This window comes from Pagrus major, chromosome 12 (genome assembly GCF_040436345.1).
Source record: "Pagrus major chromosome 12, Pma_NU_1.0".
In the NCBI taxonomy this organism is placed as follows: Eukaryota; Metazoa; Chordata; class Actinopteri; order Spariformes; family Sparidae; genus Pagrus; species Pagrus major.
Window position 1 is genome coordinate 24,906,561 of NC_133226.1, and position 72,089 is coordinate 24,978,649.

Sequence of the window (72,089 nt, forward strand, 5' to 3'; positions counted from 1 at the left end):
TTCATAATAAATACTCATAGAAAATAGAAGAAGCTGTAAAAAGTAATAAACACAGGTGGATCTTATTTGTCCCATTTTAGGATGATGCAAATTATATTATTTGAATTTAAACTATACACTATACACTACACTGTGTATAGTACTTGCTCCAACACTGCATATTGATATCCTCGCTCTGCGACTTGTTATTTTAATTTGAGCAGCTGTGTCGCTTGGTGATGACGTAGGAGCCGACTCGCCGGGTGCAGCTCTCTCAATCTACACAACAACCAAACATAAGATTTACTCCATTAAACAAGCCGTCGGGCGGACACGGTGAAGCTGTCGGTAAGATTCAAACTATCACGTTGTCTGTTGTCGGAGGAGTTACCGAGGTTTTTATCTGCTCGTCTCATCACGTGTCGGAGCTTCAGTCTGTGTTTACATCCAGCGAAGCTCAGAGGCTAACAGCTAGCTAGCTAGCTAGCTAGCTAACACTGGGCTGCATCATTCATAACTCACAGTGAGGGATATTTTCCTTTTTCTGTTGTCATCCGAGGTTCAGTACGGAAAGAAAGTCACACCCAGCCCCATAATACTTCTAGACATTTAATGAAATGAGGGTTAGCTTTAGCTACAAGCTGACAGCAGTGGTGGAGGAAGCATTCAGGTCCTTTACATTAGTAAAACTACTTTAAACTAAAACTGTAAAGCACAGTGTAAAAAGTGTTAAGTAGAGCAGACAAATGTCCCCTGTGACTGTTATACTATCATACATGATAACATTAGATTATTCTGACTCATGCTTTAATGTAAAAACAGGATTTTACTGTTGCAGTTAGTTTAGGTGGAGCTCATTTGGACTATTTTGTACAGGACTGCAACTTATGATTATTTTCTCCATTAACTGATTGATTGTTTGGTTTGTAAAAAAAATCTGAAAATAGTGAGAAATACAAGCCTGTCACAATCACCCAGAGCCCAAGTGACACCTTCACCAAACCAATTATTACAAATACATTAAAATACTTAACACATTTAAAAGGAAAAGCAGCATATCCTCATATTTGCGTGAAAGAATGACTTCAATATTTATCAAAAATAGTTGCCAAATTAACGTTTTGCCAATTGAACGGACTAGAGACTAATTGTTTAATCAGTCCATCAAAAAATAATTCAATGTCTTTATTGTTCAGGTATATTCATTCATACATTTTGCTTATTAACAAAGAAGTTATTGAGATATTCCACTCTGAGCCACAAAGGTAAAAGTTAGAGGATCACTAAAGTGAGTCAGGCTCACTGTCTTGAGACCTTCATAATTTTCTTGCAGTTTATCGAAAACTTTTTGAGATATTTGTGTGGAGCAAAGTGGTGGACCAACTGACCAACAGGTCAACATTGTGGTTCATAGAGCCATGCTGCTATCGTGTTTAAAAATACTGGAATCAGTTGTTCAGATAATTACCATCTGTTGAGTTTAATAATAGCATATGAAGGTTGTATGAGTTAGTTTCCTGTCATTCCTGTCTTTAAATGCAAGAAATGACACTTTCCAGTATCTCCTTTCTCAAATGAGAAGTTCCTCGGACTTTGCATGTATTTAGTCCCGAAGCAGGTGTTAGAAGGATGTTGTTAAAGCTGAGGCTGCTGTTGTGCTCTGCTCAAACGTGTGTTAGGATGTTAGCATGCTGCTGTGGTTGGTCATTAGTATCCAGCTAACTGAGGTGTGAGTTTCTCTGCTTCACTCCGCTGAGCCTGTACTTACACCTAATGAGAGGTTGTGTATTAGTTCATTACAGTGCTTACAGAGCTGTGATGACATGGTTGGATGGAGCTGGACTAATCATTTTCACTTTGGTCATTACATGACCAAACGGCAGCAAGGAAAACTGCTGTTTAACAATTACATAACCCTCAGTCTGGCATTAGGTCTGTGCATATTTCAGTGAAGTGGACAGACAATGAAATGCTAATTAAAACAATCCAGTTCCAATATTATACTATAACAAAATAAGCATCAACTTGCTGATGAAGAACACGAGATGTGGTTGATGTTAGTGTTCAGACATTACAATGCTGTAGCAGTTATAAAAATAAGATAAAATACAGTAAATTAAAGTAAAAGTACAAACCAATATCAACTAGCTACACAGTGTTCAAATTAAAGCCATTCAAAGATAAGAGCTTTTCATTTTTAGCTGATGGTGGTCCATTTTTCCAAAAATGTTAGCTGGTGCTGATAAATTGTAATGGTGGCAAATGTTAGCCTCATTTCTGATCTGGTAAACTTTAATCGGTCGTTAATCATTCCAGTCCTGAATTAGGTTTTTTCTAACATCATCTGTTACCTTACAAATTAACGTAGTTAGCTAATTGTGCGCTAACTTAAGTAATGCTAGATTGCTCCTGTAGGTCCCTAGCTAGTTAGCGATGTCTTCTCCCGGTTAGTTAGTTAGCCAGACACGCTAACGTTAGTGCATATGTTAAAGCGGACAAATGCACTTTTGTTTCAGCTCCGTGAATACTGCTTCAACATGTGGACGGATACAAAACAGTCCTTCTTACAGTTGCAAAGCTATGGTTTGATCATTTCTGTTCAGAGGAGGTAAATTTCGTGATCAATTTCCAAAAAATCCATCTGCTCAATCAGATTTTTTAAAGGGGTTTATGAACATAGTGTATCCCCATGCCGCTCACCATGTGCCAGCCCTGTTAGCAGCTCTATAACAGACCGGCCTTGTGTGTTTTTCTCTTGTGGGGGCTTCTAGTTTTCTCCTGGCCAAGCCTTATGCGGTCTCTGATGGTTTACAGATCCATTTTCCCTTCGGAGCTTCAATATGTCTTTCATTCTCTTTATAAAACAATAGCTGGACCCCCTGCAGCTGCTGCTGCACAGATAAACTCACAGCATGTCAAAGTAGCTGCTGTAAAACCAGAACCATATTCACGAGGGTTTTTTTCCCTTCTGTTAGTGGCTGTTTTGCAAGAAAGTTGCAGCCACGGTGAGCGAAGGTGAAGTGCTGGCTGGCATGTGAACAACAGGCCGTGATACATGCCAGGAAAATGATGTAAGAGCAGCTGTGGGAGTCCTGACAGGTCTCCACCAGGTCTGACACACCTCCAGCAATCAGGACTGTTACCCTGTCAGTCAGAACAGCCTGTGTTTAAGTATTTTACTGCTTGGGTTAAATGTGAAGCAGTGCGCTCATTACAAATACTTTAAATAAGAAAAAAGAAGCTTTTTATTTTACAGAAAGTGACATAAACCTGCCTGATGAGACATTTAACTCTCACTTTCTTCATGCAAGGAAACGTCTGACCTGTTTCAAACCTGTTTTCACGGTTTATTAGAGGTCTCAGATGCTCTTTGGGTGATCAGCTCTGCCTTCCTGATGCAGGAGGCTTCTGCTACAGAAACTCTGGACTCTTATTATCTTGTTGTCCGATGTGATGCCATCTATATGTTGTAGACCAGCATTTAAAAGAATTCTCCCAGTTTTATAAATGTCCTGCAAGGTTCATTTTATTATATGAACTGACATGTTACACTCATGGTGACTGTTTCTGGTCTAACAATACATCTCTGGCCAGTTGTATTAAACTCACTTGAGATTAATGACTTGATGACAGTGGTTTACATACTTTTTCTGGTGTGTCCCACATTTATTTAATCAATCATTAACAATGAAAGAAGCAAATAATAAAAAAAGGATCCAAGTTTAATTTTAATTCAATCAGCAAACCCTTGTTTGTTTTATTTTCCCTACATAAATCTCACTCATTCAGCTTTGTTTCTGTCCTCTGGCTCTTTGCCTTGTCCACAGTGTGAGCCACTAACTTAATCTGTGTTTACACAGTACAATGCACAATGACAGAAATATACAGACACTAATTATTAAAACTGCAAGTACGCCTGATTCTGTTTCATAAATCTTCATTATGGTGGAACTGGAGTCATTTCTGCTCCCACGGTTGAACAGAAACGGAAGAAGAAATGCCTTTAATCATCAGTTTGCACATTGATAATTAGTTATTTTCTAGATAATATTCTGTGAAGTCCTTCCAACTTCCTCTGAGTCAAAAATAATCAATGAATCAATCGAGCAGTCCTCCAACTTTGTGTTGTTTTGTGTATCTGCAGGGATGCACATGTCAGTGCGTGAAGTCCACGTCCCATCAGAGCCCGACTCCTCCTACTTCCTGCGTGTGGACTGGAGTGGGCGGGGCTTAGGTTCAGGCTTCCAGTTGCTGCTGACTGATGGACAGGATGCTTGGAGAGGAGATGGTAAAAATGTCACCCGGCGTGACCTCTCGGCCTGTTGTGTCACATTTAACACGTCTGACCTGACAGATTTATGCTCACCTGATACTTCACCTAGACCTCACCTGTTTGACCACACACACACACACACCTTTCTCACTTCACCTGGGGACATTTTGGAGCGTGCCATCGTTGACCTTTTCGGCTGCTCGGACATTTACACTCAGAGGAAGATTTATTAGTTTCTCTCAGGTGTGGAAAACACAAGACTTTCCATCCATCTCTTATCCTCATCAGTAGGTATGGGAATTGTTAGGATCAGTACTGGAACTGCGCTAATGCTAAGTATTTATGCTACTATATATTTACTGCTGGATTAAAGGGTTTAACTCTGTATTAATCTTAATTGTTGTGTATTATTCTGACTTTGCAGTGAGCGAGGCAGCAGTGCGTGGTGAGGCAGAGGAGCTGGAGATGCAGACAGAGAAGTACATCCAGGACCTCCAGCAGGCGCTGACCGAGACGGAAAACTCCATCACTTACAGCTTCAGCCTGACGCCGTCTCCACCCGACCACAGCTCCACGGTCACACTGGCGTACGAGAAGGTTCAGAAGGACATCTCTGTGAGTGAAACCACCCTCGTTAGTCTTCACAGTATCTCAGTGTGATGAGCAGCTGATGTATGAGCTCACATGGAGGAGTGAGTGTGTTTATTTAAACGCTCCTCTCTCCCGGCAGACGAGTCAGAAGGTTAATTTCACAAAGTGGCCGTCTGTTTTGACTTCGCAACTTTTATCAGTGAGAATGTAAGTTGATTGTTGACATTAAAGCGCTCTTCAGAGCTGTTGATGGTTCACATGACGTCAGCCCTGTGTCGATAACGGTGTCACCTCTACTTAATTAATCTACGTCTGATGTTTAAAAGCTCCAGATAGAGAGCACCGAGCTCGTTCTGATCTCCTGACTGAACTGAGGAAGTGATGAATAGAGTGTGAAATGTTAATGTTATTTCAGACAATGAGTGGTCGCTTCACGTGATTCTTGCAGTGTTGCATCACCTGACCTGATACAATAACAACCAGAAATAATCACGTGAGGACGGACACGTTGTGTAATCTGCTTCAGATGAGTGGTTGGCCTTTAAGAGACTCACAGAACAGGCTGCTGTATTTATTCACGTGGTTCAAATCATCTGCACGTCACAAATCAATGTAACCTTTACAGCTAATCCTCGCAGCAAACTGTTCACAGATCAGCGGTTACATTTTTAATTGAGTTTTAGGGTTATAAATTTGCCTATTATAATGCATTATTGGCTCTACATGTTGTCTTTTCCCAGCTCCAGTTGTACTGTCATCTTAAAGTTTTCTGTAACTTCCAGGAGAGAGTCAGAGAGTGAGGAAAGAAGTCGGCAACCGAGACCAGACGTTGTGTGAATAAAACGTACCCATTACCTTGTGCTTGAGTCACGCTAGATAGATTTCCGTCCGCATGGAGGTTGTTTAATGGACACAGACACACACAACGAGGCTGTGTGTGTCCGTGTGTTTGAATTCGGATAAACCTGTCACTCAACTCAGCACTCACCGGAGTCTCTGGTTCTTTCTCTCCTTGTTCCCCTTTCCTCTCTGTAATGTTGCTCATGAAGTAAAGTACATTTCCCCTCCAGCTCCAGTCAGCAGTCAACATTACAGAACGTACACACCCAACAAGTGAAGTGACCTCTGCAGATCACTGCTGCAGTCAGGTTGATAAACAGGAGTGAAGATAAATCCACTTTTTAATCCCCCAAATTAACAGTAGTCTCTGAGCTCTCCTCCTGTTGGCAAATGGCTCCAGATCAGAGCAGAATCTGATGTGACTTCAGGTGTTTATTCCTGCAAAAGGTCTGACTCTGCACCTGACTCTCTCCTCATGAACGGACCAGTTCTGATCAGCTGAGCAGCGGCTTTGTACACTTTCCTGATTACACTTACATACTTCTCCGTAACATTTACAATGCAGTATTTTCGCAGTGTGGTATTAGAACTTTTATTTAAGTAAAGGCTCTGAGTACTTCCTCCTCAGCTGGTGAGAACACAGGATGGGAGGCAGATGAGCAGCGTGATCGGTTTAGCAATTGACTGAATAATCCCTGTTCAGGGGTCAGTTGTGTGAACACACTCATTCATGATGTAGACACAAAACCTTTGTTGCCATGGTAGTTATGAGAGAATGGAAAAAGTGTGCCCGTTGCAGCACAGAGGAAATGAATCGATGCTTCTCTTTTTAAAAAATGAGAGTTACAAGCAGACGATTTACAGAAGTGTGCTGGGATGCGTCATCGGAGGTGTCCGAGGGTTTCTCTTGCTCAACATAAAAATAAAAAACAGTAAGCCATCTGTCGTAAAGTTATGAGTCATAATGAAAGGCTTCAGTCTAATGCCTGGTCATTCCCCCTCTAATCGCCGGTCCTGTTCAACGCTACAAAACACCCTAAAGAGCCCAGAAGTGGGACGCTCACACACATGTACAGGTGTTACCTGCGGTGGTTAGCATACCAAACGTATGTGTGTGTTTTGTGCTCATGCACGTTGTCAGCTTGTTCGGCTGACTTTCAGCAGTGTTTCAGAGAGAAATGTGTGAGACTTGTCCTTCTGTGGTGACATTTGGTTTGTGTTTCACAGATGTTTTCTATTATTGACTTGAATAGATTTAAAGTCTTATTCCCACAGCCGATACTGTATTGTGTGGTATAATCATCATCAGATGGTCACAGTGACGCCATAAACGCATAATTGTGCATTTCTCAGCAAATCCTTTAATTTGAACAGAACAGAAAACATCTTTAGTGTGAGATCTTTAACTCATTGAGCATAAAAGAACAAGAACACACAAACTATAGGACAAATCAAGGTATAAACCACAGTATACTCTTAAACAATACTACAGGATCTTCAGCCATGCTAGCAGCTTTGTGAGGCTGTACTTAGGCACAGTGGTGCTTTGAGCTAAATGCTAACTTCTGTGTTAACATGCGCACAATGACAATGCTGACATGCTGATGTTTAGCAGGTACCCACAATTTCCTGGGGAGGTTATTTGGGAAATGATTATGGGTTAACTAGCGTATCTCGTAATAACTGATGTACCACTGATGTAAGTGATGTACCAGTGGCACTTTCAAGGCTTCAGAAGTGTTAGCTAAGTGGGCTAAGCAACAATAAAAGTGTTAGTAGGATTCACTTAAGAAAGACGCTAACCTAGATCTTCATGAATGAATGAATGAGACACTGTGCCAATCACTCTAAGAAAGAGGATAAGCGTCATTTTACCATGAAAAAATGCTGGTTCAAGTATCATGGGGGCTCGGACTAAGGTGGATAATGTTCACCATGAGTACATTTATTAATAAGCACTTTACTACATAAACAAACTAAAAGAGGAATGCAGCCAACTGCTGATTGGACGATTAACTTCTAGTTCTAGTCTGGCTATTAGTCTATGGGGCGTTTCAAAATTGGGAAAAATCGCAATTTAGATTGTGGATCTTGATTGCAGTTGATTAAATGGTGATATTAGTTTTTTGGCCAGATCTCCCATCCCTACAATCAAGTCCTAAAACATTTAGATATGAAATTGTATACAGTGGAGCAAGATTTTACAGGTCTTCTTTTTAAAGATGCTCGATGAAGTTGGTCCTCAGCGTCAAATATCTGCCCTCTCAAACTTGAGCCTGCAGTTCAGGTGACCCTGATATGTGAAACTTTTTTCAGCAAGTTGAACATGATGTACAACAGGCCCTGTTATGAAATCCTGCTTGGCACAAATAGTAAGTGAACATCAGATCAGCACCAGAGCAGCTTCCCCAAGAGATGATAAACAACATGAGTGTTTCTCCATGGAAAGTGGTTACTGGAGGAACAAATAGATTAACAAAAATGAAACTTTAACGACAATGTGAAATGAAACACTGAGCAAAACTAAATAAAACTAAAATAAAATTACTTTCATATTACTTGGAAAACAAACTTCTTTCAATTTCATATTTTAATGCCAGTGGACCCTAAGTTTCGATCTGTGTTGGTAAACGATGAATGAAGCTTGTACAGGAGCCATCAAGGAAGTGTGTTGCTGCTGCAGGTTGTCTGCTGTTGTGAAGGTTAACACATGTTTTAAATTTAAAAAAAAAAAGTTCTTTGACTTTTGCACATATTAACAGGAAACTGTGACTCAAACTGAAAATGAATCAAAACAAAACTCAAGTGCTCATTTTCAGAAAATGAAAACTAAAAGTGTATTTGTCTTTAATAAGTTGATAATGAATATACAGAGCAAATACAGCATATATAAAAACGATATCTATAATATGTGCTAATTGTTTGTGTAAACTAGAGGTATACAGGTATCCCAGCATGCATTTCCCTTCATATACAGCCTGTCTAAAAGTATTTATTTCCTGTTTCCTCTGGAGAGTTTTCTCTGTCCTGTCAAGTTTATAACCACTTTGCGCTGGGCATAAGATCGAGCCCATAGGTTTGTTTTGGAGACTCGATGTTGTATAACAGCGCTGCCTCTGTGGACGCTTGGCTTCTTATTAAACATACAGATCTAAACACAGTTTAATAAAAAATTATAGATCTTTACCTTCCATCTGAACGCCAGAGTCCAGCTGAACTGATGCCAGCAAGTCATTTTTCCGTCGTGAGTCCTCCTGTCTGGAGTTTTGGACTCCTGAGTTCAACTTAACAAGCTCAAAGGATGCAAGTTCAAACTCACTTTTCTGTATTGATAAATATGTATTCTCTAAACATACTGTTATATTAATGACTTTAACATTCACTAGCTCTGTGTCAACGCCAACATTTCTCCCACTCGGGCAGTAAATTTAGAATAGGTGGGGTCGCTCTCAGAGGTCTCTCCCCAAATGAAAGTGTCCCGCGGTTAATTAGTTTGAATCAGTGAGTCAGAAACAGCTTTTGAAACAGTAGCGTCTCTATGACGACATGAGGAACCTTTGCCCACATCAACAGTGTTTCAGCCAACACGGTCCAGCCAACTCACCGGTGTGTCTCAGACCCAGTCAACAACACCGAGCTCTGACCAGTAGCTTTATAACTCAGGTCCTTAATATGAGCAGCTGAAGTTCTTGTTTCTGCTTAACTTGTAGACATTGAGTGCTTAATACCGACTGAGTGTATACAATGAGGCAACAACTGGAAGTGTTTGCCAGAAGAGCTTAGAAGAGGTATTTCCACTGCGAGCAGTATTTTAGTCTGAGGTTATTTACTTAACTTTTTCTAAGAGGCGCTGAAGTAATAGCTGGCAAATATTAGACGCTTGTAATTTACCCGAAAGGAAACACAGAGGGTGGGAATACGTGAGAGCTGGAGGAAAGATGAGATGGAGAGACATAAACAGTTGGTTTCTATCACATTATGACGCGTCGTCACCTCAGCAGAGTACAATTATCGAATATCTCAGTCAGTGACGTGAAAAATGGGACCATCTGTCTGTTGCTCTGTTGTTTGATCCACTACTTGGGTCCAAACTGAAATATTCCAACATGCACTTGAGCGTTACCGACATTAGAAAAATAGAAATTCAGATAATATATGTAACAGAGGCAGGATATTTTACAGTAATGCAAATGACCTACAGTCTACACTTTGACCAGTTAAGTTTAAAAACTGCGGCTTACCTCTGTTAAGTTTTATCTCTTTTCTTATCCAGTCAGTACAGACACACACACACCTGCAGACACACAGCTGCGTCTCCCCCAGTAAAGGTCAGTTATTTAGGGAGCTGATGGTCCGAGAGGTCAGCAGTGATTGTCGCTGCTCGGGTCTCTTATCCGTGTGTAAACATGGCAGAGCCGTATTTGAGGGAAAACTTTGTTTCCCAGGTGACAGCTGAACTTATGTGACAGTGACCAGGCCAAAAAGAAAGATGTAACGCTTTGAGTCTATAACAATTGTATGGACTTAAAGCTGTGCTAATCAATATTTCTCATACACTTATATACAGATATAATGTGGTGAAAAGCTGTGGACATATGGCAGAAGACTGATGTTTCAGTGTTGTCTGATTTCTCTCTTCAGTTCCGGTTGGGTTCTGTTTTGCTGAAGGCCGTCCCTGAGCCGGCGGAGGCAGTGAGAGAGTTACTGATCCACAGTCTGCATAGGGGAAACACACTGGAGCACCACAACCAGAAACTAGAGGAGGAGAACCAAAGACTGAGACGAGAGCAGCAGCGCATCACTACAGAGTAAACATACACACAAAACACAGAACGACCAGAGTTTCCACTGCTCAGAACCAAAACCAAAACCAGGCAGGGAAGGGGAAGATTTCCACATCGGAAAAGTGAAGGTGTTTCATAATTTCTCAGTAAAAGTTGGGAAAATTTAACAATTTGGGTTTGTCAGTGGAAATTATCCTGGTTCTGATAACTTACTTTGCTGACTAAACCTTTATTCCAAGTGATGGGATGTAACTAATCGACTGAAGTACTCTGGGTACATCATTTTTTTTCTAACATGCTTTCCAGATGTGGATTTTTCTTACCAACCATATGATTGAAGAGGTGCAGAAGATCTTTTCACTAAGAGGCCACTCAATAAAATAGCTTACAGAACATGCAAACTTTGCCTGAATACAACAACAAAAAAAGATTAAAATCAGGAAATACACGATTTTACACTTGCAGTATTTTAAATGTTTTGATATTTGGTGCCTCGGACACAGTTTGGTTCGTGGTGAAACAGGTTACATGAAGACATTTTAACTTTGTGGGAACCCTGCAGGTTACACTACCACACATAAAGGTTAAAAGTTTCAGTTCCCCTTGAATCCATCACAGGGTTCCTACTGAGTTATTACCCAACTCATGTATCACTGTGTGGGGAGGGGCCGTCTGCCTGCAGCTGTACGTCACTTTGAGCCATGAACTGATGTCACAGCGGCGTCAATGTGAGTTCATCACACCCGTCAGAGTCAGAGGGGCCCCTGTGATTCACATGGCTCAACATATAGTTCACCTCAATCATAAATGTGAAGGATAAAGCAGACGTTGTTACATATACGTATGTGTTTCTGTCAAAAAATTCCATGAAAACGCCCAAAACCAACTTTTTAGTGCGTTTATTTCTGCCTTCCTGTCCATGGTTCTCTGCTCCAAGCTCGTTGGTTCGGATGTAAATCTTTAAAGGGACAGTTCACCCTCAAAATCAAACATATATGTTTTTCCTATGTCTTACCTGTAGTGCTATAATAATCCATCCAGATTGTTTCGGTGTGAGCTGCTGAGCTGTTTGGAGATATCAGCGCTTGATGAGTCAACAGCAATGTCTCATTCCAGAAATCATGACCCGGTTCCTTAAGATAATCCACAGACTTTGTGGTGAGCAGTTTCATGTCAGAGCAATTTTCTTTCTCTATCTCTGCGCAGAAGGAAGCGTGTATCTACTCATGGATGAGAGACTAGCCAGCTCGACTAACTAAGCTAGCTAATGTTACAGCTCAGCCGAGGAGGACTCCATTAATGTTTACATCCCACGCTGCTTCTTCCGCTTCTTGTCCATGAATAGATGCATGCTTCCTTCTGCACAGTGATACGATTGGTGGGTGTAGTTCGGTAAAAAAAAGAAAATAGTTCCTCCATGAAACTGCTCACAGCAAAGTCTGTGGATTATCTTGAGTAACCGGATCATGATTTGTGGAAAGAGACATTGCTGCTGAGTTTTTCAAATGTATTTTTTTGCCGCTTTATGCACATAGTGCCATGTGTTTCCATTATATTAGAGAGAAGGCAGACATCTCTATGGGTGATATCTCCAAAACTCACACCAGAACAAGCAGATATATCAGGCTGTCATACACACATTTGCTAGTAGATTCATTCGTCCATTTGTTGGTTTCAGTGTGTTCCTGGGATTTGTTGACTGACTGATACATTTAGAAATATCAGATTTACGCTTTAATCATCAGAATTAAACAACATAATCAACATAATATTTGAATCTTATTGTTGAAAGACAAGAACTGCTTTGAAGTTAATGCCCACGCCAATCACCTTGTATGATTCATGGCTCGTAATCACTCCCTCGACTGCGCCATCCATCACTGATCAGCAGTGGTGGTGTTGTGTTGCTAGAATGAAATATTTGTGTACTTTTCATGACATTGGATGAAAGCTAATATAGTGAAGAAGAAGAAGAAGATTTTAAGACTTGTGTGTTTCTCTGTGTGTTTCAGACTGAAGCGTTATGCTGGTGGTAAAGAAGACCTAGAGGCAGAGCTGTACTCTCGGTTTGTCCTGGTCCTGAATGAGAAGAAAGCAAAGATCCGCAGTCTACAGGAAACTGTCACAAACCTCCAGGAGACAAGGTACAGTACGGCATTTAGTGCTTCAGTTCTTTAACTAACCAAACTGTGAATCTCCTTTAAAAAAAAGAGAGAAATTCTCCAGATATTACACCCCTCCTGTAAATGATTAAATTCTGAATTTAGCAGCCATCGTAGGCGAGGGATAATTTGTTGGTTGCAGCCTTCAATCACACCACTAAATGCCAATTAATCCTACAAACTGGACCTTGAACTCATACTTTAACTTATAACTCATTACGTGCTTCAACTTCAACTAGATATTTTACAAAACATCTTACTAGTAAAAATAATGACAATTAAAACATCTAAACTTTTCTAGGTAGTCAATGAATTACTCAGTGTTGTTTTTGTTGCCGGTTTCCTTTATGTGCACTCTCTGGTCTCTGTTGTAGGAGTTCTAACGGACAGAAAAATGAAGATCCAGTAAAATCAGACCGAACAGCAGGTCAGGAGGAGGATGAATATGGAGGTAGTACCGACGAGGAGCCCGAGGAAGAGCAATCAGCCGCAGCCTCCACTTCATCAACCCGTGGTAAGATCTCTGTCAGCGAAGCCTCAATCCCCTTAACGTGCTCCTAATCAGCATCACCAGCGGCTCCACGTAGAAACTCTCCAGTCCTGTAACATTAGTTGTGGGCAAAAGTGTGTCTACGATGTCAAATTACTTTAAATTACAGTTATGACAGTTATGGAGTGAGTTCTCAGGCAGCAACTCTAATGGATCATCTACAGAAAGTACTTAATTCCCTCACTTGAACGGGTAGGTCAACATTACATCACAAGGCGGTAAATTGCAGTTGCAGGTGTTGGAAAACACCTGGCGAGGGCAAATGGTAGACATGCTTGAAACAGAGAGCAGAGCTGTAACTCTTTACTTCACAACATAAGTTCAGACACACGGTTACCAAAAAAACACAATATGTTGTTTCGTATTTTTGACATTTAGTATATATGATATTTTTGGGAGCTGTTGTCATGGGAGCTGAGTGTGTTTTTGCACCTTCGCTGAGACTTTTTGAGAAACTAACCATGACATCACTGAGGAGTTATGTAATGCAGAGTCGTGGGCCTCCGTGAACTGACATACCAAAACACCTTTAAATGCATACAGCCTCTAATGTTGACGTTACACTTCATCAGCCTCCAGACTCGTGTTCCCAGAAGGCCTGGATATGATTAATGTGCCACCAGCAGGAGATTGGATGTATGTCCTGTAGGTGTGTGTTACACTAAGATTGATTTGAGCAGAACATAAGTTACCTATCATGGAACTGTGAGGGGTTTTCTAGGGGAGTTTTCGTCCTCCTCTCAGCTGTTTACGCCCCAGATTTTTCCACTTTCTCACAAATCGTCAGAAGCCAGGTTGGGTTCGTCTGAGGTGTCCCCATTCCCTCCGTCTGATGAGGAAAAGCTTGCAGGATCTGTGTTGTTTCTGTTGCCACGACAGTGACTCAGACGGCAGCGTGTTGCCAGTCAGGACCAACAGATAGAACCAGGGAAGTTTCAGGAAATTAGTTTCGGGTTTTGTGTGGCTGCTGCTACTTGAATGGTCACAGTTTTGATCCACAGCACAAAACAATCTATTGTTGGTGTCAGTTTGTCCCTCAGCCCACGATGGTGAAGTAAGTGTATGTCTGTAAAGACCTTTTTAATCGTCCCACCTGGTAAAAAGTAATGGAAAATTAATTTCTTTGCCCTTTTTGTTCCTTTGTGCACTAACAGCATGAAATAATTGTTTTATTTTCTACTGACCAAACAGATTTTTAAAACAATTAAGATGTCACTTGTACACTGGGTTTGCAGCTGAAATAATACGGCTAAAATTGGCACACGCAGCATAAGAATACATCTAAGCAATACATTAATCTAATGGAGGACATGTTTGTGATTGGTCAGATGCTGCACACACCTCCCCTTTTGTGTGAACATGCTCATGGCTAGATGATGAAAACCTGGGTTGACTTACAGAGTTGATAACCACCTTCGTATGTCCACTTAGCGTTAATGTGATTCATTTCTTTTACTACTTGGAAGTAGCACAAACAATTTGTAAACACATAACAGGCATATTTTCGCCTTCTAAAACAGATAGATTTGTTTGTTGGACACCCAGCAGACTCAGAGCAACAAAAGCATTTTACCCAATGAATGAAATACTAAATATAATAATTGTTCTGGTCTCCACAAACTCTCGAAATAATAATAACATGGCTCGTTAGCTGCTAAATGCTCCACTGTGTTCAGCAGCTAGTATCTAACTCTGTCTTCTGTCAAATTTCTGAGATTGTTCTCTGCAGACAGCTGCCGACTGCTGGAAACGAGGTCAATGAAATCAAAACAGTAAAGCCGCTGACTGTAAAACCAAAAAAATTAGCTGAAAGACACTAACACCCTCTGTAGAGCTGCAGAGTTGGTGATATTTCTCTGCGAGTTTGTCACTGCAGCTGACATTTCACATTACACATTTAATCTATTGTAAATACAAAGTGCAAGACATATTTCAACAACATATTGCAAATTAATTAAATGTTTGACTAAACAGTAGAGAATACCATAAAAAGGGATCAAAGGGAAAAGAAACAGCTGACACCTGTCGACTTTGTTGTGCTTTTACTTGCTTCTGCTGCTTTGTGTTCGTTCGGGTCATTGAGTTTAACAATCAGCTTTTACAGACTTTTTTCGAGTCAGTATATTCATATAAAACGGGCAAGACGATGTGGAAACCATTCACCAAACTGAACAGAGAGAAATGTATCAGCAGCGATTAATGTAAGACATTAAGAACACGTAATTTCAAGGATGTTTCCATATTTTCCACCATCGTCTTCCTGCCTTCAGTCACCGTGTTCCTCTGCTCTTTGATCCCTGGAGAACGTGCTGATTTGCGGGTGGAGAGCCATCTGCCTCTGTTGTTCCACACACGTGTTCCCGGTATTCCTACATTTAAGGACAGAGGGAGAGAGGAGAGGTGATGACAGCAGAGTCAGACAGCAGAGCAGAGGAGTCACGAGCAGATGTTGGCGAGATGCCGGCTGCCATCTCTTAGACTCAGACAGTACAAAAAAAAAATCACATCTCGAATGTTGGAGAGGGAACTGGTTATCTGGTGTTGGTATGTCTTCAAATTCTTTCACTGCACACCTGGAAGTGCATAACCCCATTTCAACCACAGCGAATTCAGGTGGAGATCAGTTTATTTGTCATGAAACAGAGGGTGGTACTAGGCAGATAAAACAGCTGTATAATGTCTTCTTTGTGGCTCTGAAGATAGTGTTACTTTCTCAAACTTGAAACAGCTGATAATGTCATTAGCCATGTTTCCTTGACCATATTTTTATGCTCATGTTGAAGTATTGCATCAGAAAATGTTGGCAAATTTTGAGAAAACATTTTTTTAAAAGAATCTTTCCCCCTAATGGAAGCAGAGGAAGAGAAAAACTGCAAAAACACAGGATGCAGTAATAAAAGTTACTAATCAGTACTTTAAATTCCTTAAGTACATTTTGATACGAATACTTCAGTACTTTTACTTAAGAAACATTTGAATGAAGGACTTTTCTTTTTTCATCCTGAGCAGGAAACATGAAGGTTTCCTCTCCCCTCTGTCACCAGAGACAGACGGCAGTTTTGTGTCTTTTGCTGTGAGATCATGAACTTAATGAAGATTATACTGTAATTAAAAATTGTCTGTCTCGCTTTGAGGATAACATTTTACACAGAAACCTGACTGGCTCATGTTCCCCTCAGAGTCCTCTGCTGCGAGCCCATCGGACGACAGCCTGAAGGACATCACAGACGTGGCCCCCTGTCGCAAGCGGCGCTTTCGTCACCTCGGGGCCCCCGAACCTGCGGTTAAAAGACCGAGCCCACAGACTTCCCAGAGAAAGAGGTACATGACTGCCCTGTGTTACAGCCAAAACTTGTGTTATCATTTATGGCTGCCGCATTTAGAGTTTGTGTTGCCGTAGTTTGTTTTGCCGATGAGTGAAAAGTAGTTCCTCCTACATAATAGTCCCCTCCTTTGTGGTTTCAGTTAATGTCTCTCTGAGCCGTTTACTGGCTCTGTAGCTAGTAAATTTGTCATATTTGTTCATGTAACCAGGGTGTGACACCTCCAGCCAAAAATAAGACGCAAAAACACACATTTAATCTATTTAAATCTACTTTATTGTTACAAGTCGACGTTAAAATACACCTCCCTTCTTTACTGTGGAGTAAAAATACAGAAGACGTAAAGATGTTCATGTTTGTTATGACGTCTCTCTGTTGTCTCATCTCTCCTGTGCCTCCCCCTCCTCCCCCCTCTTCCCTCTCCTCTCGCCCCCTTGAATGGGAAAATCAAACATCATAAAAGTTCCCCGTCAGTGATCTGCTTTATGTTGGGTAATTACACCCCAATCTGCAGCGGCTCTCTTTGGGCCTGCACATTCAGATGTTTGGAGGTTGCCCCCCAGGTTGTACGAGAAGTATAAACAAAACTGAAGTGGCAGCAAAGCTTATCTCGTTCGAATGGCAGCGGTCGGTTGTAAACCGCTGATTGACCACAACACAGTCTGTAAATATCTGAAGGAATGTGAGGAGCGACGCGGACAGATACGAACACGCAAAGATCCACAGAGGACAACTTAGCGAGTGGATGTCTGGTGGTGGGCGCTGAAACACTTGGCCACATATATGACATGTGATGCTGCAGAGCTCACTGGAGAAGAAGAGGAGCAGCAGCAGCAGAGTGACCTTGTTCGAATGTCCGAGCTCTTGTAGCAGCAGTTTCCACTCCTGTCCCCCCTCTGTTACGTCCAGATAGAACGGCCAGCTGTACACCTTTAGGGCGTTATCACATTTACAACATTCCTCTGAGAGGGAATATCAAATTCAGCGCTCTCAGAGTTTATTGGTGATAAAAGAACAGCGCTGGCCTGCAGGTTTATGATTTGTGCTGCTGGTCCTTTCTATCTGTTTTTATCTCTTTAAGCACACAAACACATGCTGCCTCGGCTTTAGGCAGACCAGCTGGGGATGAGCAGACTCGAGGTAGCCTCGGGAGAAAAGACCTTTTCCACTGTGGCCTTTATGTGAACACACTGCTCCACTAATGAGTGTGTGGAAAACATCAGGAGGCAGCATCAGGTCAAATGTTTGGAATTGAACCAACGAAACTATTTAGGGTTATATCGGATCAGAGCCACCAAGTATTTGACAATCTGAGAATAAGCCTCAAAAATCAACTATCTCTTCAGACGGGCTACCTTCAATATCACAGTCAGTGGGTTAAAAAGGCGGATGTCGTATCAGAAAACATCTCTCTCTCACTTTGTTTCTCTTTAAAGCATTTGCGGTTGCCAGAAGATGAGAGGTGTAGACGGAACGGAGACTGTCCACTCATTAATCACTCGTGGATTGGCATCTTTCTCTCAAACGGCTTAAAAAACATAAAAGTAAAAACGAATTGTTTGTCAAAGTGCAGCAATAGCCGTCAATGAGAACAGCACCAGACTAGGGACGGGCATTTCAGGCAAAAATGGTATTCAATAGTCACTGAGAACTATTCGATGATTACCCTCAGGCACACACAGACAGAAAAAGGGAGAGAGGCAGAACAACTGTTTTTTTAGCTATCGTGGACCGTTGTTTGCTCTGCACATCAATCATCAAACTTATTTCTTCTGGTGACAAAGCTAGCCAATTGATTGTTGATCTGTGGACTTTCTGTGCTTTTCTGTGAAATGACTGTGCATAATTGTTGATTTTTGTTATGCTAGTTCACCTGGCAGAGTTTGCACAGAAAGTTTTTACTGAGGGGGCTCTGACTGATTTTAATGGTGTTTTTACTATGCCATTAATAACTCACAACTGTAGATGACAATAAAGTTGTGAAACATCTTCTGATTGGTGATCGGTATTGACAGATACTGCTTCCAGTGATCGGCGATTGGCCTCAAAAATCCTGATCGGAGCACCCTTAGTTTTTAAAGCTGCATGTTTCTGCTGTTTGTATGTACTGTCGCATGTAGTCGCACCTGGTGTTATTGCTTTATTACAGCCACAGGTAAAAAAAAATGTATATTATCCCACTCAAGACTTATTTGAATCACTGAATTATTTGGTTGTGTGTGTGGTGATTCAGGTCTTTGGATCCAGGCTGGAGAAATCTTGCGGATAGATATCTGAAAACCTCAATGCCACCAGGGTTAAACAGAGAAAATGAACCAGGCTTTTAATTTGTTGGATATTGGTGAATGCCATTATTCTCAGGTCTGAACACAGTGCAGCGGGGGGATTTCTAAGAGAGGTCCAGGACTTGAACTGAGGAGCCAAAGTCAGTGACTGGACAAAAAGAAACAATTATGCAACTTTCTTCTTTTTCTCTCCTTCTCTTCATCTCCTCACACTCCTCTGTGTTATGTGTCTCTGTGTCTATAGTCTCTGTATCTACACTCAAAGTCAGTCAGAGTCCACATCCAAAACCTCACAATACCAGCGCTCTTGTTCCCATATCGCTCATGTGCCAGTTTCTTTTTGGACGTGGCCATTTAGAAAATATTCCAAAGACATGTCTCAATCTGACGTTGTTTCTGTAGCCTTCCAACAGAGGGTGAATAAACTGAGTCCAAGCTCGTCTGACTGCCAGCCACTGTAAGCTGTGCCACATGCAGATGGCCGTAAGTGGTGCCATCCATCCCCAGCTGCTGTCAGTAGTCGGTAGTGATGCCCATTACCGAGGCTTATTACCAGCTCTGACTGCAGCAGTGAGCTGATGAGCAGCTGGAGCTGGCTCCATGTTTGATCGCTGCTCCCCCTCTGAGCTGGCAAACAGCGGCTGCAGAGGAGAGGCTTTTGTCTGAGAGGTGCCTGTTAATGTGGGGGGTTCAGGGCTGTTGGCAGTCCTACACCCAACTATTGTTTTTTCCATTTCCATCACTACTCAACCCATTCACCTTCCTCTGTTACCTCCATGTTTTTCTGCATGCAGGTCGTCCACAGAGAGGATAGAGATGAGGAGGAGGAGGAGGAGGAGCAGGAAATGAAGGGAGAGAAGAGAATTAAATGAAAGCCACATGAACAGAAGACGAGGATGACTAATTAAAGGAATTGCTCAACATTATAAGAAATGGGCTTATATTTGTTTGCTTGTTTTTTGAGAGTGAGATGAGAAGATTGTTTGGATAAAGTTATGAACCGGGCCGCTGGTTCTGGAAGCGTTTTAACTGTGTGTTACTGAACACAGAAATGCAGGACTGTCTTGGCTAAGTTAACTGTCATGTTGGGTTATATTCTGGCCACCAGTTATAATTTTTTCAATTTCATTTCTGAGAATTTGTGTTTGGTTCCTCACTGCTATACATCCGTAGTATCCCTGAGCCATAAATGCCATTTCTATGGAGAGGAAGTCAGTCAGAAGTGTGAACAAGGGTGTTACATTCAATCTGGACACAGCCTTGGAGGTGGAGCCCAGTTCTTTCCTATGAGAGCTGCTCAGTGACGCTTTGAAGCATAAAAAGATTGACTTCCCAGGTATGAAAATACCCTGATCTTCCATGTTGTGTGGCCAGTAGAGACTTCTGCTGATCGAGCTGGCGAACTTCCGGTTTCGTTCATTGCTCTTCTCCTCTCCAGTTGTGATAAAACTGATGCTGTAGCAGCTATGCTAACCTCTTGAGGAGCCGCCCTTGTTGTTGTTATACAAACAGTCGCTTCTCTCGCTGGTCGTCACATCTAAACAACGCCTGCAGCTGCCAGTACTCATAGATCTGTGATCGGATGTCCTGTTGCTGAAATGCAACTTCATTTCCCCTTAAGTTTTTTATGTCCTCAGGCTTCTTGTACCTTTTGACTTTTTATCAAAATAACCAGATATTTTCTGAAGCAGCTGTTAATTTTTTTGTACTGGACGATTCAACCAAGAGAGTTTCATTTCCCGCTAGTTGAAGGATCGCTCCAACTGTGAGTCACACAACGTTTCTACGGAAAAAATGAAGTGGACTTTCCGAACAAAAGTACCGAGCAGATGGATAAACAGTGTTATTCATCAAGAAATAGTTCCAGTAAAAACTGCTTTTTTACATTTCTGTTTGTTGACGGATTAAAGATGCATCCAACTGATTATTCCAGTCTTCATGCGAAGCCAAGCTAACCGTGTTCACACTCCATTTCCTACATGAGATCCATATCCATCTTCTCATCTCACTCTTAAAAGGAGAGGTGTTAAAACTGTTTCTTTAACAGAACAAGTCTCTTTAGGTTCCTCTAGGTTGAGCACTTCTGTAGAAAATTAAAAAAGCTTTGATTTCTATCAAACAGCTGGTTCTTTTGATCTTCGGAGTCTCATTTTTGACTCATTGTAGTTCCTGTTAACACGTCCGTGAGATGTAAGTGTTTGTGTACTCAGAGGACTGTTTTCCCATGAAAAGACACTTACAGTGAAACACACTTGCACACTCTCTTCCTCTTTCACATGCGGACTGGTTCTGTAAGCTATCAAACATTGCTCCTAGCCATCACAGATAATCACTACAAGACATGGGACTGGTACGGCCTTGTTGGGCATTATACTGAGATGTTTTATAGTTTGTTGTTTAAGCTGTGGCCCTCTGACATGATCCAAGTCAGCTGTAAAATCTATACTATTTGAATAAGATATAAATGGAGTTAATGAGTGTTTCTGCTTGTAGTCAGAGGAAAGAATCCATGATGAAACAGCTTTTCCCTGTGGACGGTCTTAAAAGGGTCACAAGATAAATCAGATGGGTTTGCTTTACAAATTGTTTACTTTATGATGTTTCTCTTTTAATATTGAGAAATACTGGAGGCCTTTAAAGACTATCCTCGTGAAATCTCAGTGGATCACCATGCACTAGTGAACAAGACCCAGAGATACTTAAACTCCTTCACTTGAGGCAGGATCTCACCCTCCAACCGGAGGTGGCAATCCAACGATTTCCGGCCTCAGACCCCGCTGATTGTGACAATCGGATTCATCAGTTGGTCCCTAACATATAGAAAATACATACATGTAAATATATGTAGCATTTACTTTAACTCAGACTTTTGATAGTTAAGTACATTTAATATCAGATACTTTTAAGACTTTTTACTCAAGTACTATTTGTACTGGTGACTTTCACTTGTACCAAAGTAATACTTTAATCTGATATCTTTACTTTTACTCAACTATAACTTTTCAGTACTTTGAACAACACTGCTTAAAGTCTCCTGAGGGATTGTTATTCGCAATTTTGGACTTTATAAATAAAAATTTACATGAATTGACTTGATGTAACAAATGCTGTATCTGGTCAGAGGTATTGCTGTTTAGTTTATTCCAAATCTGAAATTCAACTCTTGTACAGTGGTGAAGTAGATATCTCTGAGACAAATATTTACAAACCTGTGTAACACTATCTGCGTGGACATACCACAAGAATTAAGTAAAAACAGATTTTTTTTTGTTGTAATTTGGTGCACTGAACCTTTAAATGACACAACTTCAGCTTTAATTTCTCTCATTTAGACAAAACTAATCCTTTAGCCCAGCTCGCTCCAAACCGAACCTCTGTTTAGTTTCTCGAGCTACAAACGAGCACATAATTGGTGTGCATGCTGCAGCTCTGGTATGTCACCAGACCGGCTCTGTGTGGGGGCTCCTGTGCGCCCAGTGCCTGAGCTTAACCTCACCTCTAAGGGTTGAAACCGCTCTCGTCACGTCCCCCTCCGCCATGTGTTCGTGTCTCCGGTGGTCCTCCGTGGCAACGTGGAACAGCTCCCCCTCTCCAGTGAACACGTCTCTTGTTTCCTCTTAACTGGTTCCAGCAGCGCTGCAGTGTTTGTCATACAGTTGGTAATGATTTAAACAAGCTCAGGGCCTCCCCTCGCTTCTCCTTTCTCACACCGGTCTTTTCTTCTCGTTCCCATTTGGCTAATCGTCGTTACAGCGGGGCTGGATTGGAAGGAGAATCTTGTGTTCATGTTTTCTGAAGTTCTCGGGACTTAAATCTTGAGATGTTTCTCTGGATTGTTGGTGGTCCTCAGATCAACTTGGATTTAGATCCATCAGTCGAACACATGTGCAGTAAGGCCAGAGGTGAGGGGTCGACCATGTTGGATGGTTTACAGAAGGGGAAATTCAGTTACCTGCCTCCACTGAGGTTGTGTTTTATTGACCTGATACAATCTGCCCATTTTTTACTTCAATCAATATCCGCTTTTGTCTCCCATGGCTTTATGTTCAACTAAATTATCTATGACTTGTAGCGGTAGCTCAATGTTTCTATTGCACTAGTGGGCAGCAGAAATAAGCTGTGAACACAACATTGGCATGTCATCAGCGTATAAAGTTGATACGGTAAGTTATATAATCTAAAGGCCCATTTATGCTTCCTTTTCGTACGTAAATGGATGCGTCCATCTCAAACAATTAATTGTAACTGCCCGCATACTTCTATGCAGCAGTCAAGAGTTCTTGACAACAAACATGGAGACAGTAGAGGAGGTTGTGCATCCGAGTACAGACGAAAACCTCCGTCAGTATCAATATCTAATAGAGAATAATAAGACTAAACAGGTTCCCATTTATACATCCAACAGATACAGCGCAACAGGATCACTCATGTTTGGGTCCAAGTAATGAATCGTAATCCAGTATTCACCCTCTTTTATCTCCTAAATGCTCAACTATGTTCAACCATGGTGTCTGCAAGTCTTTAAAATGTCATCTGTCTTAATATGATTTTGTGAGGTCTTAATTGCCAAAATATTATATCTCACTTCATTTATCCATCTTAAAAACATAGTTTAATCAAAATTAGTCAAACTCTTCCGTGTGGAAGTCCACATTTCTGATGATCAAAATCTTTAAATCTACCACTGAATCAATACTTTCCTTTCCTTTGTACTTGTACTTAAGCATAGCCAAAATGTAGATAAACATAACTCACTTGAATAACTATATTCCTACATAAAAACCTTCCTCTGCACGAGAGCACTCATACACTACTGATCTTTATACTTACATGCAATGCTTGAATTAGAAAAAGATGTTTAGTCAAGAAATCAGTCTGAAATTAGGTGAAAAAGATTATCCTGAAAAGGTCTTAAAAAGCATTACATTTTCGCCAGCTAGTCTCTAATAAGCACATTTTCCCAGAATTATCCCTTTAAATCTGAAAATGTGAGTCATTTTAAAGCAGCAGCCCCTGAGGATAAACTACTGTTGACCAGTTGGCCTACATTTGTTTTCCCTCTCAGTTTCTCTCCCTTGATCCTCTCTTGTCCTCTTTTCTCTGCTACCCACTGTGCATCCCTGATCCTTCCTTCATCCTATTTATGTCTGAAATTGTGTTTCCTGACCCCCAAACATCACACGGTGTTGCAATCAAGTGAAGGCAGAATATATGAGCTTCTGGAGGAGAACACGAGCGTCGACGTGGTAAAACACGCAGGTAGTCGAGTCCAGCATTTGATGTAGACCACTTAAGGTGGGGGAGCTGCTGCAATTACACACACACACACACACAAACACACACACCTACATATCTACACGCAGGTATAAAAGCTGCCCATGTGTTTCTAGTCTTATGGGCCACATGATACACTTCCCGTCTCAACAGGAAAACTCTCCTGTAAACCAGCTTCATTAGCCCACTGACCTGTTCCCTCCCTCTCTCTCTTTCTTTCGTGTGTGTGTGGTGTGTGTGTGTGTGTGTGTGTCGTACAGGACCGACCCCCCTGCAGGATCCAGTAAGCAGCAGACTCCCCAGCGCGCCACAGATGCTGCAGCAGCAAGTTCAGCAGCCGAGGACCTGTTTGATGACTTCTGACCCTCCTCCTCCAGACGGGTTGAACTTTCCTCAACAGAGCGATAAAAAAAATATTACAACACTGATTTTAATGATAGAAATGTCATATTTTTATACTGAATTCACATTTTAAAGGTCATGGATTGCAATATATGTATTTATAAGGACTGTTCCTGTATCATATGGTAACGATAGGTGACAAATGAAGGGAAAAAACAACATACAGTGTCTCAGTGAGGTGTTGTTTTTGCAGGAGCCTCCAGAACATAGGTGTTCAACCATCTACAGAATCCCTAAAATCACAAGAAGGCCACCTAGATGTTCCTAAATGATCACTAGAACCATGGAAAGATCCTAAACAACTGCAAGAACTGCCTAAAGTAACCTCAGAAGCTCCAAAAGGGATGTTTTAAGGAAACAATAGCACATAGTGTGGGAATCGCACAAACTACCTAAAGATCCTAAAGGAACGTTAGGGCCACCTAAAGGAACCCTAGAACCGTCAGGGAATTGCTGCTGACACATAGAGATCCAAAATGATCACTAGACCCCCTTAAAGATCCCTAGAACATCCTAAATGGTCCTAAAACCATAAAATATTCCCAGAACTTCCTAAAAGAATGGTAGAACCAACTAAAGAAACCCTAGAACATTCTGAATGATTGCTGAAACTGCCTAGAGAACCCATATAACCCTGAAGAATCCTAGAACCTTGTAAAAGGGTCCCTAGAACACCTTAAATGTTTTTTAGGACCACCACACAGAACCCTAGATGACACTAGAGCCTCCTCAATGATTACCGCAACCACTGAAAGAGCCTAAAGGATCACGAGAACCAAGTAAAGGAACCACAGAACCTCCCAAAATTATATTTAGAACGAAAACACTTCCTAAATGATCCCTTGAACCAACTCGAAGAACACTAAAACATTCTAAATGATTGCCAAAACTGCATTAAAAACCCTAGAACCTCCTCGAGGATTGGTAGAACCAGCTAAAGGAACCCTAGAGATCTTTAAATGATTGCTAATTAGTGGCTCAAAAACCCTAGAACAACCTTGAAGATTGCTAGAACCAACTAAAGAAACCATAGAACAGTCTAAATGATTGTTAATTACTGCCTAATCACACCCTGGAATCTTCACAAGGTTTGTAAGAACCAACTAATGAAACCCCAGAACTTTCTGTGATCTGTTGGCTGTGAAGGCCACAGTGAGCTCTAATGTCATGTATGGAAGAACCTGCGCTCATTTCTCCACGTGTTCCTCTTAATTTGTCACCTGTCTGTACTACTGCATATTCACTGTATATTTTAAACACTGGGAAGAATTAATTAATGTGCTTCATGAACTGGTAATAATTGTGATTTTTACATGTTTTACAGAGTTGAAATTGTTATATTTTTACCAATAAAAAGTGAGACTGTGTTGTTGTTTTGTCTTGTAAATTATAAGACTGTGTTTTTTAATTATATTTAAAGGGGAGCGCCACCAATTTATCATGTCAAAATGTGTTACTAGACACAGAGGTCTACACTTCGCCTGTAAAAACCATTGTGTAATGTCTTCTGTAGCTCTTGAGGATCATTATCAAACAAAACCACTTGAATATTCTCATTTTATGTTTGGAGACTTAAACTTTGTAAAGTCTGCATCACCACAAATTAAGAACTTTAGCTTTATTCATGTGTGGCTGAGTGTTAACTGGTCTTGCATCACTCTCCCACTGGTCTTCTGTATTTGTTTAAGGCCTTGAAGGCAGGAGTGTACTTGTGCGAGGACATCCCGGGACAAAAGGTGTCGTGACGAGACGTGATAATTGTTTACATACGGCAATAATGGCGCACATTTTCAGACGGTCTCTCCTGCTTACTTTGACACCTCCACAGACAGGAACAATTAAAGCGTGAAGTGGGAGTGAATGTTGCTGTCAGAGAGTCAAATTAATTATGTCACTTCCTGAACACCAGCTTCCATAACATAACACATCCTCTGATGATTGGTGTGATATTTTCTGATGAAACTGAAGTTAACGACAGTGAAGCGAGAATGAATGCCAACACCCGCTAACGTTGGCAGCATTAGCACAAAAGATTAAGCTGAATAGATCATCCATCCCGCAAGTGGACTATTTTTATGAATGGGTGAAACCATTTTTTATTATAACGTTACTTGAATCGTGTAGCAAGAAAAAATACAGAACCACATGATAATACAGAAATATTTAGAAGTATAGACTGTTCATTTTTATTATTGTAGTCTTTAGGTCCGTGTATCAGTGGCTTATGTTTTCCTCGCAGTCTCACGCACTCGCAGACTTGATGTGATGACAGTGAACGCGTCACGGTATGTACGACTGTCCGGTCCAGGAGGTCTCAGTCCGCAAGTCCAGAGGGTGGAGATTTTGGATTCAGGCGTGAACAAGTGGTGCAAGGCGTGAAAAAGTTTGAGAAAACACTGGTCTGATGAAAAGATGCTGTTGAAGTGCATGATGGGAAATGTAGGCTGCAGTGTTTCTGTTTTCACATGCTAGGAAAGAGAAGTCAGGATATCTCGGCCTCTCCTGAACAGATTGCGATGATTCTTTTTTTAATCTCTCTCTTGCAAGCCGTCCAACTTTATGAAGGAGTGTTAATAAATCTCTGGAGCGCCCCTTTAATGTCTCTCTCTCTCCTCCTTTCCTTCAGTGTCTCTCTCCCATCCTCCTAACAATCTCTCTCTCTCCCACTCAGGGTTTCCCCATTCTCACTTCCTCCACCTCCAGCTCCCACTCATTCCTCTTTTTGTCACACCGCCCCTCTCTCCCTCTCTCCCTCTCTCTCTCCCCGCACTGGGCGGTGTATTATCCGGGGGGGTGTACAGACATGTGTGCCCCTCCTCTTCATAATGTCTGGATAATAGCGGGTGTAAAGTGGATTTGAACTTGCAGCCAGTGCTGAGAGGTGGAAGAGGTCCGAGCAGCAGCTGCACCGCTGGAAGGAGCGCCGTCAGACCTGCATGCGGAGGATTTCTGTTGGGGAAAAAGTTTGAAGTGATAAACTGACACAACTGGACTTTTTGGGACTTTTTTCTTTTTTTTAACGTTTTTACAAGGTAAGACAATTATTTTTAAACTAATTTCTTGCTGAGATTCCTGCACAGGACTCTTTTATTTCTGTGTATTGATGCTGTACTCTGCATGTTTCTCGTCCATTCTGCCCCTGGAGGATTTTTTTTTTTTTTTTTTTTTTTGGGGTGGTGGGCAGGAATGTTCCCACACTGATAACACTTCATGATAAGAGGCTCATTGATAAAAAAGTGACACTTGGGACTAATTCGGTCCATTTACATCCACTGACCTCCTGATCACTTGATAAGCTTTATCACCACAGCTGCTCAGAGCTCTGATCTGCTCCTGATACAGCTGTGACCACACATCTGTCCCCGAACCAGCTCAGACATTTGTCTTTAGCATCTTTAAAATAATTCAATTAACAGTGATTATTAAATTATTCTTAACTTAGAAGCCTTTTACTGTTTGAATATGACATATATGAATCAGAATAAACTTCCATGGGTCACATTTTAGGGGTGAACACAAAGAAATGTAGGTTTATTAATGCACAGCCACTTAAAGGGACGATGTAATATGTTAATTGGTAAAACATTTCTGGTTCCTGCTTTTTTAAATGTGAATATTTGTTCACTGTAAAACAAACTATTTTTGGTTTTAACTTAAGAAGAAGTAAGAAGGCTGCATATAAAATTTGAAGTTGGAACATTTTAAAGCCCTTCACTGTGGTGTTTGATCTGTGCAGTTTGTTTTCATTCATCTGCTGAAGGAGAAAAGTATGGAAGTCCAAATCTGCCAGTTAAAGATAACAATGAGATGAAAACGAAGCTTTATAAAATTAAAAAAAATATATTATTCCCATGGTGGGTCATAATTATGAAGTAAAAAGTCAGAACTATGAAATCAAAATTACAAGATAAAAAGAAACTCTTTAGGGAGATTAAAATGTCAAAATTATAAGGGAAAAGTCATAATTGTAAAAAAAAAAAAAAGAAAGTAAAGAGAGATACAAATCAAAAGATCAAAATTATGAGATAAAAGTCAATATTATAAAATAGAAAGCTAATTTTTTAGATAAAAGTCATAATTACAAGATAAAAAGTCAAAATTATGAAAAAGAAAGTCAATATTTTGAGATAAAAGTCATAATATTTATATATAAAGTCCAAATTCTGAGATAAAAAAGTGAAAATTATGAGATGTTTATCTTATAATTCAGACTTACCCTGGGGATATTTGGGATATTATATATTTAAATGGGCCTCCGTAGTTACTGAGTTGAAACAACTGGATTGATATGCAGGATTTATGACATCACAACTAGTTTAGAGCCAATCGGGCTCCGGTATGCAACATAGAGTCAAGTGTGATGTGGAAACTTGAAGCATGAACAACATTTACACGTTGATGTAATCAGGACGACGTGACACTTTAATATTTTCTTTAATGTTTTTCTCCAGATTGTGTTGAGATGATTCCACACATCCTCACACACCTGCTCTGCCTGGTGTGTGTGTGTTCTGCTCGTCCTCAGCCAGGTGAGTCGAGTCCAGCACGAGCCTGAAACAAACCGTCACCATCTCCTGTCCTCGTGATCTCTCTCTCTGACGTAGACGTTAGTACTCAAGAGTCGGACTCCAGGTCCAACTCTGACAAAGTGGAAAGTGACTTTTACTCCAACACATGACAACTCTGAACACATGCTTTCCAGTAAACCCTGGTTACACACACACACACGCACACACAAACACACACACAAATGTTCAACGTCCTGCATCTTTGCAGCAGGAATCAGTGTGTGGAAGCCAGAGTCTGATTGCTGCCAACCCTTCCTCCACGATCTGATTCTGAAAAATGAATCATCTTTTAAAATTAAAGCTGCTCAATGCACCAGTTTGTGGCAACTGCACATTTATTCCAGGTCGAAGAGACCGTGGATTGAAAAGTTTGGCCTGGCAACTTTCTCTAGAAGTTTCAAATGTGGCTCCTTCTTTGTTTTCAAGAAGACAGTCTAACTGAGCATGTGCACAGTGAGCGTAATCACTGTAGCTTGTTTCTGATTGGTGGGAATTCAAGGTGTTTCCACTGTACCTCCAACTATAATATAGTAAAGTATCTGCCTCAGCTCTTGAAGTTGCTGACACACACACTCATGCAGCTTCCTGTTTTCCAGCGTCACCGCCCTCGATGAAGACGGAGAAGAACTCTCCTGCGTCCGGCTCTCTGGCAGGCCGGGTGGTGCTGCCCTGCCACTTCTCCATAACGCCACTTTCTTCCTCACACACCACGCCAGCTCCTACACCTGCGCCGCTCCTCCCCGGTCACACCGCCCCGGGTCCCGATGATGATCTGAGGATCAAGTGGACCAAGCTGGAGGGAGATGGGGAGAAGGTGGTGCTGGTGGCCCAGGGAGGCGTGGTCAAGGTGGGGCAGGAGTACAAGAGCAGGGTGTCGGTGCCGAGCCACCCGGTGTCGGTCGGGGACGCCTCTCTGATCATAGTGCGGCTGAGGGCGAGCGACGCGGGGCTTTACCGCTGTGAGGTCATGCACGGGATGGAGGATTCCCAGGACACCGTCAGCCTCAACGTCACTGGTGAGTAAAACAAACACACTCACTGCCAATTCTTCACTTTTATAGGTCGATTTAACAGTTAATATCAAGAGTCTGCAGACGTTCAGTGACTGAATCCAGATGTGTGAAGTTGGCAGAGAAGGTCACTGCTGCTATCCTAAGAATTCACTTGTAAACTTGTTATTTCCTTTAAAGCTGCAGCAGCAATCAGTGTTATTATATGAACTATTTTAATTAACTGTATCCACTACAGCTCTACAGAAACTTTTAGTGTCTTTCAACTCATTGTTTTGATTTTTACTGCAACAACTTTCTATCTGTTCATAGAGTCGTTTTCAGAGTAAAAGCTGAAAAAAAGCCTCTGTACTCAACTCAACAGCCAACAGAACAGTTAGAGACTAGCTGGTGAACATAGCGGGACATTTAGCAGCTAACGAGCCAGATATTTCCCTCAGGAGTTGGTGGAGACCAAAAACAGAGCGCTGTATGTTGCTCTGTATCTGCCTTAACAACTTTATAAAGGTGATAAAATGTCAATGTTGTTTTTTCAGCTTGTCACGCTGCCCCCAAGTGGACCAAAAGATTAAAAAAAAATTGCAGGTTTAAAGTTTAAAATCTATGTATTTTTAAAAGTAAATGTAACTCAAACGTCCTGTAACAATCAATAAATTGAGGTGCCCTCGTAGCTCGCCTGGCAGAGCGTACTCCTCGTATATGTAGGCCGTAACCTCAGCAGTGAAGCGGGATTTTATTCCAACTCATGGTCCTTTTCTGCGTGTCACCTCCTCTCACGCCTGTCAGACTTTAAGCTGTTATATCCAAATAAAAGCTACAAGCCCCCCCAACAAAACCCTTTAAAACAAGAAAAGATGAATTCATCAGCAGTTAAACACACCCTTTCTCAGCTCAGTACACGCAGAGCATTTTGCTGCTGTAGTCTCATTTTGTCTCATTAAACTGCATTACAAAGATACCTAACAAGGCCGCCAACCTCTGACCTCTTGATCGACATCTCATATGACCAGTTTGGAGCTTATACGCCCGCCCTGTAGCCTACAACAGCCAACAAGTGATCGCGAAGAAAGGAGACCTATTCCTTGTTCCATCCCCTCTCTTCTGTGCCATTTACACACCATCCTTCGGATGATTAGCGTATCATGTAGAGAATGAGATTTCAAATCTAGGAACAAATACTTTTTATAGGTTTTCAAGGTGGAAGTTTATGTAGTTTTATGCATTTTGCAGTGTTTTTCCACCGAAGCCCTTGTTTTTTTGACTATTTTATATGCACAAAGTTAGTTTTAACAAGGAAATAAAGAACTATAATGAGTTTAATACTCCTATTACTAGGCCACAAAATGGAATTTTCTTTGCCAGGCGACTCCATTTTCAGTTATTGTCTTTAAATTGGACCCATTCTGCAGATATGGCACAACATAATCATTTATTTGGAGTGACGTTTGTGTCCACCTGTTGAATATAAATCCAGTATTCACGCTCTTTTAGCTCTGTTTTTGGTCTCCACCAACTCCTGAGGGAAATATCTGGCTTTCTAGCTGCTAACTGTTCTGCTACAGTACGTTCACCAGCTCTATCAGCTGTGCTGTGCTGCTGAAAAAGACGCTGATGAGACTGAACCAAAACAGAAAAGTTGTGGGCCATAACACCAAAACAAAGAGCTGAAAGATGCTAAAAACTTCATAGAGATGAGAGTAACTGTCGAGGTTAAAGATAGGTGTTCGTCTCTACGAGTGATGAGTGATCTAACTGAGCGATATACAGCTTGTACATAAAAGTCACAGTTACTTTATATTTTGGAGCGCAGCGAGTATCGGAGATTTCCGAGGCTCGGCCATCTGAGTTCATCCAGGGGAAACCCCAGAGAGACGTGAGGAAGAATATCCGACAACAGAGCCAACTCTCGCTCCCAGACATTTACACAGATTCCACATTAATACTGAACAGGACTCTTTGTCGAGCAGCTCCACACAAAGACGCTCCCTATGAGTGACACACAACTCTCCATTTAACAAGCCCGCTCATCTATTCACATCCTCCCGCGGCTCTGCCAGGGTTTCCCTCACAGACCAGAAATAATCCTCCCATCCAGCTCAAAATAAAGGACCTAATGACACAAGACAACAGCTACATATAGTCCGTGGATGACAGCTGAAAGAGCTGGCTGGCTTGTGTTTCTCTATACTGTCGCGTAATGATCAGGGTCCTCTATCGCTGGAGTCACTCAGTGAATCTTGAGCCTAATAACGCCGACAGAGGATCCAGGTACAACAGGTCTTCAGTATTTCTTCATCTCTCCCATGTTTCTTCTTCCATCGTGTCCAAAATCAAAATTGCCTCCAGTGATGTCACTCAGTTGCTAAGTTGAATTGTGGGTAATGCAGGTGCAAGGTTTGGAGGAGAAAAGGAAGAAGAAGGGTTTAGGGTTAGATTTTTGGGTGAACATACATAAACTGATGGATGAAACTACACTCTCAGACACAAAGTTTTGCTACATTATTCAGTGTAACAGTGAGAAAAACCTACTTAAAAATATAGATTAAGCAGAAACACTTCACAGCTCTATTTTTAACCTGCTGTCCTGATGGTTTCTGTTTTCTCTCTCCAGGTGTGGTATTCCACTACAGAGCGAACAGCAGCCGCTATACTCTGGACTTTCTTGGAGCTGTGGAGGCGTGTAGCTCTGCAGGCGCCGCCATCGCTACACCCGAACAACTCCTGGCTGCTTTTGAGGACGGCCTCAACCAGTGTGACGCCGGCTGGCTCGCCGACCAGTCGGTCAGGTGTGTGTGTGTTCAAAGAAAATACATCTTTAAGGGCTCAAATATTGACGGATATGAATGAGAGAGCTTTTATAGTTAATTTTTTTCTGCTACCTTTATTGTTTTGTTCAGGTATCCAATCACAGTGCCCCGTCTGGGCTGTACAGGTGATCTGATGAGCAGGCCGGGAGTGAGAACATACGGCATCCGCGACCCCACTGAGAAATATGACGTCTACTGCTACGTGGATAAACTAAACGGTAAACACACAAGTACAAGCCACTGTACACAGCTGGAGTCAGGAGGTGGTTAGCTTAGCTTAGCATAGAGAGTCTGGCTTATAATATAAAACACAATGAAGCTTGTTTGTTTAATCTGTACAGCAGTTTGTTGTTTTATGGGGAGTTACAGAATTTATTAGGAGCGTCAGTATAAGCTCATAGCTTTTGATGCAGCATCCCCACATGTTGCCCTTTAACAGAATATCTTTACTTTTACTCAAATATGACCTTACAACACTGCGAGGTACTAATCCTTGTATTTCCTCCATCTGAAGGCGAGGTCTTCTATCCGCCTTCTCTCAAGGATAAACTCACCTTCCAGCAGGCCAGAGAGGAGTGTGAGAAGCACGACACCGTGCTGGCGTCGCCCGGTCACCTGTACGCAGCCTGGAGGGCGGGGTTCGACCGCTGCGACTACAGCTGGCTGTCTGACGGCAGCGCCCGCTACCCCGTCACCGTCCCCAGGCCTCAGTGTGGAGGAGGCCTGCTGGGGGTCCGCACGCTCTACAAGTTTGAAAACCAGACCGGCTTCCCGGACCCCACTGAGAGATTCGGAGTCTTCTGCTTCAAAGGTGAGACTGAAACAGCACCTGGCTGAATCTCCTACAAATGCTCAAATCACTGACACGTTAGACTCTTGACACGTACAAGAAAACTGTAGTGAGCTACATAAACACCGAGGTGTGATGCAGCACAAACACACCCTAAACAAAGCAGCAGGAGCATATAGATGTGGCTACAGAGAGTGATGACAACGAGCAAACAGCATTCAAACCCAAACAAGAGAAGAATAAACTCCCACTGCCCTGTTTATGGTGAAGCACGTAGTTTTATGAGGGGAAAACCCAACTCATGCACTCTAACATAGATACAGCAGAAAGGGGACAGGTCCCTAATGCTTCACAGCTGGACCCTGCCCAAACACAGACTGACAGACAGACAGAGGGAGGAGAAGGTGGGAGTGTAGACTTGTCCTTCCATAAGTAACATCACCCTTAAACAAAACTTTAAATGAGAGCTTAGGTTAGTACGTGCAGTGTGAGGCAGGTACGCAGCACAGGAACCGATGACACACTTCAAGTATGACGCTTTACAGATGATATAATTGCATACAGTCACATGTTTGGCAGCGTGAAGGTACTTTCTGATCCCGGACGCTGTGTAATGTGTCCTGCCAAGCTTTAAGAGAGGTGGCAGAGCAGCAGGAGAGAAGTAATGTACAGTAAAAGTGACGGGACGAGGACGGACCCCAGCCCAAACCAGATGACGGCAGCTCGCCAAACACATGACATCATATCAGGGCGGGGCTGAACACGCAGCCAGGGTCTCCTTCACGGAGCGAAAGACCGGACCAGACCACGACTAATCCACAGAGACTGCAGGCAGTAAACACCTGTAGAATGTGATGTGGTGGAAGAAGTACTCGGATCATTTACAAGTAAAAGTACATAAGTATTTTTAAAAAAAATCACAAGTCTCCTGTGACTGATATATCAGGATACTGAGATTGTTAAATACTTGAGTAAAAGTAAAGATATTATGCTAAAATATTACTTTCCAAGTATCGAAAGTACATTACAAGTGAATGATACATATATTTTCACATGTATTTAGATACTGTATACTATGTGTCGACCAATTACCCACCAGGACGATTATCAAGTCGAATATTCAGCATTTTTCTGATAATTAATATGTTTACTTTTGTCTTATTGCCAATAAAATACATTAATTTATGTAATCTGAAAAGTAACTAGTAACTGAAATGATCAAATAAATGTAAGTGGAAATATATGAGGAAAGTACCTCAAAATAGTACTTAAGTACAGTACTTGAATAAATGTATTTAGTTACAATCCATCACTGAGTTTAAAGCAGCAGAAAATGGAAATACTCGAGTAAAGTACCTCAGATTTGTATGTAATACTTCAGTAAATGTACTTTCCAACACTGGGTACCTATGTGCATGAGGAAGAGGAGGGTATAGTCGGCAGAATGGAAAATTAAGAGGGAAAAAGGGAAAAAGGGGGAACCCCACCCTCCCTTCCCGTCCGTCCATACGTTGGCTTGACAGGCAGCAGGGTGGGATGGAGGGGAGTCCATTACGTACCGTTTATTAAAGCATTATGTCAGTGACGTTCAAAGCCCGCTGCTCACTCCCAGGACACTAACTATATGAACTCAGCACTTAGACCTACACAAAGGACAGCATTGTGTGTGTGTGTGTGTGTTTGGGAGTCCTATTTCCTGTCTTTGCTCATATGGTATGTATTCCATCATAATGAGATATAAATCTCTGCGAGCATCACAGGCCATTCTGAAGAGGTCTTTCGCAAACAAAAGCCTCATGGTCTGTTCAGAATTGTTAATATGTTTAGAGAGGGAAGAAGAAAAATGTGGGAGCCGTGAGAGCGACTCAAATAGAAACCTCAAGTGTGTTAGCTCGCTGGTAAACCTGTTCTCTCCCTTAAAAAACAAGGCTTTTCTTAGCACATTCAGCCCCTCATCGGTCACCGTTGTTATACTGACTCCACCGTACAGCACTCTGCAGGCCTGACCTGTTTTATTTTTAACAGGTGACTTCATGTTTCAAAAATTAAAGCTGCTACATTCCCTTTTATAGCCCGCCGCAAGCTAACAGTTGCACAACGGCTGCTTGATTGGCATTTCCCAGATAAAACAGTTTTGTTTTGTCAGTGAGTCACGACAATACTGATTCATTCTGTAAATATCTTTTCTTGGATAGAACGGACGTTAGCCTGACTTGACTGGACCCAGGCCCCAACTTTTGCATGTTTTAGCCTATTAATGACAAATTATGTAAACTTTACTGTGTCATTTTTCAAAGCATACCACAAGATTTGAGGCTGATTTTCTACTTTTTTTTTTAGTGTGGCATGGTTGGTGTTGTACCGACAACATCATACACGACATCACACCACTGGGACTGAGCAAAAACAGTATCCAGTGTGGAACATCAGGTTTTTAAAAAACCCTCTCCGCTTTTCTGTTTCCCTCTCCTACAGCTAAACTACCAGAGCCGACTACCACGAGTCCACCGACGACCCCAGCTGAGGTCAAACCTGACAGCCACACACCAACACCCGGTCCACTCTTAGACCACGAAAGAGCTGAAATTCAACCAAGAGCACCAGCTTCTGTAACGTATTCACAAACAGAGAGACCACACACAGCCTCACCAGACCAACATGGAGCCCCCCACACAGAGACAGACCACACCGCAGCCGCTGTGACCCCGACTCCCATGTTTGACTATGATGTTCGAGATTTTAATGACTCACACAAGGTAGAGTCGGTACCGGTTAGAGGAGACAGTCTGATCCCCATGCAGTTCCCTCCTTTACCCACCACCCGCTCACAGCCCGCACACCTTGACATCCCCCACGGGGGAGAGGAGGGAGACCAGGCGGGGTCAGGCCATGAGGGCAGCGGGGAGGGAGGCAGCAGCGATGACAGCTCTAGTGGGACTGAGGTGGGAGCAGTGGTGAGCTCAACACAGGTGTGGGTGGAAACCACACCGAGACCACCGCAGCTTCTGCAGGTCACTCCAGAGGTGGTCATTCAAGCACTTCCCACCCCAGAACCAGGTCTTCCATCTGGGACCGAAGAGGTGAGGCAACAACCCGCTGTTGTTTTTAAAGAGGATGTCACCCCTGGAACCGCAATGACGTTCAACCTCGACCAATTGCCGGCCGTTCCTGGAGACAGGGAGTCATCGGCCAAACCACCTTTCCACCTCATCCTCGTTAATTTGCACGAGCAAAATGACTCAGGTGAGATAAGGTGCTTTATATTCAGACACTGTGTCTTTAAACGAGCCGTCAGGACTTCTGTAAGGTTGTGATGTCACAACTATACAGTAAGAGAATCATGACTAATCACATTACATTAGTATTTTTGATTATTGTGATATCATTCAAATGCTTCATATCCCTGAAATCTGTACAATCTAAGCTAAAAGGTTATTTAAGTCAATAAACATTAATACATTATTTAAGTATTGAAATAATGTCAGAAATTTAAAAAAATATATTTAAAAAATGACATTTTTTCATCAGATTTGACTAAATGAAAACACAAAGCTTCAAGGTTCATGAAATTAAGACTAAGCTCCCTGTTGCAAAAAGAAAGAGTTGCTCTACTTCTGGTTTTTAATTTAAATCAGCTTGACAAAGGTCATATAAACAACATTTCCAGGGGCCATTTTGGGGCAATCCTCTGGTGCCACTGCCTGACGTGATGATGTCATCACAGGCATACAACATGATAAAGCAGGGGAAAAGTCTAAGCTTCCTGCAGCACAAAGAATGAATCCTCTAGCTCGTACAATATTTTTTCAAATCCTTATGATATTTGCGGCTGACATCTGTGACAGATGAAGCCGAGAGAGACGTAAATAAACAGTTTTACCTGAAGGTAAAGTAAAAGACCAGTGTTAGAAACCATCCTTCTGTTTGACATCTTTGACCTCGACTGAACGGCAACTCATATTCTCACTTATGTTTGCTGTAATGTATTTCCCTCTGCACCTTTCACAAGCCTTTCAGGCTTCGGGACCCGACAGTCTCACGTTTCACACGAAATCGTTCGCTCTTTCAGCGATGACATTTATCTTTCAGAGTGACCTCATGTTTGTTACGTTGTGCCGTCAGAGACGTCACAGTAATCTGCTGCGTCTGACTGACTACCTGTTTGTTGTCTACGTAGGAAACATATAATGGCTCGCTACCTTTGCATGTGCATGCTGACAGATTCTCACACACAAACACACACACACACTGTTTGCAGAGCCAGATGTGGAAAGTTATGAAGTCAGTCATCTCTGCTCGGCCAGGTCTGTAGCTAAACATATTGTAAACACATCACGGTGTCTCCGGTGGGAAAGCAGCAGAGCCTCATGAATAGTCAAATACATCAGAGCAAATGAGTCTTTCCCTTCACCTTCCTTTGTCTCACACGTCACTTAGAGACACACTGGTGGTCCGATGGAGTGATTATCCTCCGCTCTAACTACAAAGAGCACAAAGAGACGGCGACAAACCACAAATTGTCGACTCCTTATTGTCTTTTCTCGAGGGAGCTGCCCGACTTGCCGTAACTAACAACTTCTCCGACAATCTCTTAAAATCTCTTTCTTTCCCCAAATTAGTCTGAATCAGTTGTACTTCCACCTTGGATGGATTACTGAACAGGCAAGCCAGGCACAGGCCCAGGGGCCCGGGGTCTCAGGGGGCCACAAAGCCAGAACGTCTGCTTAAAGTGACTAACATTTCTTGGCTCAGTCAAAAGTACTGCTGGGATTTTTACTTCTCTTACTGATGTTTTAATAGTGAGCATATTCTGCCTGATCTAATACTTGTTTTTCATATTTTTGTTAATTTTCTCCTGCATAATACTCACTGGTTGGAATCTTTCAGCTCCTCAAGATTCAATTCCAATTCAGAGGGCTACGATGCGATCGCAAGACCATAATCGATGCACCAAATCTTTTTTATTTCTACGCATGATTCATTTTTTCCCACTGTGTGATACTTCCTACTTTCAAAAGCTATTTGTAATGATCCATAACTATAATATACAGATGAATTTACCTTCATTATCTTAGCTAACGGTCAGCCAACCTCACCAAAACTCAAGATGAAGCCTAGCTTAGAATGTTAACACAGGATTACGTCCGTTACATTTCACCATACAACTTTTCTGCATTGAGGAATTGTGATGCATCCAAGAATCTATTTTCCCGCCCTATATTTAAGTCTACTTTAGTCATTAGGCCGTCATTGTCATTGAGGTAAAGACTGAGAATAAGGCACGAGACAGGCCTGATGCTTGGGTTTGCTTTTGGCCCCAAAATCAATAAATATGAGTGTGAGGGTTGGTGCAGGGGCCACTCACACACCCCCATACACTCACTCAAATTACAGTCCACACGTGTTTGTTACCCCCCCCAGCCAAGCGGTGCCATCTTCCTGCAGTTGTGTTTATTATTGAAATGTTGAAGGCGTATTCTGTTGCAGAGGTAATACATCATCACGTACAGCAGGATCTGGTTTGTGTGAGGCCCACAGACTCACTGTTTCCACTTCTTGAGGAAATTAGCAAAATTGAAGCATTGAGTGTTTTAATGAAAACTTCCTGTTTGCTGCGGTATGAAGTTCTGAGTCACACAGAGGCTTTTCTGACTCTGGGCGGCATGTTGTGGCTAACGTAGGTTAACTGGATTTGTCCAGTTCAAAGACGAGCTCCCGGTCCGGTCACAGCGTGTGTCTCAGGTCTGTGTTTACGTCACGTCGTGCACATTCTTACTCCAGTTCCCACCATATAGCTTCCATGTGTACCATAAAGTCTTAATAAACAGACACAGGCGTGCTTTGTTCGACTGCAGCCCCTGGCATCGACTGACCTTAATCATAAGCTGACTGTTAACCATCCAGATATAAACTTTGGCTTGTTTTAATAAACATCAGACACAAGCTGCTCTGAGAAACCAAAATACAACAACTGAGAAACTGAACCAAGAAAGTAGAGTTGTTTTTAAAGATAATATGTGTAAGACTTCTGCTTTAAAATGCCGAAAAAACTACCTTTATTATATTTTGTTGACTTGTGATTTTCCCAAATGTTTCCAACAAAGTTCAAACTGAGAAAAAAACACAGGTTGTGTCAAGGCAACAGTGCCTGTCATTTGGTTGCCTGTCGCTATAACCTCCGCGGATCACTGCTGCAGTCAGGTTGATAAACAGGAGTGAAGATAAATCCACTTTTTAATCTCAAAAGTTTAAAAGTAATCTATGAGCTCAGTAAAAGTCCGATCAGGGCAGAATCTATTGTGACTTCAGGTGTTTATTCCTCAAGAAGGTCTGGCTCTGCACCTGACTATCTCCTCCAAAGCTGGTCGACTCTGAGCAGCTGAGCAGTGGTTATATACAAAATGCAAAATCCAGTATTTCTGTTCATTGAAAACACATAAAAAATAAACAAAAACTGTTTATCAAGATGTTGTCAAGGTGCCTCAATGGATGAATAAACAAATTGTCCTTGTCCTTGACCTTTAAACTTGGCATCTTATGTATCTATTTCTGTTTGTCTCTAGTTGGCCGTATCCTGGACCTCTTGAACAAACCTATGAACGGCATCTCCAGTTCCAACTTCCCCCAGTTCACCGACCTTTCTCAAATTACCAGTGAAGCTGTTCAGGGCAGCGGAGATGTTGATCCTCTCGAGCCTTCACCTATCAACCTGCCACCTACTGTCAGCTTTGTCAATGGAAAACATGAGGTACCGTCTGTACAGCGGAGTATTTACAGTAAATAACATGGTGATGGTAAACCACGTCCTTTAAAGACACCTTGCTGATTCTCCTTTATTTACTTATACTTTTCTGATCCATTCAGGTGACATTTGAGCCAGGGCTGCCAGAGGAAGCCAGAGGAGATCAGTTTGAGACGGCCACTCCTGTTCAGGTAGGTGAGGTGGAAGAAGAAGAAGAGACGGAGGAGAAGGCGGTGACTCCCTTTGACTACAGCGCCATAGAAATCCACGCTGAGGAGACACCTACTGAGGAGACACCTACAGAGGAGACACCTACTGAGGAGACTCCTACAGAGGAAACCAGTGATGCAGTCACTCATCTCATGGACACATACCCAGATGTAGTTACAGAATCTGAAGTTGATGCCGACAAGGTCCCTGATGTTTTCGCTGACTTTGATGGCATTAAAACTCAAGAACCAGGAGATCAGACAGCAACAAGCACCACCACCATGACCCCACTCCCTGTCTCATCAACAACACCATCAGGCCCAGCTCTCCCTGGTGTCTCCCAGCCGGGCACTGATGGGGTCTACTCCTGCGAGGACATGGAGGGCTCTTCAAACTGTGTCTCTGATGATGAAGCAGGTGTTATGGAGGGCTCCGCAGACGACGCTCTTCCCACCCCGGCCGCAAGTAGTCAGTCCGGTGTGATTACTGATGAGACAGAAATCGGAGGGACAGAGCCTCCCACTTCAATCCCAGAAACACGGGAAACCACCACACAGACTCAGACGGAAGACTTGGAGGGGTCTGCCTCTGGAGAAGACGAGGCTTCAGGACAAGACGCTTACCCACCAGAGACGCCCAGGCTGACCAGCACGCTACCACCGATTCATTCTACCCTTCACACCCAGCAGCCTCAACCTGCAGCAGGTACCAAAGTCGCAGAAGTGCCTGTAGTTTTACCAGCTGTTGACACAGTCACAGAAGCAGGCTCAGGTGCAGAGCAGCTGTCCGGTGAGGGGGAGGTCTCTGGGGAACAGGGTGGTCTGGTTGACCTTCCTAGAGAGGTCACTATTACTGTTTTACCAGATGTGGCAGCTGTGGCTTTTGGAGACCAAACCACACTCACCACAGACACCAAGGACATAACCTCAGAGCCTACCACACCAAAATACTCCACACACCCCTCCCTTGCTGTCACAGATGATAAGAAACATCCCACTGTTACCACCAAACCTGCACCTGCAACCACTGAAGACCACACCCCACCAACCACAGAGCTTTACAGAGTCCAGACGGAGCAGCCCACCACAACCTCCACGCAGTTTGTAAGCCAGACGAAGCAGCCCACCACAACCTCCACGCAGTTTGTAAGCCAGACGAAGCAGCCCACCACAACCTCCACGCAGTTTGTAAGCCAGCCGACACTTTCCACGACTTCGCCCTTGTACACTTTCGACCACAGCCCTCACTCCGTCCCCCAGTGGGCTCTGATCCCTGACCCCGCTTCCACCCCTCTACCGGAGGATGATTTTGTGGACTATGACAAAGAGGACGCACTTCTGCTGGAGTCTCGCCCTCAGTTGCCGGAAAAGACTACGGCCACACAGCAACCAGAGAGCGGCACTGAATCAGTTTATACTGTGGAGGCCAGCACTGTGGATGTCAGAGGTACATCAACCTCACTGTTATTGGTTTGTTGTTGCAGAGTTGAAAACATAACAGCAGCTTATTTTAGTAGTTTACCTCCCTTCTCCCTGTCTGAACACTGCAAACTAAACTCCCCATACACAACACAGAGCAGAAGCTATCGTTAGCCTAACAAAGATACCTCACAGTGGATGCTTCAGTCCTGAATTTTACTTTTTCTAACATAACCTGTAACCCCACGAAATGATGTTAGCTAAAAATAATTTTGGTTTTGGAAGCATCATCTGTGGGTAAGCTAGTTAGCCGGACAAGCTAATGTAGCCAAACGCACTGTTTAATCCATTCCTTACACTTTCACTCTTACATGTTTGGTTTTATAAGGCTATAAAAATGAGTATGAGCATGAGTATTTCTGTTAGTAAAGCTCCATGTAGTGATATTAACAGACTTGCATTTACATTGTGTCATTTGTGTAGATCTCCTGCCATGCACAACCAGTGTGTGTCAGAATGGAGGCTCCTGCTACAAGAAAGGAGCACAAAATATCTGCATGTGTGCACCTGGATACACTGGGCAGCTCTGTGAAACAGGTACACATGCTTACACACAAGCACATTGTCCTCTTTTTTTTAACAAAACCACATTGACCCCATACTCACTGATGAATGACGAGGAAATAATACAGGCTTGTGTTGTGTGTCTGCAGATGTTGACGAGTGCCAGTCGAACCCGTGTCTGAACGGAGCCACCTGTCTGGATGGAGTCAACTCCTTCACCTGTCTCTGCCTCCCCAGCTACACTGGAGAGCTCTGCGAACAAGGTCAGCTGCGCCTGAGTAATGACAAAGTGGTGCTGTCACACAGAAAGTGTAGAAAACCAAGATAGTACTGCAGTCTTTAGGCTCATTTACGCTCCCGTTACAGAAGAAACTAGATACGTCCATCCCAGTGATGTAACCATAACAAGATGCATGCATTATTCCCTGAGAAATTATCAAAAATGTGGAAAAACGCCCTATAATTCCTGGATCTGTCCGTATATCTGTATCTGCATCAAAAGTTAACAGGGTCTATTCTGGGCTGAGACCCATCCTCCATCAAAGTTTAGTGGAAATCTGTTGAGTAGTTTTTGTGAAATCCTGCTTACAAACCAACCAACCAACTAGGAAATGGACACGGGTGAAAAGTATGGACAGAGGGCTCCATCCATATCCGTATACGTATCTAATGTTGAGCATAAATAAGCCTTTTGGCAGGTAAATAATAAAAAAAAGGACAATCCCTCACTGTACACAACTACGGTAACGTCAAGTAAAGGAGGTCAAAATTGAAGTCGGTCTTTAAACTGGGTTGGATACTCACAATTACAGAACATTTTTACTTTTCACCTTCATTTTCTCTTTTGTTTCTAACCTGTCGGATCATCTGACTGTTTGAGTTTCATCTGTCGAACTTCTTTTCTGTCTTAGCATCACTACAAACAATGGCCAAAGCTACAGAAATAAAATCCAAGCTAGTAAATATAAATGCATTTATAGGAGGCCTCAAACATATGTAGTAGCTACTCGTGCACACACGGACACACATGCACACAGGTGGACAGTAAATCGTGTAGTCTTTAGTCATGACAATGTCTGCTGCTCAGCTGTCTTCCAGCTCTGGGTGTTGGCTCCTCAACAGATTAGTTCCAGCTCCTCGTCCAATATTTCTGCCATTACTCAGCAACTAATCGAGGTTCAGCCACAGAAAGCAGACTCCAGGGATTAATACTTTCCATGAAATCTACCAGCTTCCAGAGAGTTTCAGATCCCTCTCTCTCTCTTCCAGTATTCTCTGAGCAAAAGTATGAAAAATGAAACGATAAGGCCACTATTTTATAGTTGGGCTTGGTTGTTATTGTAAGTCATAACTCTGAACTGATGGCTGATCGAGCAGGGAATGCATCGTGCTACAGTTCTTTAATAACGTATTTAACGGGGTATTATTTCTCAAGTAGTAAAAAAAGAATTGTTAAACTTTTGTTGGTATTTTTTCGGTGAACTTTATTATTTATTAACAGGCAGATGATTCAAACAACAGCGACGTTGTGACGTGAATGTTATCAATAACACCTTTAACTGAAGTATTCTGGTGTGTCACATACACTAATTTATAGTACAGTTCATAGTCTGGGACAAGATTTTATTACGTACACTTTAAACTTGATTTTATACATAACGTTGCCCACAGTCGGTTGATTTGGAGCCGTAACAATGAGCCTACTGCAGCTGCACAACAACAACTTTGATTTGTTTATTTCTTCATCAAACTCTGTTGTTGGGGCCAGAGACGGACTGAGACGGAGAGTTGAGGTCCAGCTGGGGGATAAAGGCCCCTCGCTGAATGAGCTCAGTAACACACAGTTGGACTTCATTAACTCTCACAACTCTCCAGTTGTCTGCAGGTCAAAACGCACACAAACACACACACACAGAGTTAATGTGCAACACACACACACAGTACGTTTGATACACAACAACTTTAAGCCATATAATCAGTTCTCTGCTTTGTCAGGCTCAGTAAACAATGGATGTTTTGTATCAGTGGCTTCAGAATAACGTGTGCGCCAATAAAGCCGTGATGGAAAGTTGCTGTCGAGGCTTCGGGGTATTAGCTATCGTCAGCCCGCCTCGTCTTAATAAGTCCACTGTGCAGCCACCTGGAGGGTCAGGTGAGGTCTCCAGGCCCCTCAATAAATGACTCTCCTTCTGGCACTTTGAAAATAGCACGGAGTCAGTTGAGTACAGAAGGCCACCCCAAACACAGCTCCATCCAGAAGATGAGGGAGAGCTCGACCAAGTCCGAGGCTGTATTTACCACTGATTCAATGCCACACAGCTGCAAAAGCTTTCTGGCAAAATAATAGAGCAATTATCTGTTTTTTTTTCTTGTCTTCTTTCCACTGGCAGAAAGCTCCAAGAGGACAGCTGTGTCTGTGGCTCTTTATCTACTGCTGGATAGAGTACACTCAGCTCCAGTCAATAATTCACATCCAAGCTTCTACATTATGATGTAAACACTGCATACATCCTGCCAGTGATGGGATGTAGCCGAGTACATTTACTCAAGCACTGTACTCAAGCTCAGTGTTGTGGTACTTGTATTTAAATATTCCCTGCTGCTTAATACTTCACACTAGATTTTGGAGGCAAATATTCAACTTTTTGTTCAACTACATTTATTTAATAACTTCAGTTACTAGTTACTTTGCAGATTACATGTTGCATCAGAGCCGAAGAAGCACATTTTTTAATTAATTTAATTTTTTTTAATCACTTTTACCAAAGTTATAAATTGATATTTTAACAAGATATATATTTACTTTTACTCAAGTATGACCTTTGGGTACTTTATACAACACTTTGCTTACTGTAAGTACAATTTTGAGGTACTTGTGCTTTACTTGAGTATTTCCATTTTCAGCTACTACACTAGATTTTGGAGGCAAATATTGTACTTTTTACTCCTCGATATTTATTTGATAACTTGAGTTACTAATCAGTCGACCCATAGTTAATGTTGCTTACGCTAGCTTGCTAATGCTAGCTTGCTAATGTTAGGGCAGTGCAGTATGCCGGGTGCATGCTGAAGCTGTCAGCCATTTTTACATTTTTCCCACAAACTGGCAACTACCAAGACTGTTGATGCTGACGAACCACACATGCCGCATGATACCAACGCTGTTTTACTGTTCTTACACAAAAAATGATTAATTCAACTTTCTACAAGCTCTGTAAATGTTTTATTTTATTGAAAAATAATTTGTCTAACGTTATCAATACGACCTTTAACTATCAGGCAGGCTCTCCTCGACGTGAAAATGTCTGCTCTTGGGATGGATTGCAGGTCTGTAACAGTTTATTTCTCCCTCTTCACAGACACGGAGCTTTGTGGATTCGGTTGGCAGAAGTTTCAGTCTCACTGCTACAAGTACTTCACACACCGTCGGACCTGGGACGCTGCAGAGAGGGAGTGTCGGCTGCACGGTGCTCACCTGGCCAGCGTCCTGTCACATGAGGAGCAGCTGTACGTCAACCGTAAGTCACACACGTGATCGCAAACACATCGCTTCACATGCTCTCGCACGCTTTTCACACCATGTTTAAACATTTTATGCAAGACTGTTTATCGCAAGGGATTTGTTTTTGCATAAATCGTTGCGATTGCAAAACGGCAACTTCCTGGAGGGAATGTTTATTTCAGCTGACCTTTATAAATAACATGTTGGGTGAATTCACATCCATTTTTCAAATGATACCAGTGATGCAACAACAGATTCTGCTGTAAAGCTGTTCCACCGCACCAAAACTCCCAATCTAAGACCCACGGTATTGAAAAAACATAGCTTGTTTTTAAAAACTGACTAATTTTTGTGCCTTCCACTGATAAATTAAACTCTACAAGAAAGTATGTGTGTATCTTTAAAGCAACTTTGCTTGTAAAAACTGTGCTGCTGTTTTATAGGTCATAGCACTTTTAAAAGCAGTGTGTTTGGATGGAGGCCTGTCTCTAATCTAATCCAATGATGAGTGTCAGTTAGATACAATAAAGTCGTTTAAACGGAGAGTTTCCATTAACAGAGTCAGAGTCTGAGCTACATGAGAGCTTTCTCTCGGTTTATTGGAGACTCTGCCGACAGACTGAGATGAGATGGACTCGTGCCATTCACCGAAGCAGCCCAGCCTGAAGGTTTCCTCTGCTCCCTGCGCTCTTGTTTGTTCACACATTTGATTAATCAAAAGTCCTCCTGCTGTCACACACATGTTCAAAACCACAAACTTGTAAATCAACACATCGACGCTTATTCTGTCTCCCCTCATTCCTCTCCAGACCCCCCCCTCCCGGGTTTCGAAATAATCCCGATCATGCTTCTCTTCCCTGAACGCAGACTCAAAGTTAGACTCTGGTTTGTTTTGCCCCCTGCAGGTCTGGGCAGTGACTATCAGTGGCTCGGCCTCAACGACAAGATGTTTGAGAGAGACTTCAGATGGACGGACGGAAAGCCGATGGTAAGACAGTTTGCTGGATCAGTCTGTAGATGCACCGTGAAGATTACATTCCTATTTAGGAGATGCCGTAAAAGTCCACACATTCTTTCCTCCAGTAGGCGTTCAGATACTTCAGACTCTGGTTATTTTACTGACAACTTCTGAAAAAACAGGCTTGTTACTTTAGTTTGAATGTGTTTGGGGGGAATTATGGATTAATTTTATGTTGCGTCATCTTCTTACAAAACGACGTAAGAAGACGTAAACAGACAGAGAGGGAGACTGGAATGGGGAGAAAAGGCGTGTTAGTGTCTCGTATCTGCAGAGATTTTCTTATTTTCTCACTTTGTTGCTGCTCGGGACGCTTTACCAACCCAAAATGTGGCTATTTGACGTCCTGGGAATGAGACTCAACAATCAACTATCTTTGTGGTGCGTTCAGGAACAGCTGGGACAAATCCTACTGATTCTACCTTTAAATTTAATAGTCTTTGAATTATATTAATATGACGTGAGCTTCAGTTATCTTTGACCACAAATGTCCTTCGGACGGATACTTTTTACTTTGATACTCATTTCAGAGCCTGTACTTTATTACTTTTATTCAAGTCCAGAGTCTTTCTTTACACAAGTATCTCCACTTCTGCTTGAGTAAAGTATGCGTGGACTTTTGGCAGCTCTGGTTGAATTAAACCAGAAACATAAATGACATCACTTCCTGTGTGCTGTCAGTGATGCAGCTCCTGCTCTGCAGATCATCTCCTGACCCAAACACACTGCGCTCATCTGTGTTCCTCAGTCATGATGACACATTCTCACACACATCGTGCGTCTGCTGGGAACGATCAGCTGTTGAGGCATGTGAGCTGAGTTCTGCAGTGAAAATGGGGCCTGAAATGTGATACTGGGGGGACTCTGCTGTCGTAATGTGTTATCATTCGGAGTAGAGGCACACCCTTACTGGGGTGAACTTGGCTTTGTGTTTTGTGCGGCTGTACAACATCATGCTTGTGTTCTTGTGGTTAAACAAGCTAAAGCAGATCTTTTGTGTCTTTCCTCCTGCGTGTAAGCTGCAGAACGCTTTAAGTGTGTTTATGCCCGAGGTGTTGGTGTCCCAGCAGCACCACTGTCTGCTCCTTCTGTGAATTACATCCAGTCACATGTGTTGAACGAGAACCGTCTCCTCATGAGGATGGGTGGTGCCTTCATAGCCCTGATGCACACATATGTATATGATTGAGCAGTATTGACAGTGGCTGGCTAATCGTGGATAGCATCGTGAATCTTTTTAGCATGATGCAGCAGCGACCCAGTTTTGAACGTCCTCGTAGGGATTGAGTAATCCATCCGCGTTTATTGGGATGTTTATTGGGTGTTTCACAATAAAGTCTAACAGTGAAAATGTGTGTTCCGACAGCAATATGACTTCTGGAGGCCGAACCAGCCCGACAGCTTCTTCCAGTCCGGAGAGGACTGCGTGGTGATGATCTGGCACGAGGGAGGACAGTGGAACGACGTGCCCTGCAACTATCACCTGACTTTCACCTGCAAGAAGGGAACAGGTACGCACACACGGAAACACAAATGAACGCTCCGTAATGTTTGAGGTGTCTCTGCTGGGGCTCAGAGATGATTCAAACAGAGAGTCTGGGGATGTGGAGTGTTTTTTAAGCGTGATCCATACTAAAGACTAAAAGTTAGGATATCTTTGACCATCTTGTTTTTTTATTATCTCTCACAAATCCCTTAAGTTGCTGCAGTGCTAAGTTTTAAGGGATCGTACTAGTAATTTTGCTTTTTTTTAACATATTATCTTCGAATCGTACATATTTTTACACAACTGCCAACTGTGGTAGTTAATAAATATCTCATAGTGAAATCATCTTGTTTTCTACCTTCAGTCTCATGCGGGCAGCCCCCTGTGGTGAAGGACGCTCGTGTCTTTGGGGCCACGAAGCCTCGCTACGAGATCAATTCCCTGCTCCGCTATCACTGTAAACAGGGCTTCATCCAGAGATACACCCCCACTGTACGCTGCCGGGCCAACGGCCAATGGGACGCCCCCAAAGTCACCTGCACAAGCCGTGAGTACTCATGTTGAAGAAGTTCGGTTCAGAATAACGAGGCTGTACAACATGTTTTCACTTTTAACACTCTTCTCCATCTGTCTCCTCAGCCGCAACCTACCACAAGTCATTTACTCTCCGGCGCCGCAACAGCCAGAATAACGAGCAACAATACTGGCACCATAAGCACCACATCAATCCCAAGAGTCATCAGAAAAACAATCACAACTTGGGGCATGGGCAAAGTTTCAACATCTTCCGCTCTAAGCCTTTCCAGACTCAAGTGGAGAAGCCGCAGAGAGAGAAGAGGCATCAGCAGGTCCAGACACACGCTGAGGATCATATGAGACACTGATTGGGTTTGTGGCTTTTTAAAAAAATCAGCTTAGCGGTGGCAGCTAAACACAGCAGGCTGTCTATGTCGGTCCAGAGGCATCTACAGACAGAGGGATGCACTGAACTGTCTACCAATGGCTCCCAACAGGACGAAGGGACACGTTTCACCCGTACACACCAGTCCAAAAACACTCCAGGATCTGAACCGCAACACGAGTGACAATTTAGTTTTATTTGTAAAGTTAGCTCAATGGTTATATCAAGTTTCTAAACAAGAAGACTCGTGCATTAATGGCTTCGCTGTGTGGGACTCCTAATACACCACACGAGGAATCTGTGAGTCATCACTGTTCTCTGATCAGGATCCAAACACGATCTGTCAGCCCAGAGGTGCCCTGTGGAGTTTACTTTCATTGTTTCTCACCAAAACTCAATTTCTTGTATTCTTGAGGCTTAGTAAGTTTGTTGTAAGCAAATTTTTTTGTAAAATTTCAGACTTATGTTGTTTATATCCATGTTTGCTGGTTCAGGAGACTCTCGAGGGTTCAGCCCATCCTCAGCAGAAAAGCAACCATATAGGTCGTCTGTGAAAACTACGAAAAAGCGCTGAGGCACAAACATTTGTTTTGGTGGGAAAAAAAGTTTTGCTACGATAATCTTTAAAGGTTAATTTTTTTTCTTCTGTGAAAATGTGAAAAAAAAAACAAGTCAGGAAAAAACATTTCAGGAGATTTTTTTTCAACTGATTTTTTTTATTTTTCTAACCTCATATTGAAACATATTTTTAATTTTCACGTGAAAAAAAATTGTTCGGGTTCATGGATAAAAACATTTTTACATTTCAGTCGGTTTCACACATGAAAAAAAAATCCCCCCCAAAAAGATTTCACTCAAAAGAATTCATTCAGTTTCATGGATGAAAATATTTTTGGGGGGAGGGGGAATTTTTTTTTTTTTTTCAGGACAAAATTTTTTTCAGGATTTGCTCTTTCATATGTGAAACCGACTGAAATTTTATTTCAGGAAAAAAAAAAATTCAGGACAAATTCTTTTTTCAGGAGAATTTCTCACAGATGGAAAATTCTCCTAAAAAATCCAAAACATTTTCACCTGAAAAAAAACATTTGGTTTCACGAAAAGGAAAAAAAAAAATTTCACTTGGTTTCACATTCTCCTGAAAAATAATCATTTGGTATCTCAAATGAAAAAAAAAAATTCCTGAAAAATTTTTTTTTTCAGGATTTTCTTTTTCATTTGTGAAACTGACTGAAATTTTATTTTCAGGAGAAAAAAATGTTTTCCTGTGTGAATCTGAGTGATTTTTATTACAGGAAAAAAAAAATCAGGACAAATTTTTTTTTTTTCAGGAGAATTTTTCATGGATGGAAAAAACATTCTCCTGGGAAAAAAAACAAAAATTCAGTTTCACAAAATGGAAAAAAATAATTCTACTGATAAAAAAAAAATCACTTGGTTTGTCATTCTCTTGAAAAAATACTATTTGGTATCTCGAATGGAAAACAAAAAAATTCTCCTGGAAAAAAAAAAATTCACTTGGTTTTACATTCTCATTAAAAAATAAAAACATTTGGTTTCACGAAGGGAAAAAAATTTTTCACTTGGTTTCACACATGAAAAAAAAAATGCTCTTCTGAATATGTCTGCCCTCACCTTGCAGGTCGTAGCAGTCCCTCGGAAGTCTCCCCTTTGTTGATGCATTGTTACATCTCTTTGTACGTCACATATGCAGTAAATAGCAGAACCTTGTTTCACAGTACCTGTTTCCTTGTACATCGTTATTTTCCTGCGCAAGATACAGTAAAACAGGGACCCACCTTTAAAAAACATTGCTCTATAGTGCTACTAGTGGTCATACACTCCACAGGGTGCCTTTATTTTTGGGACAATATGGCACATACAAACTCATAAAACACATGAGAAATATTTGTGGTTTCTTACGAAGTTGTGTTGATAATTTAAAATTCTTCGCTTTAAATTATGATCACAGCACATTTGTCCACTTTCAGTTTGTTTTGACCCATTTTTTTCTGGTTGATGTCCCGTGTAGATTCTCGTACAAAATGTTTTAGCTGATAAAAAAAAAGTTTTTTTTAAAAAAGGGAGCGGGGAGATTTAAAGAGCGGCACACACACACAGCTGGGGAGGAGATTATCATGAATGTGTGGTGTTTGTGTGTGCGTGTGCTTTGGTTATTAATCATAGGATATATAATATAGATACTATATGAAGCCATATGAATTTAACTTATTGTATACTTTAAAGCTATGAAAGGACTGTGATATTAAATAAAGGTCATTGGAACTGAAGTGATTCTGTTAATGATGACTTCCTTGCTGTTTACACATTTCTGTTATGAAAACATCTTATCATGTGCTGCCGTCGTTTGTCGGGCTGTTGATGCTTCTTATTGCGCTGTGACTCAAAATCAACCCAACAAATTCATCACCAAACTGCTCCTGATCGTTTTGAACATCGACCTCAGCTGGAGGTGCTACAATAAAGATGATGCTTTCTCCTACAGATCTGGAATCTGTGCTTTTAATCCAACAAATAAGGGAATGTGAAAAATGTGCAAACGTCTACGTACTCGACAAGATTTTTTTTTTATGCATTTGACTTTCTCCTCTTCATGTTCTCCATCCATTTCCCTTTTGATATATATATTGTTTGTCAATGTATATGCATTTTTAAAATGTTTTTTTACTCCATGTGGGTTCACTGTATCTGTGGCACAAGAGCTTATTTTTATGTAATCATTGTTTTTTTTTCTCCGTTTGAGTTTCTGTAAAAAATCATCCTGGTTTCAATGTCTTTGTCAGCTGAGTGTGCAATAATAGGAACTATTGTAACAAAACCTGCCTTTGTGTCGTTTTATTTTATCAGTGATGGAATGTAACTAAGTGCATTTACTCAAGTACTGTACTTAAAAGCAATTTTTCAGAGATTACTTTTAAACTTTAAGGGATTAAAAAGTGGATTGATCCTCACTCCTGTTTATCAACCTGACTGCAGCAATGATCCGTAGAGGTGACCTCCATTTGTTCAGTTGTTTACGTACTGTAATGTTGACTGCTGACTGGAGCTGGAGGGAAATGTACTTTACTTTATGAACTTTACACATATGTGAAACGGACTGAATTTCTTTTTTCAGGTGAAATATTTTTTTTCTCATTTGTGAAACCGACTGAAATTTTGTTTTCAGGAGAAAAAATGTTTTCACACCTGAAACTGAGTGAATTTTTATTTCAGGAAAAAAAAATTTCAGGACAAATTTTTTTTTTCAGGAGAATTTTTCACAGATGAAAAAAATTATTCTACTGAAAAAAAAAAAAATTGGTATCTAGAATGAAAAAAAAATTGTTTCACTTGGTGTCATGTTCTCCTGAAAAAACAAATCATTTGGTTTCACAAATGGAGAAAAAAAAAATTCACTTGGTTTCATCACATGAAAAAAAATGCTCCCCTGACATTTTTGTGTCGGCTAGAGAGTCTGGATTAGAGCCAGACCTTTCTGGAGGAATAAACACCTGGAGTCAATTCAGATTCTCTTCTGATCCAGAGCCGTTTACCGACAGGAGGAGAGCCCAGAGATTACTTTTAAACTTTAAGGGATTAATAAGAAGATTTATCTTCACTCCTGTTTATCAACCTGACTGTAGCAATGATCTACAGAGGTGACCTCCATTTTCGGTTGTTTACGTACTGTAATGTTGACTGCTGACTGGAGCTGGAGGGAAATGTACTTTACTTCATGAACGTTACACAGAGGAGAGGGAAAAAGAAGAGAGGGAACCAGTCGCTGATGAGGTCTGAGTTTAGTGAGAGGTTGGCATGAACATATAACACACACATCCTCGGTGTGTGCTGTTTGCTCGCTAACATTAGCTGAAAGTACGAAAGTACGTGAAAGTAATCTGTATGTTTGGGTCGGATAAACACTGCATGAGTAACGTGAATAAACACAAATGTTCCTCGGCTCAAACTCACTTTGCTGGTGATGAACACACCTTTAAACAATCATCACTGCTCTGATGAGACTCAGGCTTTAAAGTTTTGTTCCTGTGAAGTTAAAGTCTTGTTGGCTAACTTCCCTATCCAGACTGCGATGGATGAAACCGATTAAACGCACATTTAGCTTGAGTAAATTTGTGGATTTCTCTGGTTTGAACATTGCTGGAAACATTTGGGATAATGTAAGTACAAAACTCAACAGAAGTTTTAAAAAAATTAATGCAGAACTCCTCAATAAGATAGCTTTAAACTACATGCCGACATAGCTTGCGTGCTGAGCACAAAAGTCAGACAGTATTTGCTAAAATAAAGAAAAAAGGGATAAACTTTGAGATTTAGATTTTATAAATATCTTTGAAAAAATGTATGTAAGGATATTTGTAGTCATGATGCATTCAGAGAGTCATCCGCCCACCTTTCCGCAATCAAACAAACATTCAGTTTCATGGATGAAATTTTTTACTTTTTGAAAAAAATTCAGTACTTCACACATGAAAAAAAAAATTCACCTGAAAAAAGAATTCAGTCGGTTTCACATATGAAAAAAAATGTATCCCAAAAAGTCAGCCCTGTGCGCTGTCTCCAGCGCGCCCTGTGTGCTGTCTCCAGCGCGCCCTGTGTGCTGTCTCCAGCGCGCCCTGTGTGCTGTCTCCAGCGCGCCCTGTGTGCTGTCTCCAGCGCGCCCTGTGTGCTGTCTCCAGCGCGCCCTGTGTGCTGTCTCCAGCGCGCCCTGTGTGCTGTCTCCAGCGCGCCCTGTGTGCTGTCTCCAGCGCGCCCTGTGTGCTGTCTCCAGTGTGGTGTGCGCCTGGCAGCTCAGTCCACTGCAGCGATTTCAAACACAAACTCAGTTTCACGCATGAAAACAATCTTTTCTCCTGAAAACTAAATTTTTGTCAGTTTCACACATAAAAAAATATCCCCCCACACCAAAAAATTTCAATTTTCCTGAAAAAAAAATCACCTAGATTTTTTTTTTCCGCAATTAAAACAAACAGCCTCCTAGAAACCAGTGTGAGAATATGAATCAACACACAACGTCACCAACATGCCCTCACTTAGTTCCTAAAAAAGGCCACAATAATCTTTAAAGTTTTTTTCCATCTATGGAAACATGAAAAAAAGTCAGAAGAATAGTTTTTTCAGGAGATTTTTTTCATGTGTAAAACCGACTAAAGTTATGTTCAACGGTGAACTCGGCCTGCATCTTGATTAGGACTCACAATGAGGATATGGAGTGTAAAAATTCTGTGAAGCTGTCACTGACTTTATTTACAGGCTTTCATAAATCATACAATCCATATTAGCAGGTGGTGAGGACGATCCAGATGAGCTGACTGGAGAAGGCTGAGTGTGCGGCGGAGACTGCACTGTCTCCAGCGCGCCCTGTGTGCTGTCTCCAGTGCGCGGTGTGTGCCTGAGAGCTCAGTCGTGTCCACTGCAGCGATTTCAAACACAAACTTAGTTTCACGCATGAAAACATGTTTTTCTCCTGAAAACAAATTTTTTGTCGGTTTCACACATGAAAAAAAAAATTCTCCCCCAAAAAAGAAACATTTCACCAGTTTCATGGATGAATTTTTTTTTTCAGAAGAAAAAAAAAATTCATCCATGAAACTGATTTTCTTTTTCATGTGTAAAACCGACAAAAATTATATTCAACGGTGAACTCGGCCTGCATCTTGATTAGGACTCACAATGAGGATATGGAATGTAACAATTCTGTGAGAGCTGTCACTGACTTTATTTACAGGCTTTCATAAATCATACAATCCATATTAGCAGGTGTTGAGGATGATCCAGATGAGCTGACTGGAGAAGGCAGAATATGTGTGCAGAGACTGCACTATCTCCAGCGCGCCCTGTGCGCTGTCTCCAGCGCGCCCTGTGCGCTGTCTCCAGCGCGCCCTGTGCGCTGTCTCCAGCGCGCCCTGTGCGCTGTCTCCAGCGCGCCCTGTGCGCTGTCTCCAGCGCGCCCTGTGCGCTGTCTCCAGCGCGCCCTGTGCGCTGTCTCCAGCGCGCCCTGTGCGCTGTCTCCAGCGCGCCCTGTGCGCTGTCTCCAGCGCGCCCTGTGCGCTGTCTCCAGTGCGCGGTGTGCGCCTGAGAGCTCAGCTGCGTCCACTGCAGCGATTTCAAACACAAACTCAGTTTCATGCATGAAAACATTTTTTTCTCCTGAAAACGAAATTCAGTCGGTTTCACATATGAAAAAGAAAATCCTGAAAAAAAAATTCTCCTGAAAAAAATAAAATTCCCGAAAAAAAAAATAATTTCACGGATGACAGTTTTTTTCTCATGAAAATAAAATTTACTCAGTTTTACAAATTAAAACATTTTTTTCTCCTGAAAACAAAATTTTAGTTGGTTTCACACATGGAAAAAAATAAATTGTCTCCCCAAAAAAAAAAAAAAAAATTTCACTCAGTTTTCTTTTTGAAAAACATTTTCAAAAGATTCAGTCGGTTTCACATATGAAAAAGAAAATCCTGAAAAAATAATTTCTCACGCAATTTTTTAAAAAAAAATTTTCGCAATCAAACAAACAGCCTCCTAGAAACCAGCGTGAGAATATGAATCAACACACAACGTCACCAACATGTCATCCCTTAGTTCCTAAAAGAGCCTCGTGCTTTGGAAAAATGCTGTCTTTCAGTTACAGAATCAACTGAAAGCAGCACCATGAATGGTCCCTGTGTTTTTTTGTAGAATTTCAGACTTATGTTGTTAAAATCCGTGTTTGCTGGTCAGGAGACTCGTTTGTGAAAACTACGTAAACCCTGAGGGGCAAACAATTGTTTTGGTGGAAAAAAGGTTTGCCACAATAATCTATGAAGGTTTTTAAAGATTTAAACATGAAAAAAAGTCAGAATTTTCTTTCAGGCAAAACATTTTTTTTCATGTGTGAAAACAATGATTTTTTTTCAGAAGACAACATTTCTCATCTATGAATCTGAATGAATTTGTTTTTTTTTTTGGGAAAATTCTTCAAGTGAAATTTTTTGGGGGTGGGGGGATTTTTTTTCTCATGTGTGAAACGGAATAAAATTTTGTTTTCAGAAGAAAGGAATGTTTTCATGAATGAAACAGAGTGATTTTTCTTTTTTTTGGGAGAAAGTTTTTTTCAGGAGACATTTTTTTTCAGGATCCTTTTTCATATGTGAAACCGACAAAAGAAAAATTTCAGGCGAAATTTTTTATTCAGGATTTTCTTTTTCATATGTGAAACTGACTGAATGCTCTTTTTCAGGTGGGTTGTTTTTTTTTTTTTCTTTTCATCTGTGAAAACATGAAAAAAAAAGTCAGGAGAATTATTTTTCAGGAGAAAACATTTTTCATCCATGAAACTGAATGAATTTGGGGGGTTTTTTTCAGGGAAACTTCAACGTTTCTCGTGAGCACGAGAACCTTTTATCAGGAGAAATAGTTTTTTTCAGGATTTTCTTTTTCATATGTGAAACCAACTGTTTTCTTTTTTTCAGGTGAAATTTTCTTTTCAGGAAAAAATTTCTTTTTCAGGAGAATTTTTTTTTGAGGAGAAATTTGTTTTTCCAGGATTTGTTTTTATGTGAAACCGACTGAAATCTGATTTTCAGGAGAAAAAATGTTTTCATGCATGAAATTGAGTGAATTTTTCTTTTCAGGAGAAATTTGTTTTCATGAGTTTCTTTTTTTAGGAGATTTTTTTTCAGGAGAATTTTTTTTTTCCAGGAGAAATTTTTTTTTCCAGGAGAAATTTTTTTCCAGGAGAAATTTTTGAGCAGAATAACGACCATATAGGTCGTTTGTGAAAACTATGGAAGCCCTTAGGGGCATACATTTGTTTTGGTGGAAAAAAAAGGTTTGCCACAATAATCTTTAAAGGTTTTTCTTTTTTTTTTTTCATCTGTGAAAACATGAAAAAATAAGTCAGTAGAATTATTTTTCAGGAGAAAACTTTTTCATCCATGAAACTGAATGAATTTGTTTTTTTTCAGGGAAAATTCTTCGAGTGAATTTTTTTGGGGGGGTGGGGGATTGTTTTTTTTCATGGGTGAAACCAACTAAAATTTTGTTTTCAGGAGAAAAAAATAGTTTTTTTCAGGATTTTCTTTTTCATATGTGAAACCAACTGTTTTCTTTTTTTCAGGTGAAATTTTCTTTTCAGGAAAAAATTTCTTTTTGAGGAGAAATTTGTTTTTCCAGGATTTTTTTTATGTGAAACCGACTGAAATCTGATTTTCAGGAGAAAAAATGTTTTCATGCATGAAATTGAGTGAATTTTTCTTTTCAGGAGAATTTTTTTTTCATGATTTTCTTTTTTCAGGAGAAATGTTTTTTTTAGGAGAAATTTGTTTTCATGATTTTTTCTTTTTAGGAGATTTTTTTTCAGGAGAATTTTTTTTTCCAGGAGAAATTTTTTTTTCAGGAGAAATTTTTCAGCAGAATAACGACCATATAGGTTGTTTTCTGAAAACTATGGAAGCCCTTAGGGGCGTACATTTGTTTTGGTGGGAAAAAAAAGGTTTGCCACAATAATCTTTAAAGGGGTTTTTTTTCTTTTCATCTGTGAAAACATGAAAAAAAAGTCAGGAGAATTATTTTTCAGGAGATTTTTTCATGTGTGAAACCGACTGAATTTTTTTTTCAGGCGAAATATTTTTTTTCCTGTGTTAAACAGTGAATTTTTTTCAGGAGAAAACATTTTTCATCCATGAAACTGAATGAATTTGGGGGGTTTTTTTCAGGGAAAATTCTTCAAGTGAATTTTTTGGGGGGGTGGGGGGATTGTTTTCTTTCATGGGTGAAACCGACTAAAATTTTGTTTTCAGGAGAAAAAAATTATTTCAAACGGAGCCCCTAAAGGGACATGGGGAGAAAAAAACTTAAACGTTTCTCGTGAGCACGAGACCTTTTATCAGGAGAAATAGTTTTTTTCAGGATTTTCTTTTTCATATGTGAAACCAACTGTTTTCTTTTTTTCAGGTGAAATTTTCTTTTCAGGAAAAAATTTCTTTTTCAGGAGAAATTTTTTTTGAGGAGAAATTTGTTTTCATGATTTTTTCTTTTTAGGAGATTTTTTTTCAGGAGAATTTTTTTTTCCAGGAGAAATTTTTTTTTCAGGAGAAATTTTTCAGCAGAATAACGACCATATAGGTCGTTTTCTGAAAACTATGGAAGCCCTTAGGGGCGTACATTTGTTTTGGTGGGAAAAAAAAGGTTTGCCACAATAATCTTTAAAGGGTTTTTTTTTTTTTTTTCTTTTCATCTGTGAAAACATGAAAAAAACAGTCAGGAGAATTATTTTTCAGGAGTTTTTTTCATGTGTGAAACTGACTGAATTTTTTTTTTTGAGGCGAAATATTTTTTTTTCCTGTGTTAAACAGTGAATTTTTTTCAGAAGAAAACATTTTTCATCCATGAAACTGAATGAATTTGGGGTTTTTTTTCAGGGAAAATTCTTCAAGGGAATTTTAGGGGGTGGGGGGATTGTTTTTTTTCATGGGTGAAACTGACTAAAATTTTGTTTTCAGGAGAAAAAAATGATTTCAAACGGAGCCCCTAAAGGGACATGGGGAAAAAAAAAAACTTAAAGGTTTCTCATGAGAACAAGAACCTTTTCTCGTGAGCACTAGAACCTTTTTTCAGGAGAAATTTTTTCTTGAGGAGAAATTCATTTTTCCAGGATTTTATTTTTTTACGTGAAACCGACTGAAATCTGATTTGCAGGAGAAAAAATGTTTTCATGCATGAAATTGAGTGAATTTTTCTTTTCATTGTTTTTTCATTATCAATCATTTGGTTCACAAATGAAAAAAAAAAATTCCTGAAAAATAAAATATTTTGTTTCACTTGGTTTCACAGTCTCCTAAAAAAAATCATTTGGTTTCACAAATGGAAAAATAAAAAAATTCTCCCAAAAAAAAAAAAAAACTAAGGGACTTAGAAAGATCATCATGGCAAATCTTTAGTTTCCACCAGTTCTCAAGTCATAAACACATGAGAGAATACAAGTTAGATCAGACTTAGATCAGACAAAAGAAAAAAAAACTTCACTCACCCCTCAGGGCTTCATTAGAAAACAGCTTATTACGGCCATTGTTTATGTTTTATGTGATGTGGTGACCTCTACCGGCTGTAATAATTATTGCAGCAGCAAAGGAGGAAGTCGGGTGAAGTATGATAAAGAGCGACAAAGTTCTCACAGGGAGGAAGTCGAGGTGGACACTGGAGCCAGTTTATCAGATTAAATGCAGCTTCCTCTGGAGCAACAAAAGGCTTCACACTACGAAGTTACTTCTTCGTCAAAACTGAAGAGACAAAAGATTAAGAAACGCAGAGAGTTTTTTAAGGACAGCTGAGTTATTTTCTTCCTCATTCATCACCTTCTTATACCGACTGATGCTTACGTCTGTCCTCACCTTGCAGGTTGCAGCAGTCCCTCGAAAGTCTCCCCTTTGTTGATGCATTGTTACATCTCTTTGTACGTTACATATGCAATGAATAGCAGAACCTTGTTTCACAGTACCTGTTTCCTTGTGTTAGTTATTTTCCTACAGCAAAACAGGGACCCACCTTTAAAAAACATTGCTCTATAGTGCTACTAGTGGTCATAAACTCCACAGGGTGCCTTTAATTTTGGGACAGTATGGCCCATACAAACTGGGAGCATCAGTCTCAGAGCTTCCATTTAGATTTGAGCTTTTTTTAATATCTTAAAATAGGTATGTAAGGATATTTTTAGTCATGACGCATTCAGAGTGTCATCCACCCACCTTTCCACGACCAAACAAACAGCCTCCTAGAAACCAGCATCGGAATATGAATCAACATAAACACACAACGTCACCAACGTGCCATCAACTTAGTTCCTAAAACAGCCCCGTGCTTTGGAAACATGCTGTCCTTCAGTTACAAAATCAACTGAAAGCAGCACCATGAATGGCCTCGGTGTTTCTGAGAGGGAAACATTTGTGCACGCAGCGCCCCTCCCTTTGGAAAACACATTGAGCACATTACTGCATCACCCAGGAACTACACCTGGCACCCTCCGCTAACAGCCATCCTAAAGTCAATTACAGCCCGGCTCCGGCCGACATGAACTCTGCTGACTTATATTTTCTCTTGCAGCTACAGTGGCATTGCTCATAAGTTGCCATGATGTATTTTGGATAATGGGTGAACTCAATGAGCCCTGTGTAAAGAGACGGAGGCAGAGTCGGGGTTTATGTACTGTTTTATTGTCCTTTTGTCTTTGGGTCCCTAAGGTTTCCTTGTGGGCTGCGTTTATTAACAATGCTCCCGACCAGCAAAGTCGGTCAGATCATACACAAAAATAAAAGGCAGCAGATTTTAAGTCTCTTTAAATCTTTTAAGGAATAGTTTGACAGTTTGGGAAATACAACTTCGATCTGTGGACATGTTGTTTTGTGTTTCTATGCCCGAAATACAGCCTTGTTGTTAACTGGTATTGCTAACAATGGCTAACCTGGTCAGAATTGGTAATCCAACATGTTGTACTGTAACACGTACGACTTCAGAGGTAAATGGAACGCACCATTAGACATATATTTAATGAAAAGATATGAAAGCAGTGTCATTTTTCACCTCTAAAATAACATGTTGTATAATGTAAGAATTTTAAAAAAAGAAGAAAAAAAAAGACGCGTTGTGGTTTTATGAGGATTGTCAAACTATTCCTTTTACAAACCGACACATAAAATCACTTGCAGACTGTTTACAAGCTGAAAAAAAATACAAGTTAACAGGAACAAATCTCTTAATTGCAACAGTTGCAACACTGCAGAAGACTCTTCAATGAGTGTTTTCTTCAGCTGCTGTCCTGTAAAGTCATCATTTTTTTCCCCACATAGTCGAATCATGACAGAAAGACGTCTTCGTGAGTCTGTCCAGCAGTTCTTCAGTGATAAGTTTAGCAGGAGTCTGATTGTTCAGTGGCTTGTGGAGCCAAGTAAAGCTAACCCAAGTGGATGACCTAAACCAGCGTCTGGGCCAGCTGGTGAGCTTACACTTGATCAATGTGCACCGTTTACTCTCTGATACCCTTACATGGTAGAAGCCCTTACTGCCTCCATGCAGGAATTATCGGTATTTTTGAATGTATTGTATTTCTGTCTCATTCAGCAGCCCGGTGCAGGTTGGCTGCAGGCCCGCCGGCTCCGATCTGTGCCTGAGAGACAGGTCGGCCGGTGCAGAGCTTAGATAGCAATCAGGGAGCCGGTCGCTGCCAGGAAAAACCATGCTCACTCAGGGCCTGGCCTAGGCCCATTTGTGACCTCAGCAATCCGTACGTTAAATGCTCCCTATGCAAACTTTAGGGGGTGTTCATCTTCAGAGGCATTTTCATCATCTCACAGATGTCTACTGAACAGAAGCACTGAGGGGCAAGTGAAGACATTTTTTTTCCCCCCCTGGTGATCCATTTTCTAAGACTGATCTAAAATGTTTTCCTGTGTTTATGACGTGAGAACTGGTGGGAACAAAAGTTTTACCAGGATAACCTTTCTAAGTTCATTAAACACTGAAAATACACAAAAAAAATTTATTTCAGGAGAATTTTTTTTTTTTTTTTTTTTAACGCCGGAAACCGAGTGAAAAAAAATGTAAGAATTTTATTTTTCATGTGTGACACCAAGTGAAAAAAAATATTTTTTTTTAAGGACAATTTTTTTCATGTGTGAATCCGATTAGAAAAAAAAGGTTTTGGCAGGAGACTTTTTTTTTGTAAGGCTCAGGCTGAAGTCTACCACTAACTCATTTTCTAAACAGGACTAAAAGCGTTCATGTTTTCTTCAAGTTTTTTAATTTCTCCGTTCACACTGAACAAAAGATGCATCGAATATCAAAACCTTAAATTGGTTTCACACATGATTTTTTTTTTCTTCTCTTGGATTTTTTTTTTCACTCCGATTCACACACAAAAATTATCCTCAAAAATTTTCCCCTGAAATTTTTTTTTCCTCCACGTTTTCACAGATGGGGAAAAAAAATAATGAACTTGAAGACTAACCTTGCAACAAAAAAAAAAAAAAAATTCCACACCAGTTCTCAAGTCATAAACACAGGAGAGAATACAATTTAGATCAGACTTAGAAATTGATAACCAGAAAAAATTCTTCACTTGCCCTCAGCTCGGGAAGTAGCAGGGGACTTGTTTAAAAATGTAATAACAAAAAACACAAAAAGAACCATAAGTGGCTCCATAAAGCTCATCTGGCATAATCCAAGTCTCCAGAAGCAGAAAAAGATCCAAAAGTGATTTGAAAAGATGTTATTTACTATTTTATTCAGCCTAAATCTTCACTGTAGCTGCTGTTTTATCCTGTCTGAAGCTTGCCCATGCTTCAAGGGTCCAAATGTAACTAAACATATTTATAATGGTAACCAATATTAATTTTTGGTAGCTGACGCGTGCTAGCTAACCACAGTAAAAAAAAATAATTCGCAAACGGTTTGAGTCCATGAGAGAAGCCTGTAATTTAATGTGCTGTTCCTTAACTGGCAGAGTGACAGCGTGTTGCTTTAGCAGAGTTACGGCAGTACTTTTGGCGTCCTCAGGAAAATCTCTTGAGAAAATTTCATGTAATTGTCCCCTCCGAAGTTGACATCAGATTTTAGCCCTTGGCGAGACTACATTCCTTTTCCAGTAGCCTATGGGATTGTGGATGAACTGGTACATCAATCTGGGACCTTCTCATCCAGTTAGTTAGTTTTTAGTGCTGAACAGCTGAATCAACTTTTGGGCAGTGGAGCTGTTAAACCAATCAGTATAAAATCAGCAATCAAACATTCGATGATAAATCTCAATTTGTCAGATTATCGTTGAATTTTTTTCCTGGCATTACTCTTCATTTAGTTTGTCTTGTTTCCTGTCACAGAAAAAAGATTGTAAACAAATATTTTTTGAAATGAAAGAAATGAACACAAACATTTGAGTGAATATTGGATTTAAATGTTGGTGATGTTGCTGGGCGAAGATGTTTTCACCTGTGGGATCACAAAAGTAGCTTTTAAACTTTTCCTTAAAGGGCACATTGATAACATTTGTATGTAAAAAGTTGAAATGGTAATTTTGTTTGTCTCGGTGAAGAATAGTTTGTTCCAGCTTCTAACGAGGTTTGTGAGCCATTAGTATAACGCCGCTGGTATCACTTGGTATCTGTGGTTCGTCAGTATCAACGGTCTTGGTCGTTGCCAGTTTGTGGAAAAAAACAACAACATATAAATGGCTGACAGCTTCAGCGTGCAACCAGCAGCGTTAGCAACATTTGAGGGAGCAGATGATTCGAACAAGAGCGGAGCTGTAACGTAAGTGAAATAGACCATATTCACACGGTAGCCATTTTTTTTCTGACAGGGTGGGAAGCTGTACTGTTGTGCTCTGGGGCTGCAAGTCACAGAAACAAAGGCAATCTGACTAATTGTTCTCATTTCACTGCTTCCTGATGATTAGAAACTGTAAAGTCAACGGACAGTTTAATCCAGTGGGACGTCAAACTATATTTCAAGTAGAAACGATTTAAAGGTTTGATAACCGATTAGCTTCCATTAGACGAGAGCCAACATTACTGTTTGTCCCGATACGAATAGGATAGCAGTAAATTAATTCAGAAATATCAGCACACATCTTGGAGACATTTGTTTGCACCTGGAGGTGAAATGTAATCAAACAGTAATGTTAGCCAGAAAGTTGCTGAATGCTAACATCAGCTAACGAGTTCAAATATGTTGTTTTACCTTGAAATATGGCCGAACGTGTCTCCAGATTTTCACCATTCTTCATATTTTCAGTAGCTTATCAACAATTTCAATCAACTACAATTTGTCAGATTACGTACGTTTACACAATTTGCAAACATTTTACCAGGGTCTGGTTCCCCACCCTGAGCGTAGCGTTGGAAAAAAATGGCCGCCATGTGACTAAGGTCTATCGTAGGGGGGAGATGGAACGCAACATTTAGTGGCTGAATGTTATCAACAACACTTTTAATAATTTTTTTTGCGTAGGGATCTGTATTAAACAGATTGGTGGAGTCACGTACGGAGGGAGTCAGGTCACAAATGGGGCTAGCGTTGGCTCTGCTCATTCACTATAAGAAACTACAGTATTTGTATCAAAAATAGCAGTTTATCAAGGCGCTAGATAGATAGTGTGTGTCGATTTACACTGACAGCTGCTTGTAGAAGCTAAGTCATGCTCTGAAGTCTAAGATCAAGCCGAACAGAGAGATACAGCAGCCACGAAGCTTTACGTCACCGTCAGACTGACTCTGCAGCTCAGTACGGGCTCTACTCAGGCCAGGCATTTTTCTGATGCTGCATAGAGCGAACTACTGTTTGTCTCGTCTGCTCCTTTAAGCACCTTCTACATGTTCAGTGCAAAATTCATATCTGTTTTTTAAAATTATACGTATTATTAAGAGTACTGTGGAGTTTTGTTTTCTTTCCACTGTTGTTATCTTGTGTTTTATGTAAACCAAAGAGACTCGGATAGTTTGGCCAAAAAGACAAAAAAATAATAATGTAAATATTTCTACAGTATATCAAAAAATAGTCAAAAACAGAAATACAATTTCTAGATAATAACATTCTACATACTTATAAAACATAAACAATGCTAACAGTTGGGTGTTTTCTTATTCTTATTCATTTGGATGCTGACTGACGTTTGGTCCAACACATTCGTATATAAAAACATAAAATACCGGACGGTATGATGAAGTACAAAGTACCAGTCGTAGCACCTTGTGAAGTGTGGACAGCAAAGATCGGTTTTTAGTTGTGCTAGGCTTGTATTCCTACCTGACAAGTATCACAGGATTTGAGCTTTTCATTTTCTTTCCTCTCGTGTGTTTTCAGCTGTTTCGTGGCTCTGAGTCGTCGATCCAAGATAAGTGCCCAAAGTATCCGTCCGGCCACGGAGTCGTTTCGCTGTGAAACTCAGTTCGGACCTTCCTATTTGACGTGCCTAGTCCGTTCTTGAATGACAGTATGGCTGTAGCTGTGATATCCTCCAACCCTCACCCCCCCACAACAACAACAACCCACCCACCCCTCTTCAAAGGCATTGATTAAATTATATGAACCTTAAATATGTGTAAACTATCCCTCGTAGAGTATCAGGTCCCAGGTTACAAAGCAACAACATGACTCTTGTCTTGACGATGATGTCTTAAGGTTTCCATGAAATAAAGCATCACAGTTTGAATGTGTTTGTTCATACTTCTGTAATCGCTCCTCTGTCTCTTTTTCATTCCACTAGTGTGTATCAGTGTGTGTGTGTGTATGCATGCTGATGTGTGCTTGCAGGTTGTCTGCGTGTGTGTTTGCAGCTCAGTTGTGGCCCTTGAAGCAGTACACTCCGTACAGCTTGTGCTTTTTGTCGGGGAAGCCGTTGAACCTCACGGCGGCCTCTGTGGGGCTGCAGCGCCGGCGGGGGTGGGAGATGGGATAACGGACGCTGCCGTCGGCCAACCAGCCGGCGTCGCAGCGGTCGTAGCCCAGCAGCTTCCAGGCGGCGTACATCTGGCCGACCTTGGCGATTTGAGCACCGTCTTTTTGACACGCCCTCACCGCCTCGTCGTACGTTAGCTTAGAGGGGTGGATCAGGTAGTAGAACCGACCTGGGAGGACACAAAAGAAGAAAAAAAAAGGGCAGATAAGAAAAAAGACGAGAACTTGTTTGCGAATTAAAGCCGCACTAACAAACCAGGCTGCAGTGTTCTTTAAACTCTGTTTAAGAAGAAGCATCAAAGAGCCAATGCAAATTAAACTACAGGCATTAGGTTTTTATCAGTGTAAGGTATCTTTAGTGAGTAAAACTCTTACAGGGACTTTATTGGAAGGATAGCAGATTGCCATTACAACGTCGCTGCCTACAGATCTCGAGCCAACGGGGCTCCAGATGACAGTAAAAAGGCACTGTGAGGACGGGGATGGGCTTTAATTGCTGCTTCCATTTTGGATCCCTGTCAGCAAAATATCTGGGTTCATTAAAGGAAAAATGAAAATTGAAGCGTCATTTAGTCAACGTAGTCCACAAAACATTTCTGCAGCTTCACAGCAAAACGGCGTTGCAGCATTGTCTAAACAACTGAGGTAACTGGAGGCCATTCACGTTGTCAGGTGTAACCAAAGCCCCGAAATCCAAAATTGGTTTGAAGAGATTAGATTAGAAAGTTTATTTAAACCATTTCACTGTAGCTGCTGAGCAAAAATGATGACCCTGATGTGGGTGAACGTCTTTTCAAATCAATTTGATCAAAATTGATACAGATACAGCAGAAACAGAAATAGCACCTCTTTTATTTCATGCTTTCTACTACATAACCCACAATGCAACTCAGCCACTGCTCAAACTGGTTGAATAAAGGTACACACACACACACACACACAGGGTATAACGTCCTTCACCTTTGTAGTAGGAGGTGAAGCAGAACACGTCGTAGTGGTTCTTGTCCTTGTCTCTCAGGCCGTAGTTGCGAATACCGGGCACCGTGTTCTTGCCTCCACAGGGATCTCTGGGGTTGGTGATGGGATACTGCACCGTGCCGTCACTCAGCCAGCCGGCGTTGCACCAGTCCATATTTCCTCGCCAGGCATCATACAGCTGGTCAAAGGACGCCACGATGGCATCCTGGTCGTGACACGCCCGCTCAGCGTCGTAGAAATTGAGGTTGTAGCGGCCCAGACGGGGGTAGTAGGGGAAGACAACGCCTGCAGGGAGAGGTGGGACACAAATATGATAGACGACCAGCAGTTAGGAGGCAAAACTAGGATCTTTCCTCTGGGTTTTGTATTTAATGCTGTTATTTAACCTAATGACTGAAAGTGAGAGCACGTCTCGCTGTGTAAGCACAGCTGTTTCCCTGTCAGCCAGGTGCCAGCGCTTTTGGCTGCAGGCAGTAATGGCTGATTTCTCTGGCTACTCTCAAACATAATGATGCTGCTCTGACACTGATGTACACGATGCTTAAACTCGCTCCTGACTTTGCCCCAAGCAGTCGCTGTTCATGGTGCTAAATTTAGACCGACTGCAGCCTCGTACAGTGCAATGACATTTAATACACCTTTTATTTTTACCCTCGTTCTTCCCCGTTTCATACCTTCTAGATCGAGGGACACCACCACTGTTCCATCTTCCAGCCCGTCAATAACTTCACATTTGTATCTCCCATAATCCTCCAGGGTGATTTCTGTGATGACCAGAGAGGCATCCATTGGAGAGGAGCCTTGTAGGTGGACACGTCCATGGAAACTGCCGTAACTCCTTTTGTGATAATCCATGGCAACAAAAACATCCACCTGGAACAAGATGAAGAAGGATCAGTCAGAATATCTCGAAATGTCCTTCTGCTTCATAACGTACGTCAAAGCAAAATAATATCGGTATTGTTCACACCCATGTTTACATTGCCTATGATTTTTAAAATAAATTCTGACCTCTTTCAGATAGTCCGAGGTGAGCTTGGTCCATTTGATCCTCATCTTGCGGTTCGGTGCCATTGATTGGTCCCTTTGGATCGTGCATGGTAAGGTAATGTTTCCGCCTCGCCTCGTCACCACCTTCAATTGATCTGCCACCACGGAGAGTCGGGGGCCGTTCTCTGCAACACAGCGACGCGATTAGACTCAAGAAAAATATCATGATCAGGAACTTATCGACTTCTATTCTATCAATCTTATGTCGGTAGGTTTAGTACTCAGTTGGAATCAGGAGGTGGTTAGCTTAGCTTAGCTTAGCATAATCTTATTGTGTTTTTGTTAACTGATAATTGGTTCCATGGAGTCCGCCATGCTTTTACAGTAGCGCAGAACGAACAAACCAAACACCGTCTCTAGAAAGGGCCTTTTGCAATTTTGAGCAGCCACCATAGGGGAGTGTGAGACTAGGGGTGCTCAGTTGGTTGCAATCTGCAATCACACCACTAGATGCCACTAAATCCAACACAATGGACCTTTAATGTACACACATGAGGTTGACATCCATCTTCCATGCCTTGCACTCTTTAACATTGATATATAGATGGTGATTGTTTCTCCACTTCTTTGCAAATGTACACAGGAATGATCACGCATTATGATTTGTGAAAAGTGAAAAAATGAAAAGCATTGGTTTATGACCAATACTTCAGCCAGTCACCTGGGGCAATCAAGATTTTTTGGCTTCACTCTCGAGGAGGCGTCAGTTTGTCCATCTTTAGACGTGTCAATTGTCTCAAAATGTAAAGCTGTTCCTTAAACACTCTGAGCACCAGAATCTGGTGAGCTTCAATCTGGGCAACCTTCCCAAGGTGAAATAAATCGATAACTGTATTCTCTGCTGGAACCATTAACAGATGTCCTTTTACCTGTCAACCTGCCAAGTTATCTGCGTTAAGGTGTAAATAAGAATACACACTCTGTTATTGTGCACACAAGAGTGCTTCACAGAGCATCTGGTTCATTTGTTGCTGTGACCTTCAGCCTCCATCACTAACAGGGTTTTCATATTGGCTGCCTCCTCACCTCACGCAGCGTCTAACCACCACACTCCGTCTGCTGCATAAGCACCACTGTTTGTCTATTCAACTGAGCAAACAGCTGAAGGCACATTGATCCCATGTTCTCTCCTGTGAGGATGTTAAGCAGACAATTTGCATTTTCTTTACCCTGCTTCTTCAGGACCTGAATCATCAAACTGCTGCTTGTTTCTTATGTTACAGTCTGCAGCTTCACTCGGATATTTACAATAAAACACCTTCAACTGTTTGTTTCTTATGTTACAGTCTGCAGCTTCACTCGGATATTTACGATAAAACACCTTCAACTGTTTGATTCTTATGCTAAATTTTGCAGCTTCACTCTGATATTTACAATAAAAGCAAACTTGGTATTTACGCATCGTATTTTTCACAGACAAACAAAATGTCCAGTTTCAACGTGAATCCTTTCAGTCCCAGGTTAAAAAGATAAAAAAATCTCCCTACTACTTCCAGTAAAGCGCCTCCCAGAAACACAACTAATCAGTGACATCTGTGAGGTTTGTGGTGAAAAGGTCAAACTCTGAGCTCTCAACAGGCTCATAACTAATACATAACACATGACATAATTGATCAAATCCAACAACAAAGATTTACTCAAAGTATCTCAAACATGTCACTAATCTTTCTGACTTCACTGGGTCGAAGGTCAGGACCTAGAGTGTGAATAGTTCACTAAGCATCACAACCAATGAGTAACACATGAGTCCAGTGACTGAGCTCTGTGCAGCTCCACGACCAAACCACCGACCACTAGAACAGCACACAAAGAGAGGTTACAACCGAGTGTGGTAGTAAAAATTTTTCATCCTGATACATTGATTGTTTTTCTCACCACGTTTGACATCCTGACATGTTCAAACAAAGTTTTCATCTGACAAGTCCTGATGAGATAACTCTATCTCACCGAGCTACTAATCCCCACATAGCAGCGTTATCACTGAGCCACAGCGGCAGAACAAACTGATAAACGGAGGACACAGATGACACTGCAGAGTGAGTGTCGTGAACGAAACTCAGAGAAACACACCGGAGAGGGCCTCCAAACTCTGTATGACATTGTCACTGCATCAAAGAAACACACACACCCACACACATACATATATATATAAATACTCACCTGTGACATAGATGGTTCTCGAGTGCTCCAGTTCAGGAAACAGAGTGTCTAAGTCGTTGTTGTCTGCTACACTCAGTGAGATCAGAGCACAGATCAGCACAGGAATCATCTTCACTCACCAAACTGGGGGTCTGATCACTGCAGAGACAAACATGGATGGGGTTACATTAGATTATTACAGTGAGATGATGTCGAGGAGAGCGCTTTCCTGCTAAATCACATGGACTGCAACACGTTTAGCAAAGGAATGTTATTCATATGAAGGCTGGATCTCAGCATGCAGGTCAGCTCGGAGCACAGTGTGATTCGGTGTTTCTATCTGCAATGCTGTTTCTCCCCCCTCGGGCTCCTTAGTAACTATGGGAGTGCAGAACAGAACAGAACTGCAGAACTGTCACATCTGCAGGCAAAACAACAAACTTAAAAATGTCTAAAAATACAAAAACTCAGCTTGATACAGAAATCACTTGGAATCGTCCTCGATATGCACCAAACCGGATGTCCTCGTGAGAGGCTTCACACCACAGAGGACAACACACAACACAGGTAGGACACAGTCTGAATCAAACGTAGATGTAATGTTAATATACAGTACATACTGTGCAGTAAATATTCCCTGTCATCCAGCAGAGCGAGGCAGCAGCATGTCCCGCTGACACTGACAGTCCACAACTTCAGAGGGAGACTGTGCCACAGTGCAGAGTCACCCCCACCACCTCAGGCTTCATTCACACACACACGCACACACACTGCAGCCCAACCTCTACACACTCATCCCAAATACAGAGGGATTCACCATTTCACTCCCACTTTAGGTGCTGTGTTACAGAAGTCCAGGGCTGCCGATATGAAACTGAATCCAGTTGAAATTAAATGTTTCTTTGGTTTCACAGATAAATTCGAGGATCAGTTTCTCAAAAATCAAACCCCATAACTCTGTCCAGTCCGAACACACAGACACGATAACATTTAGATTTAGATTAAATGTCATAATCATGAATTACTGTCTAAAAATCTAAAAGAAATCATAAATAAAGACGCTCCTCATAACTCTGAGAATCATCATGTTGTTAATTTTTTATCAAAGTAATCCAGTGAAAGCAACAAGACCTGCTAATAGCAGCATAGTATTAATGGTGCCAATCTGCAAAAATGCAAACAAATATAGGCTCAAACAACTGGGCTTAAATTCTAGCTAACAGCTAACTAAATGGCAACACTATACTTCCTGTTTACATTCAGCAAAGCATTGTGGGAACTACAGTTGTTGTCCACAGGAAAATAGGAATGTCCTTGTAAGAAAACATACATTTAAAACCAAAGTAAATATTTATTAATTATACGTTTATTATTGGAAACTTTAGCTTTAATACATGTAGAATTGCTTGCTTGCCTGTAGAAATGTTTCCTATTTCTTATTTCATGTCAATCCTATTTTTGAACTTTATTTTTATCTATTTTTTTTAACAGTGAAACAGGTCGTAGCGGGAGAGCAGCATACATGTAAAGTAGAATTAAATACACACCTTTCTAATACTGCTGTCACAGCATGAACACATGGAGAAAACAAAGACAGATAAATGATCAAAACAAACCACAAAGGGGGTCTCACGATTTCGATATGAAATTTAAAAATCGATTGAAATGAGCTTTCGATTTTGATCACAGAAGTCAAAAGCAGGATCGTTTTTCTCTTCTCTCTCTTCTCTGCCTACTTTTGTGTGTTGAAAGGAAAAAAAACAAACTTCCAGACACTTATCCTGTCTGCCTGAAGACAATCTACTTTGTTTATTTTCTTTATCAGAGATCCTTTATTGATTCGTCTGGGAAGAGGCTTTACCCAGGACAGAATTGAGAAACCAAAACTTTGTGACAAAAAGATAATCTTTAGTTGTTTGGTGTTGATTTTTTTTTGTGTTTGTGAATATCATCTGAACTTGCCTAATCATAACCTGCAAAAAGCCACCAGGTAAAAGTCA

The 72,089-nt window shown here is 41.2% G+C and overlaps 3 protein-coding genes across 3 annotated transcripts; 2 read left to right on the top strand and 1 right to left on the bottom strand.

Annotated features, from left to right (window-relative positions):
• The first annotated feature begins 248 nt into the window (after positions 1-248).
• On the top strand, positions 249-25,829 carry xrcc4 (X-ray repair complementing defective repair in Chinese hamster cells 4). The gene is made up of 8 exons (XM_073477384.1): positions 249-327; positions 4,124-4,267; positions 4,677-4,867; positions 10,325-10,491; positions 12,480-12,611; positions 13,004-13,143; positions 16,359-16,500; positions 24,322-25,829. Exons 2-8 carry the CDS (start codon positions 4,126-4,128, stop codon positions 24,422-24,424), a joined length of 1,017 nt encoding a protein of 338 aa, XP_073333485.1. The 5' UTR covers positions 249-327; positions 4,124-4,125; the 3' UTR covers positions 24,425-25,829.
• Positions 25,830-29,641: 3,812 nt separating this feature from the next.
• Positions 29,642-50,575, top strand: LOC141005643 (neurocan core protein-like). Its single transcript, XM_073477564.1, has 14 exons — positions 29,642-30,047; positions 32,653-32,827; positions 32,939-33,066; positions 33,363-33,659; positions 36,114-36,881; positions 40,202-40,386; positions 40,503-42,036; positions 42,492-42,605; positions 42,722-42,835; positions 45,932-46,090; positions 46,980-47,062; positions 48,459-48,603; positions 48,943-49,125; positions 49,218-50,575. Exons 1-14 carry the CDS (start codon positions 29,642-29,644, stop codon positions 49,460-49,462), a joined length of 4,536 nt encoding a protein of 1,511 aa, XP_073333665.1. The 3' UTR covers positions 49,463-50,575.
• A 15,227-nt stretch (positions 50,576-65,802) lies between these two features.
• hapln1b (hyaluronan and proteoglycan link protein 1b) lies at positions 65,803-70,219 on the bottom strand. The gene is made up of 5 exons (XM_073478306.1): positions 70,111-70,219; positions 67,912-68,075; positions 67,575-67,773; positions 66,883-67,185; positions 65,803-66,092 (listed from the first exon to the last, which is right to left on the bottom strand). The coding sequence occupies exons 1-5, from the start codon at positions 70,217-70,219 to the stop codon at positions 65,803-65,805; spliced, it is 1,065 nt and encodes a 354-aa protein (XP_073334407.1).
• Positions 70,220-72,089: the final 1,870 nt, after the last annotated feature.

Bases quoted from the DNA above. Each gene is read 5' to 3' on its own strand.
- xrcc4 (XM_073477384.1), top strand. From the start codon at position 4,126: ATGCACATGTCAGTGCGTGAAGTCCACGTCCCATCAGAGCCCGACTCC. The intron at 10,492-12,479 runs GTAAACATACAC...TGTGTGTTTCAG, and splicing joins CAGCAGCGCATCACTACAGA to ACTGAAGCGTTATGCTGGTG. The intron at 16,501-24,321 runs GTACATGACTGC...TGTGTCGTACAG, and splicing joins CAGACTTCCCAGAGAAAGAG to GACCGACCCCCCTGCAGGAT.
- LOC141005643 (XM_073477564.1), top strand. From the start codon at position 29,642: ATGAAGACGGAGAAGAACTCTCCTGCGTCCGGCTCTCTGGCAGGCCGG. The intron at 42,836-45,931 runs GTCAGCTGCGCC...CCCTCTTCACAG, and splicing joins TGGAGAGCTCTGCGAACAAG to ACACGGAGCTTTGTGGATTC. The intron at 47,063-48,458 runs GTAAGACAGTTT...GTGTTCCGACAG, and splicing joins GGACGGACGGAAAGCCGATG to CAATATGACTTCTGGAGGCC.
- hapln1b (XM_073478306.1), bottom strand. From the start codon at position 70,219: ATGATTCCTGTGCTGATCTGTGCTCTGATCTCACTGAGTGTAGCAGAC. The intron at 67,774-67,911 runs GTCAGAATTTAT...ATCTTGTTCCAG, and splicing joins CCTCGGACTATCTGAAAGAG to GTGGATGTTTTTGTTGCCAT. The intron at 67,186-67,574 runs GTATGAAACGGG...CTCTCCCTGCAG, and splicing joins GGTGTCCCTCGATCTAGAAG to GCGTTGTCTTCCCCTACTAC.